The sequence below is a fragment of the Ornithorhynchus anatinus genome, chromosome 1 (genome assembly GCF_004115215.2).
Source record: "Ornithorhynchus anatinus isolate Pmale09 chromosome 1, mOrnAna1.pri.v4, whole genome shotgun sequence".
Lineage (NCBI taxonomy): Eukaryota > Metazoa > Chordata > Mammalia > Monotremata > Ornithorhynchidae > Ornithorhynchus > Ornithorhynchus anatinus.
In genome coordinates, this window is record NC_041728.1 from 186,396,717 (window position 1) to 186,468,481 (window position 71,765).

General features: G+C 48.2%; 1 protein-coding gene across 3 annotated transcripts; it reads left to right on the forward strand.

Annotated features, from left to right (window-relative positions):
• The first annotated feature begins 15,548 nt into the window (after positions 1-15,548).
• Positions 15,549-42,842, forward strand: LOC103169082 (NACHT, LRR and PYD domains-containing protein 12-like). 3 transcript variants are annotated; one of them, XM_029076219.1, is made up of 9 exons: positions 15,549-15,613; positions 19,547-19,802; positions 20,411-20,439; positions 22,124-23,789; positions 30,191-30,343; positions 30,833-31,003; positions 36,416-36,586; positions 42,162-42,332; positions 42,455-42,842. In XM_029076219.1, the coding sequence occupies exons 1-9, from the start codon at positions 15,595-15,597 to the stop codon at positions 42,459-42,461; spliced, it is 2,643 nt and encodes an 880-aa protein (XP_028932052.1). In that variant the 5' UTR covers positions 15,549-15,594; the 3' UTR covers positions 42,462-42,842. The 3 variants fall into 3 exon arrangements, with proteins under 3 accessions (XP_028932052.1, XP_028932123.1, XP_028932140.1); XM_029076290.1 differs by having other exon boundaries at positions 30,194-30,343; XM_029076307.1 differs by lacking the exon at positions 36,416-36,586.
• The last annotated feature ends 28,923 nt before the right edge of the window (positions 42,843-71,765 follow it).

Sequence of the window (71,765 nt, forward strand, 5' to 3'; positions counted from 1 at the left end):
GCATGTGTGAGTGTCCGTGTGCATGTATGTGTATGGGAGTGTGTGTGAGTATCTGCCTGTCTGTAGTGTAAGCATGCAGTAGCCGGTGGAGCGGGAAGGGGGTTGGAGAATAGGAGGCCGGGCCGTGGTATGGAGCGTTCCAACATTCAAACAGGATTTCTTCACTAGGATGGCTGAGGCCCAAGTCCGGGGGCCCAGACGAGTGGTCCGTGGGAGGCGGACCACCCTGACTCTGGGGCCCAAATCAGCCCGGGGCAGCCGACACCCACGGCACCACAGAACTCCTCTCGGCTCTCACTGACCTCGAATTCATCAATCCATCAATCACTGGCATTTTGTGCACAACTTGGGTGGCTACTGACAGCATCACGAAGCAGAGGCAGGATGTGGCTGAGAGGTCGGCGGTGAGATAGACAAGGCACAGTGAGAAGATTGTTATTAGAGGAGCCAAGTGTGTGGGCTGGGTTGGAGTAGGAGAGTAGCAAGGTGAAGTATGAGAGGGCAAGGTGATTGAGTGCTTTAAAGCCATGGTGAGGAGTTTCTGTTTGGTGTGGAGGTGGATGGGCAATCACTGGAGGCTCTTGAGGAGAGGGGAAACATGACCTGAATGTTTTTGTAGAAAAATGATCCGGGCAGAAGAGTGAAGTATTGACTATAATGCAGAGAGGCAGGAGGCAGGGAGATCAGCAAGGAGGTTGATATAGTAATCAAGGCGGGGTAGGATAAAGCTTGGATTAATGTGGTAGCAGCTTGGATGGAGAGGATAGAGTGGATTTTAGCAATGTTGTGAAGGTCAAACTGACAGGATTTAGTGATAGACTGAATATATGGGCGGAGAGAAGCTGCATGGTGAAATGGATAGAGCACGGGCTTGGGAGTCAGAAAGTAATGGGTTCTAATCGTGACTCTGCCACTTGTCTGCTGTGTGACCTTGGGCAAAATGATTTTGTATCAAATATCTTTCAGGTGTAAACTGAGTGCTTTGGATTAAGCTACAATTTGGTATTCCAAGCCCACCTTCCAGTATGTTTACCTTGTCACGACTAATCTCCTCTTGTTTTAGTGCTAGATTTTTAGGGATTAAGATGTTACTAATTGAGGAGTGTGACAGGCGGTGTGTGCATGCCTCACTGCCTGGTTTGGTTAAGATCTCTAATCTTAACTTACTACTAAATCCTCCTTAATGCTCTAGTTTCGTAGAGTTTTTCATTCGTTTTAGTGTAGAAAATGAAGCCCATTTCTTCCATTTTACAGGCTACACCTTGACCTAACGTTTTTAGGAAAAATCATTGTGCCTACTTTTACTCCTTTTTAGGGTTGGCTGACGATGGCGGTATATAGACAGCAGTGGCAAAAGATGGGGAGGTATATCGGGGTTTATCAATTATAGAACAGGCTCCTCTAAAGGGGTGAAGCACCACCAAGTCCTTGAGTTTTAAGCTGTTGCTAGTAGTTCTCTGGTGAGTAGTTTTGTTATTATACGACTTAGGTTTAGGGCTAAGTGTAGTGGGGTATCTAATCCCAGTTTGTGTCTTAGCAGTTGTGTGTTCAATAGATGTAAGATCACTTTTGTAGGTTATTTTAATATTGACTTTGACATCTCAATTTAGTCCTACTTGAATCTTACTAGTTAAGGCTTCTAAACAGGTTTTACATTGTTATTTGTTAGGTTGAGTCAATCGTATGACCGCGGTGGCTGGCACGAGATTTACCGACTCTTAATGATTATGACTTGTTCAAACTTGTGTTTATTGACTAATTTCTATTACTGCTGTATCCCGTGGGGGTGTGGCTAAGGCAAGATGTTGTGGGCTTCTTCAGGGTTCCTGATATCTACTCCTTTTAACTTGTTGAGAGTTTTGAGGGTATTCTCATTGGATTGTGAATATTTGCATATATAAATCTCATCAAAGCTAACAATAAGGGCAGGACCAAACCTTTATATGCTTGGGTTCAGTTATGAAACATCTAAATATTTTCAGCATATTGCTTTAGAGATTGAAGCCTACAAGTGCAGTAAAGTACTTTAGTTGTATGGGTAGGTTGAGTTTAAGTTCCTTAATGGAGAAGTTAAGAGGAGGTGGAAAAAAAAAATTATATGGAATGTAAGCTGAAAAAAAAAACATGGAAAAAAATCACAGGAAAAAAAGCAAAAAAATGGAAAAAGCCCCAAACAAAATGAAAGAAAAAACCCCAGAAAAATGGGAAAAAACTGAAAAAAAAAGGAAAAATGGAAAAAAATTATATGAAATGTAAGGTGAAATAAAAGAAACTTCTTCACGAATCAAATTTTTTTGGGGGTGGAGAATAGATATTTTTATGTCCTTCAAGCATTAACTTTTATCACAAACATCTCATGGGTGCCCAACCTGATGGCTATGCAGGAGCTTACCTTAAATTTTGACTTCCCAATTGAACAGAGGCACATCAGCTGAACCTCCACAGAGGAAAAAAAAAAACTACCATTGGTATTCTATGGGATCTATGCCGCGATCATGGGCCTGGGTGTACTCAAATCTTCAACTATGCCTATTAAAAACTAACTGATGATGATTTCTCAAGTAAATGTCCCTGAAAAAGGAACCAGTGGCCCCTTAAAAAGCAGGATATGCCACCTCCAATCTTAGTTACAGATTTATTAACACTAACCTGAATTGGAGGCCAACCAGTTGAACAACCCTTTATCCTTATTGGCCAGCTCACTTCAATCTTTTATTTCCTTCTAATTACAATGTTTATTCCACCTATAGGATTAATAGAAAATGACCTATTAAAATGATAGCCCAAGTAATTTAAACAAAATTTTGGTCTTGTAAGCTAAACCTGAGGATTCATTCATTCAATAGTATTTATTGAGCGCTTACTATGTGCAGAGCACTGTACTAAGCGCTTGGGATGAACAAGTCGGCAACAGATAGAGACAGTCCCTGCCGTTTGACGGGCTTACAGTCTAATCGGGGGAGACGGACAGACAAGAACAATGGCACTAAACAGCGTCAAGGGGAAGAACATCTCGTAAAAACAATGGCAACTAAATAGAATCAAGGCGATGTACAATTCATTAACAAAATAAATAGGGTAACGAAACCTCCTCCTAAGAAAGAGGGCCTCGAACCCTACCGTCAACTCCCAAAGCTGAAATTCTAAATAAACTACCTTCTGTGTTTTTTGATCATAGATTGTTTAAACTACCATTCTATGTACATGGTGCATTCATCTTACAACCACATATGTAATGATGCATGTATTAAATATGATTATTACCTATATACATTATATGTAAATCGTACATTATTGCATGTCCACATGGATATTAAAACAATTATAAATCTTAATGGTACCTAAAACATTAAACTAAATATCAACATATTATGATTAAAATACTAATGAAGCTTCACAATACAAAACTATATACCAATGAATAGATTAATTGCATTAATACTTTTGGTTGGTGAGAAACTAGCAATACCCTTGGCAGGGATTTAATATCCATGGCACCCAGAGCATTGCCTATGGTTGCCTAACAACCTCTGCTCCAAACAAAAACTCCTCACTCTAGGCTTCGAGGCTCTCCATCACCTTGCCCCTTCCTACCTCTCCTCCCTTCTCTCTTTCTACCGCCCACCCCGCACGCTCCGCTCCTCCGCCGCCCACCTCCTCACCGTCCCTCGGTCTCGCCTATCCCGCCGTCGACCCCCGGGCCACATCCTCCCGCGGTCCTGGAATGCCCTCCCTCCTCACCTCCACCAGACTAATTCTCTTCCTAACCCCGCCCCCGCCCCCGCCCCCGCCCGAATCCGTGTGCCCAGAGTCCTGGGCCCCGCTCGGTCCCGCAGCGGCTGGGGTCCTGCCCTGGCCCGCAGCCTCGGGGCTCAGAGCCCCGGCCGGACCCAGGGGCTCGGGCTCCGGCCACGGAGCGAGGGGTGGCGGGCGGGGGGCCTCCCGGGGCTTCCCTCTCCCCTCACCCCGGCCTCTTCCCTCTCCCCTGCCGGGACTCGTCCCCGCTCCGTCCCCGCCGGGCCCTTGTGGCCCCCCACCTCACCTTGTCGGAGACCCTCTGCCCCTCCAGCTCCTCCCACCTCCCGTCCCCCGCCCCGCCCCGCCCCGGGCTGCCGGGACTGACCCGTATCCTGTCCTTTCTCCCAGATGATAATAATGTTGGTATTTGTTAAGCGCTCACTAGGTGCCGAGCACTGTTCTAAGCGCTGGGGGAGATACAGGGGAATCAGGTTGTCTCACGTAGGGCTCACACACTTTTAATCCCCATTTTACGGTTGAGGGAACTGAGGCACAGAGAAGTGAAGTGACTTGCCCACAGTCACACAGCTGACAAGTGGCAGAGCCGGGAGTCGAACTCATGACCTCTGACTCCGAAGCCCAGGCTCTTTCCACTCGGCCACGCCCAGATGCCCAGAGACCCGGGGATTGGGGATTGGGAGGGCGAGGGGCGGCTCGCCCCCGCACCAGGATGGTAAGTATCCCAGGGGTCCGGACGGCCTGGGGACCCTTCGCCCAGGTCCCCCCCCCCCCCACTTTCAGGGGCCCGAATGGAGAGGCTGAGTTGGGGGGCAGGAGACGATTGACCTAAGAAGAGGGGACGGGGCTGGGGGCATTCAGCCTGACCACAGAAAAGGGAATGGAGCCTCGAGACCTGTTTTTGAGCGCGGCCCAGCCGTGATGGCCATAGTGTGCGCTAAGCAGTTCATGGGTGTGGAGGCCTGGACTGAGCGCTGGGAAAGATTTCCCACCCAGGGCCCGAAGGGTTGGGAGGTGCGAGGCCCGGATGTTTCCTCCACTGTCTTATCGTCTTTCGTACCATCTCTCCCGCATTCCTCGGGCCTTCTCCCCCAACCACTCTCCTGCCATCTTTCCCTGTCTCTCCCCATCTTCTCCCATCTCTCCCTCCGTCTTTTCCTCTTCTCTCTTCCATCTCTCTTTCCCGTCTTTACCCACTTGTCTACCCCATTTCCCTTCCCCGCTTCTCCCTCTGTCTCTTCCCTGTTTTTTGGGTGGCCTTTCCCCATCTCTCTCGTGTCTCTCTCCTGGTTTCTACTGCCTTCCTTCACCCATCTTTCCCCAATCTCTCCCTGTCTTTATAATGATAATGATAATATAATATCAAACGTTTACTATGTACCAAACACTGTACGAAGCGCTGAGGTAGGTGTAAACTAATCCGGTCCTTATGGACCTCAAAGTCTAAGAAACAGGGAGCACAGAAATTGAATCCTCATTTGGCAGATGAGGGAACTAAGGCACAGAGAAGTAAGTGACTTGCCCAAGATCACAGAGCAGGTAAGTGGTGAAGCTGGAATTAGAATCCAGGTCCTTTTGACTCTTTCATTCATTCATTCAGTCATATTTATTGAGCGCTTACTGTGTGCAGAGCACAGTATTAAGCCCTTGGAATGTACTATTTGGCAACAGAGACAATCCCTGCCCAACAATGGGCTCACAGTTTAAAAAGGGGAGACAGCAAAACAAGTAGACAGGCATCAATACCATAACAGATAAATAGATAAATAGAAACAAATAGAATCATAGATTTATACGCATCGTTAATAAAATAAATAGTGTAATATATACAAATATACACAAGTACTGTGGGGAGGAGATGGGGGTCAGCAGAGAGGAGGCGTCCAATGTGGGATGAGCCACGCTCATCTGTCTTCTCTGCTCCGGGGAGCCGACCTTCTTCTCAGCTCCCCGAGGAACAATTCTATTATCGTTATTATCATTATTATTATCATCATTAGCTGCTAACACTATTATCATTAGCTCCACACGTGTTAATACTATTAGTATTGTTTTTGTCCGTCCGTCTGTCTCCCCCGATTAGACTGTAAGCCCGTCAATGGGCAGGGACTGCCTCTATCCGTTGCTGATTTGTACATTTCAAGCGCTTAGTACAGTGCTCTGCACATAGTAAGCGCTCAATAAATACTATTGAATGAGTGAATGGTAGTGCAGAGGGAGGGAGTAGGGACAATGGGGAGGAGAAGAGGGGCAGAGGGAAAGGGAGGGCTCAGTCTGGAAAGGCCTCCTGGAGGAAGTGAGCTCTCGTTAGGGCTTTGAGGAGGGGAAGAGAGTTAGTTTGGCGGATGTGAGGAGGGAGGGCATTCCAGGACAGTGGTAAGATGTGGGCCAGGTCTCGACGGTGGTACAGGCGAGAATGAGGCACAGTGAGGAGGTTAGTGGCAGCAGAGGAGCGGAGTGTACAGTGTTGGGGGGGTGCTCTAGAAGGAGAGAGGAAGATGAGGTAGGAGGGGGCAAGCTGATGGAGAGCTTTGAAACCGAGAGTGAGGAGTTTTTGCTTCATGCGAAAGTTGATAGGTAACCACTGGAGGTTTTTAAGGAGGGGAGTGACGTGCCCAGAGCATTTCTGTAGAAAGATAATCTGGGCAGCGGAATGAAGTATAGACTGAAGTGGGGAGAGGCAGGAGGATGGGAGATCAGAGAGGAGGCCGATGGACCGGTGCCCATTCAGGGGCGAGTTCCTGCACCTGCCTCTGAAACAGCACCACCTGGTGGAAAGCTTGTGCTCCTGCCTGCCATCCACAACCAGAACGGCCGGGTTCAGAGTTCTTGCACCTGCCCCCTCAATCAGTGCCTCTCTCTAGAGAGTTAGTAGACTACATCTGCACACCAGATCTAGCACCACCCAGTACATAATTCCTCCACTTGCATCACTCAGGGGAGGGGTTTTTCATCTATCCCCCCTGAACTAACGCCCCCCGGTGGAGAATCCCTGCACCTAACGCCCTGAACCGATGCCACACTGGTCAAGACTCAGCTTCACCAGGTGGAGAATTGCTGAATCTGACACTCTGAAAGTTACGTGTTCATATCACAGCGGGGTCAAGGAGTATTTTGGAAGCAGCATGGCTTAGTGGATAGAACACGGGCCTGGGAGTCAGAAGGAACTGGGTTCTAATCCTGATTCTGCCACTTGTCTGATGTGTGACCTTGGCAAGTCACTTAACTTCTCTATGCCTCAGTTCCTTCATCTGTAAAATGGGGATTAAGAGGGTGAGCCCCATGTGGGACAGGGACTGTGTCCAACCTGATTAGCTTGTATCTACCCCAGTGCTTAGCACAGTGCTTGGCACATAGTAAGTGTTCAGTTCTGGGTCCTTTCCTATTCTCCATCTGCACTCATCCCCTTGGAGAACTCATTCGCTTCCAAGGCTTCAACTACCATCTCTATGCAGATGATACCCAAATCTACAACTCCCCTTATCTCTTTCCTTCTCACCAGGCTCACATCTCCTTCTGCCTTCAGGACATCTCTACTTGGATGTCCTCTGGTCACCTCAAACTTAACCCGTGCAAAACAGAGCTCCTTATCTTCCCACTCAAACCCCCTTCTTTCCCCAACTTTCCTATCACTGTCAACGGCACAACCATCCTTCCCGTCTCACAAGCCCCTAAGCTTGGCGTTATCCTTAATAATAATAACGATGTTGATATTTGTTAAGCGCTTACTATGTGCAGAGCACTGTTCTAATCGCTGGGGTAGATACATGGTAATCAGGTTGTCCCACATGAGGCTCACAGTTAATCCCCATTTTACAGATGAGGTAACTGAGGCACAGAGAAGTGAAGTGACTTGCCCACAGTCACACAGCTAAGTGGCAGAGCCGGGCTTCGAACCCATGACCTCTGACTCCCAAGCCCAGGCTCTTTCCACTGAGCCATGTTGCTTCTGTCTCTCATTCAACTCACATATTCAATCCTTCACCAAATCCCACCTTCAAAACATCGCTAAAATCAGCCCTTTCCTCTCCATCCAAACTGCTACCATGTTAATACAGTCACTCATCCTAGCCCACCTAGATTACTGCATCTGCCTCCTTTCTGACCTCCCAACATCCTGCCTCTCCCCACTCTGGTCCATACTTCATGCCACTGCCTGGATCATCTTTCCACAAAAACGTCCAGGACATGTCACCCCCACCTTCCTCAAAAATCTCCAGTGGTTGCCCATCCACCTGCAGATCAAATAAAAACTCCTCACTACTGACTTTAAAGCCCTCCATCCCTTGACCCCTCCTACCTCACCTAGCTTCTTTCCTTCTTCACCCCAGCCCACACACTTTGCTTCTTTTGTGCTAACCTTCTCAATGTGCCTACGTCTTGCCTGTCTCACCGCCGATCCCTGGCCCACATCCTGCACCTGACCTGGAACACCCTCCCTCCTCAAATCCACCAGACAATTACTCTCCCCACCACCCCTCCACTCCCACCCCCTTCAAAGCCTTACTGAAGGCACATCTCCTCCAAGAGGCCTTCCCAGACTAAGCCCCACTTTTCCTCATCTCCCACTCCCCTGACTTGCTCCCTTTGCTTTTTCCCCATGAAGCGTTCCTGCATCTGCCACCCTGAACCAGTACCACCTGATTCAGCACCTTCACCTAACTCCCACCCATCACTCTGAACCATCTCCATCCAGTACTGAGTTCCTGGACGTGGTGGAGAATTCCTCTACCAGCCACACTGAACAAAGGCCTCCCAGTGGAGAGTTCCTGTATAATAATAATAATAGTAACTATGGTATTTGTTAAGCACTTACTATGTGCTGTTCTAAGCGCTGGGGGCGATACAGGGTAATCAGACTGTCCCATGTGGGGCTCACAATTTTTAATCCCCAGATGAGGTAACTGAGGCACAGAGAAGTTAAGTGACTTGCCCAAAGACACACAGCAGACTAGTGGCAGAGCCGGAATTAGAACCCATGACCTCTGACTCCCAAGCCTGAGCTCTTTCCACTAAGCCATGCTGCTCTGCCACCCTTTCACTGTGGAGACCAGCAAGTGGGCTAGGACCACAGCTCCTATTTTTATCTTGCTCCATGACCTGTGTGTACTGGGCCTGGAGCAGCTGCAGAATGGCCCTACCATGCACAGAGCACTATATTGAGCACTTGGAAGAGTAAATACAATAGATTTGGTAGACATGATCCCTGCCCATAAAGAGCTTACAGACTGGAAGGGGAGAGATCTATAAATGTAGATTACTCCTGGGGGAAGTAGGCATAAGTGCTGTGCTCCCAGTGCATTCCAAAGGGCTGGGAATGGGAGAAATGAATCGGGGAAGGTTTCTTGGAGGAGCTGGGGTTTGGGGCTGTGATTTTTTATAGTGGCTTTGCATTCTAGGCAATCACCCCATCGACGATTGATGCCCTCCCCACCCCCAGTTCATTCATTCAATCATTTTTATTGAGCGCTTACAGTGTGCAGAGCACTGTAGTAAGCGGCTTAGGAAAGCACAATACAACAATAAACTGACACATTCCCTGCCCACAACAAGCTTACAGTCTAGACGGGGGGGATGACAGACCTTAATATAAATAAATAAATTACAGATGTGTACATAAGTGTTGTGGGGGTGGGAGGCAGGGAAAACAAAGGGAGAAAGTCAGGGCGATGCAGAAGGGTATGGGAGAAGAGGCAAAGGGGAGTTAGTCAGGGAAGGCCTCTTGGAGGAGATGTGCCATAAATAAAGCTTTGAAGGTGGGGGGAGTGAAATTGTCAGATTTGAGGAGGGAGGGCATTCCATGCCCGAGGCCAGGGCAGGGAATGTGTCTACCAATTCTGTTATATTGTATTCTCCCAAGCACTTAGTACAGGGAAGCAGTGTGGCTCAGTGGAAAGACCATGGGCTTTGGAGTCAGAGGTCATGGGTTCTAACCCCAGCTCTGCCACTTGTCAGCTGTGTGACTTTGGGCAAGTCACTTAACTTCTCTGTGCCTCAGTTCCCTCATCTGTAAAATGGGGATTAAGACTGTGAGCCTCACGTAGGACAACCTGATCACCTTGTATCCCCCGCCCAGAGCTTTGCACATAGTAAGTGCTAACAAATACCATCATTATCATTATTATTACAGTGCTCTACACACAGTAAGTGCTCAGTAAATAAAATTACACCAAATTACATTGCTGAAAACCACTCTTTCTTGGTCTCAGCACACGGCTAAAAGAATCCTATGGACCTGTTGGTTTCTCCTCCTACATTTCAGAAGTCACACTGAACCCTGTGAGGTTTCTGCATACACAAAAAGCAGAGAGAGACATTTAGAGACTGCAAATATACAGAAGACTGTAAACTCCTTGTGGACAAGAATCATGTCTACCAACTGTAGTACACCCTCCCAAGCATTTAGTACAGTGCTCTGCACACAGACACCATTCATTGATTAGACGCATTCCCTAAGCCCCCCTCTCCTCTTCTTCCACTCCCTCCTGAGTCACCCTAACTTGCTCCCTTTGTTCTTTCTCCTTCCTCCTTCCCAGACCCACAGCACTTATGTACGTATCTGAAATTTATTTATATTAATGCTTCTCTCCCCCCATCTAGACCATAAGCTCATTGTGGGCAGGGAATTTGTCTGTTTATTGTTGAATTGTACTCTCCTAAGTTCAATCATTCAATAATATTTATTGAGCGCTTACTATGTGCAGAGCACTGTACTAAGTGTTTGGAATATACAATTCTGCAACAGATAGAGACAATCCCTGCCCAATGACAGGCTTATAGTCCTTAGTACAGTGCTGAGCACATAGTAAGTGCTCAATAAATATGATTGATTGATTAATCAGCTCAGTTAATAATAATAATTATTATGGCATTTGTTAAACACTTAATGTGCCAGGCACTGTACTAAGTGCTGGGGTAGATACAAGCAGATCGGGTTGGACACAGTCTCTGTACCATGTGGGGCTCACAGTCTCAATCCCCATTTTACAGATGAGGTAACTGAGGCCCAGAGAACTTAAGTGACTTGCCCAAAGTCACACAGCTGACAAGTGGCAGAGTCTGGAATAGAACCCATGACCTCTGACTCCCAAGCCCAGGCTCTTTCCACTGAGCCACGCTCCTTCTAAGTTAAGGGGTGGAGAAGGAATCCAATCACACCAAAGCACATAGACTCAAGTAATCATTAGATTACTATTAAAAAACAACTTCTTTAGAATAAGCAGGAAGAGTTTAGGTTTTAAGCTCTCTAATCCTCTGCCAGTGTACACATAAGTATGCTGGATCTATACTGACTCCCATGCTCTTTGCCTCTGCCAGCTTTCACACTTTGAACTCCTTCCTCAATTCCGTTGTGCCCCCACACCTCCATCTCTTGCTTACTGAATGAGATTGATCTGTTTTCTAAGCTCTCATGGGTGCTCAATAAATACCACAGATTGATTGATGGATTTGGCTCATAGCCACTAACCCTAAGCCTATCAATAAGACTAGACATTTTCCTAACCCTAACCTTAAGCTAAACTGTAATACACCTTACTTTAACTTTAAACCTAACCCTAACCATTTCCTAAAGCCTAAACCTAAATCTCAGTTTAACCTTTGCCCTAATAAAACTCAAACACTAACCTTACTTATAACTTTAAAGCATAAAACCTAACCCTAACCTTCACCTTAACCATCACCCAAACCCTAACCTTAATCCTAACTCTAACCTAAATCTTAAACCAGGGGACTCACACTGATCCCTGCGCCACCCAAAACAAAGACACAGAAGTGACTCCACACTCCTGGATTTCAGCCCTCCAGCTTCCTTGGGAATCCACTGGCAGCCATCCTAAAACACACTGGATTCAACTTTCCTTGCTACCCAAGACCACCAGGGCCATGCCCACAGGATGTCTACTGGGGCCTGGGACTGTCTCTGACTGCCACCAGGTGTCCTCTGAGATAGACAATGGGAGCCCTGCTCTAAAACACATAGGGAAGAATTAAAAAAAAAAAATCAAAGCCCCAAATTCAAGCTTATTGATCAGCCCTCATTTGTGGATGGGATCTTTGCTGTTATAAGGGAAGGGGTCTGCTGAGAACAGGATAGAAGGTATTTTCACAACAAAGATTTTTTCAGGTCAATGAATGGGTCTACAACATTCTCCCTTGGAGCAGTGAAGGGAAGGGGGACACTTTAAAGCACTCTATCACCTTGCCCCCTCCTACTTCAACTTGCTGCTCTCCTACAACCCAGCCTGTACACTTTACTCCTCTGGTGCCAGCCTCTGACCTCTCCCTCTGACCTCTTGCCCATACCCTACCTCTGTCCTATAACACTGTCCCTCTTCATAAACAATGGACAATTACTATCCCCATCTCCAAAGCCTTATTAAAGGCACATCTCCTCAAAGAGGCCATCCTTGGCTAAACCCTCATTTCCATCTCTACTCTCTATTGGGACATCCTGCCACCACCTCAAATTTAACATGTCCTAATAATAATAATAATAATAATGTTAGTATTTGTTAAGCGCTTACTATGTGCAAAGCACTGTTCTAAGCGCTGGGGTAGACACAGGGGAATCAGGTTGTCCCACGTGGGGCTCACAGTCTTCATCCCCATTTTACAGATGAGGTAACTGAGGCACCGAGAAGTTAAGTGACTTGCCTAAAGTCACACAGCTGACAAATGGCCGAGCCGGGATTTGAACCCATGACCTCTGACTCCAAAGCCCGTGCTCTTTCCACTGAGCCACGCTGCTTCTCAGAATTCCTTATCATCAAAACAGAATTCCTTATCATCCCACTCAACCTTGTCCTTTCCTTGACTTTCCCATCACTGTAGACAGGACCACCATCTTTTCTATCTCAAACTCCCATAACCATAGCATTATCCTTGTCTCCACTCTCTCATTCAACCCACATATTCAATCTATCACTAAATCCTATAAATTTAATCTTATTTATTAAGCACTTACTGTGTGCAGAGCCCTGTACTTAGTGCTTGGGAAAGTACAATACAACAATAAACAGACACAATCCCTGCCCACAACGAGCTCACAGTCTGGGGCGGGGCGGGGTGGCGGGGAGAAAGACAATGCAAATAAATGAAATTACAGATATATACATAAGTGTTGTGGGGCTAAGGGGCTGATGGAGGGGAGCAAAGGGATCTAGTCAGGGGGACATACAAGGGAATGGGAAATGAGGAAAAGTGGGGCTTAGTCTGGGAAGGCCTCTTGGAGGAGATGTGCCTTCAATAAGGCTTTGAAGGTGGGAAGAGTAATTGTTTGTCGGATTTAAGGAGGGAGGGCATTCCTGGCCAAAGGCAGGGCATGGGCCAGAGGTTGGCGGAGGGGAGATTAAAGCCCATTGGAAAGAGGAGGAGCGAAGTATGATGACTGGGTTGGGAAAGGAGAGAAGCAAGGTGAGGTAGGCGGGGGCAAGGTGATGGAATGCTTTAAAGCCAATGGCGAAGAGTTTTTGTTTGATATGAATGGGCAACTACTGGATTGTCTTGAGGAGAGATGTGACTTCTCTTGAAAGTTTTTGTAGAAAGACCATCCAAACTGCAGAGTGAAGTTTGGATTGGAATGGAGAGAGACAGGAGTTTGAGAGGTCAGTAAGGAGGCTGATGAAGTAGTCTAAGAGGGATAGGATGAGTGATTATGAGTGATTATATTAAGCGCTAAGTAAATATGATCGACTGACTGACTGACCCGCTCATCTCACTCCTCTTTGAGGGCAGGGATCATAGCTACCAACTGTATTCCAAGTGCTTAGTACAGTGCTCAACCCAGAATAGGAGATCAACAAATACCATCTACCCCAGATCTTAGTACAGTGCTTGGCACATAGTAAGCACTCAACAGATCTCTGTCTTTCCACTCCTCTCACTCTCTGTCTCTCACACACAAACACACACACACATGTGTTTCCTCTATTTGGAGGCAGACCCATCTCTGCCTCAGTCCCCCAGGACCCTGAACCACAGCTGGTGGATTTGTGTTTGATTGACACAGGGGACAGACATTCATTCAATAGTATTTATTGAGCGCTTACTATGTGCAGAGCACTGTACTAAGCGCTTGGGATGAACAAGTCGGCAACAGATAGAGACAGTCCCTGCCGTTTGACGGGCTTACAGTCTAATCGGGGGAGATGGACAGACAAGAACAATGGCAATAAATAGAGTCAAGGGGAAGAACATCTCGTAAAAACAATGGCAACTAAATAGAATCGAGGCGATGTACAATTCATTAACAAAATAAATAGGGTAACGAAAATATATACAGTTGAGCGGACGAGTACAGTGCTGTGGGGACGGGAAGGGAGAGGTGGAGGAGCAGAGGGAAAAGGGGAAAATGAGGCTTTAGCTGCGGAGAGGTAAAGGGGGGATGGCAGAGGGAGTAGAGGGGGAAGAGGAGCTCAGTCTGGGAACGCCTCTTGGAGGAGGTGATTTTTAAGTAGGGTTTTGAAGAGGGAAAGAGAATCAGTTTGGCGGAGGTGAGGAGGGAGGGCGTTCCAGGACCGCGGGAGGACGTGACCCGGGGGTCGACGGCGGGATAGGCGAGACCGAGGGACGGTGAAGAGGTGGGCGGCGGAGGAGCGGAGCATGCGGGGTGGGCGGTAGAAAGAGAGAAGGGAGGAGAGGTAGGAAGGGGCAAGGTGATGGAGAGCCTTGAAGCCTAGAGTGAGGAGTTTTTGTTTGGAGCGGAGGTCGATAGGCAACCACTGGAGTTGTTTAAGAAGGGGAGTGACATGCCCAGATCGTTTCTGCAGGAAGATGAGCCGGGCAGCGGAGTGAAGAATAGACCGGAGCGGGGCGAGAGAGGAGGAAGGGAGGTCAGAGAGAAGGCTGACACAGTAGTCTAGCCAGGATATAACGAGAGCCCGTAATAGTAAGGTAGCCGTTTGGGTGGAGAGGAAAGGGCGGATCTTGGCGATATTGTAGAGGTGAAACCGGCAGGTCTTGGTAACGAATAGGATGAGTGGGGTGAACAAGAGGGACGAGTCAGGGATGACACCGAGATTGTGGGCCTGAGAGACGGGAAGGATGGTTGTGCCATCCACGGTGATAGAGAAGTCTGGGAGAGGACCGGGTTTGGGAGGGAGGATGAGGAGCTCAGTCTTGCTCATGTTGAGTTTTAGGTGGCGGGCCGACATCCAGGTGGAGACGTCCTGGACGCAGGAGGAGATGCGAGCCTGAAGGGAGGGGGAGAGGACAGGGGCGGAGATGTAGATCTGCGTGTCATCTGCGTAGAGATGGTAGTCAAAGCCGTGAGAGCGAATGAGTTCACCGAGGGAGTGAGTGTAAATGGAGAACAGAAGAGGGCCAAGAACTGACCCTTGAGGAACTCCAACAGTTAAAGGATGGGAGGGGGAGGAGGCTCCAGCGAAGGAGACCGAGAATGATCGGCCAGAGAGGTAAGAGGAGAACCAGGAGAGGACAGAGTCCGTGAAGCCAAGGTGAGATAAGGTATGGAGGAGGAGGGGATGGTCGACAGTGTCAAAGGCAGCAGAGAGGTCAAGGAGGATTAGAATGGAGTAGGAGCCATTGGATTTGGCTCCAATTGGCTCCAATTGGCTCCAATTGGCTCCATTGGACATGCCCTGATAGAGTAGGGGTAGTGGGTGGGGTCCAGCCCTGAGTCCCCACCCCCCCTCGCTCCAGACATTATTGCCCTCCTTAGGAGGACAATGAAAGGGAGGGAGAAGGAAGTAGCTTGTCAGTGCTCTGCAGGCCTCTTCAGCTCCCCCATTTCCTGTTCCCAGGCCATTCCTCACTTTCTCTTTCAGACACTTTCTCTTTCACTTTTTATACGAACAGCGTAGCTGAGATCTGGGAGAGATGGAGGTCTCGCTGACTGGTGAGTGAACCCCCAGGAGACAGTAAAGATTGATGTAACTGGGTCCCCAGGATGTGAGACAACACCCCATAGCCCCAAGATGGGGAGAAGTGGCTATTTTGCATGGGGGATGATCTGGGGGTAGCCCAGTGCCAGGGAAGGGTCCAGATCACCCCCCTAGACTCCAGGAAAGGGTCACAGTAGCTTGGGCTCCCGCTGCTGTCCAGTGCGGATGAGCAGGCCCAAGGGTCTTGGGTTGGGGCCACGTCCCACTGACTGGAAGGGCGAGAGGTGCAGGCATGTTGGCTGGTGTGTCCTCTCCACTCTGACTCTCACTGCCTAGAGTCCTGCTGGCCACTGTGGGACCTCCTGGCCCAAGTCTGCCCAGCCTCTGACATGGTGGTAAGCCTAAGTAGACTGAAAGCCTGGAGGGGACAGAGGTGACTGACTCTTCTGACATGCCCTGTCCTCCTTCACTCCCCACATCCGATGCCCAGGAGCCCCATGACGTGCTACTAGGGCTGAGGAGACAGAGATCCTAGAGGGGAAAAGGTGACTGATTCCCCTGACACCCCTTTTCCTCCTGCACAACTCGGGGTCTGGGGGCTGGAGGTCTGGGGCTCTCTGAGGGGAAAAGAGGGTGAGACTGTGGATGGGGCAGTGCAGGTCACCAGTACTGCAGAAAACCCCACTGGAGCACAGGTCCTTTCCCATCTCCACCACCAGGGTCTGAGCAACCCTCCCGCAATGGCCCTGCCAGAAAAGGTGCCTGATGGGGCGTTCTCTCCATGGACACAGTGATGGGGGGCTGTCAGTGTGGCAGCTTACCCACGGACACGATCTCACCATCCACCACAGCATCTTTCAACAGAAGGACTCTCCTGCCTCATGGAGGTCCTGATCAGCAGGCCCTACCCTTAACCTAATTCTTTCCCCTGGAACCCCTCCTCACCTCCCCCTGTGTTAACTCCCAGTGATCTTTCCATCATCCTCCCTTCAAGTCATCACCCTAAATGGTATTTTTGTGCCTGGGGGTGGCTCACACTGGGTCTTGGGGGTGGGCAGCTCTCAAGGGTCTGGATCCCACCTCTCTCCCTCCCACCTCGGTGTCACACAACCCCAACCCCCTAGAATAGCATCCTTTGAGCAAGATGGTCTCTTACCCTGCCAGAGGAGGGAGGTAGAGAAGGTCCCTGGCCCCACCCAAAGGTGTATCTCCCTCCTGTCTTCCCCCTGACCTCCACCCCCAACCCTGCTCCAGCAGGGGCTTCCCCTGTTTCAGGACTTCCATCCTCTGCAGTTTCTGCAGGCTGACTGGGGGGAGGGGGGCCGTCAGTGACCATCCCTGCCTCCCGCAGCCCCCTGCCCCCTGCCCCACCCCAACCTGCACATGACCGAACCCTGAGGCCTGAAACACCTGCCCCCTCACTATCCCTGCCGCCAGGGCCCCTGTCCCCACCCCTGCCTCCCAAACCCACGCTACCACCACTTCCTCTGTTCCCCCTGCCTCCACCTTCCTAAACCACCCACACCTCCCTAAACCACCAATGCCTTTGCTGGCCACTCCTGCTGCCTTAACCGACCCACAATGACCTATCTCTGCCCCACGCCCACTGACCCTGCCACTACTGCCATTGCTGCCCTAACCCACCCACACTTGACTCTACCTTTGCCTCCAGTGCCTCTGCCCCAACCGCCCCTGCTGCCCTACCCTACTCAAATGGACCCTGCTCCACCCCTGCTCCCCCTATTCATTCATTCAATAGTATTTATTGAGCGCTTACTATGTGCAGAGCACTGTACTAAGTACTTGGAATGTACAAATCGGTAACAGATAGAGATAGTCCCTGCCCTTTGATGGGCTTACAGTCTAATCCGGGGAGACGGACAGACAAGTACAATAGCAATAAATAGAATCGAGGGGATGAACATCTCATTAAAACAATAGCAAATGACACTGCCCCCGCCCCCACTGCCCCTGCCATCCTAACCCACCCACACCGACCCACATTCACTCCTGCCCCCATTGCCCCTGCCACCTTAACCCATCCACACTTACCCTACCCCCACACCTGCCCCACCGCCTCTGTCTCCCTAACCCACCCACAGCAAATCTGCCCTTGCCTCGGACTCCCTAATACCCCCACAGCCCCCAAGCAGCTCTGGCTCACCACTCTTACCCACCTACTCTTCCCCTGCCCCTACCCCTTGTGCCCTTAAACACCATATGCTGCCCCTGCCCCACCTGTACCACTGTTGAAGAGAACTTCACATATTCTGCATTGTGTTCAAGAGGCTGTGTCAGAGGTGAGTTTATTCCTACTAGTGCTATTAGGGAGTGGTGATGGGCAGACAGAGTTTTCCCTGCCACCCAAAACCAGCTCAACTCCACGCAATACAGAGTTTTGTTAAATAAGGTGATACAATTTCTGAGCTTGGCATATGAACAGAGACCACAAAACAGGACAGGACAGTTACATATCTACTCTAGGAACAGGTAGCAGGATTCTTTCCGCTCAGACAGCCGTTGAAAGCAGGGCCATGGTGCGTGACATTCTTATCAACCAGTTGCTATGGATTTTTTATCAGAGAAATGACTCTGATCTCTCAATTGCGTGAGAGGGTTTCGTGACCTTGGTGTAGAAATGAACAGACTCAAGAGAGCGAGCTGAGAGAACAGGAAAGGGCAGAAAGTGACTGTGGCCTGTTCACCACGGGGTTGGGGGGGAGGGTGGTATGAGTTACGGATAGTGCTGAGCCTTCCCCAACCTGTTACCTTTATTTGCAAGCATTTCCACGATCCACTCCACCTCAACTCTGCCACCACGCAGCCAAAATCCCACCAAATCCCCTTGCGTTGCCCGTACTCCACCCTTCAATCAGAACCAGTTCTTAGGAATGGTCTGTATAAGGCAATGTAATTGACACATTGTTACCCAATTTTAACGGATTGATCTACCACAGAAAGGAGATTAAACGGAAACAGGATGTGTAGTACAATATTGGAAGGAGATAGAATGGAGACAGGATGGTCAATTGCCGAGTACAATATGGGAAAGAGACAGAACGGTAGATAGTCCAGTACACAGTTAATAATAATAATAATAATGATATGATGATGGCATTTGCTAAGCGTTTACTATGTGCAAAGCACTGTTCTAAGCACTGGGGTAGTACAACGTAATCAGGGTGTCCCACGTAAGGCTCACAGACTTCGTCCCCGTCTTACAGACGAGGGAACTGAGACTTAGAGAGGTTTAAGTGATTTGTCCAAAGTCTTACAGCTAACAAGTGGCAGAATCTGGATTAGAATCCACGACCTCTCACTCCCAAGCCCAACCCACTGAGCCAAGTGTACAGAGTTTATGGGTATCTAAGACAGCGTTACTCTTTGTTCATTTAAACAAGATGGATTCTCAAACACCCACACGTTAAGGAAGTCTCAGCAGGATTTGTGGTTTTCATTTTCATGTTTATAAGGCAATCAAGTGGACCTACAAGAGGAAAACAGCTCAGCTCAGAGGGGACGATGTAAGAGAAGGGAGCAAATGTAAACCTCTAACAATTTGCTTCCACACCACCCTTGCCGTCCCACCCCTGCCGCAACTCTAACCCACCCATGCTGCCCCAGCCCCCGCCCACTGCCAACAGGCTCCAAGGCCCCTCGTGCCCTGCCCGATCTTACCAGAACCAGGCGCTGGGCTCCTCTCTGGACTGCCCCAGTTCCAGCCTGCTCCCGCCCTTTGATGGCCTCTCAGGGCTTCAGCCTCCCGGGTCACCGCTTCCGCCCCCACCCCGGGGCCTCGTCCCGCACACAGCCAGCTGCCGCTCCCCCACCTGCCCCCATTCATTCACTCAACTGTATTTTTTAAGTGCCTACTTTGTGCAGAGCCCTGTACTATGCGCTTGGGAAAGTACAATACAGCACTAAACAGGCACATTCCCTGCCCACAGAACTGCACTTTGTGGACCAGCCCTCACTGCGGGAGCAGTTGATCCAGAGGGTGACATCGGTGGACCAGGTGCTGGACAAACTGTTTGGCAGCGTGCTGAGCCAGGAGCAGTACCAGCTCGTTCGGGCCGAGTCCACCAACCCCAACAAGATGCGGACACTGTTCAGCTTCAGCCCTTCCTGGACCCAGAACTGCAAAGACCTGCTGCTGAAGGCCCTGAGGGAGATACACGGGCCCCTGCTGAAAGAACTAGAGAGGTACCAGAGTGCGGGAGTCCGCCGGCCCTGGGGCAGAGAGACGGATTCCAGTGGGGCTCCTGCCCGGATCCACAGCCAGACCCTCCCTCCCTCCCCACCTCCAGCCCCGCTGCCCCCAGCCCCAGGCCAGCCCCAGCCTGAATCAGGGGTCCCAGTCTCCTGGACTCAACTCTGTCCCCCTGCCCCTCGGGGCCTCCCCTGCCCTGGAGTCTCAGGACTCAGACCCCTTCCTGGACCCAGGGATTCAGGACTTGGAGCGAGGGGTGGCAGGCAGGGGACTCACGGGGTCCAGACCGGCAATGTTTGTGTCTTTCTGCTGCCCCTTTCTCAGCCGGCTTCTCCCCAGGACCTCCAAGCCTGACCCTACCCTCTTCCCTCTCTTTTGCCAGACCTTGTCCTCACCCTTGCCGGCCACTGCCCTGCTGGGCCCTTGTGGCCCCCACCCCACCCCAACTCATCCAGAGACCCTCTGTCCCTCCGGCTCCTGCCCTTCTCCTGGCCCTCATCCCTCTGGCCCTGGCCCTGCCACTCCCCCACCCACTGGTCCTCCCCTTCAGGGAACCCATAAATTGCTGCCAGGACTGAAACTCTCCTGTCCTTTATCCCAGATCCCCAGAGATGCAGAGTCCACAGGATGGTGAGTATCCCAGGGCTCTGGACGTTCCGGGGCCCTTCCCCCACCCAACTCCCCCACCCCCCACACCCCCTGAAGGGGCCAGATGGGGAGCTGGGCTGGGGAATTCACACAGACCACAGAACAGGGAATGGGGGCTAGGAGGCTGTTTTTGAGCACAGCCCAGAAGTAGTAGCCATAGTGTGCACTAAGGTCTATGTATGCTGAGAACTGAACTAACATTCCCCGGGCAACATTCCCCAGGGACTGAGGGGTGGGGGCTGCGGGACCCCGTCCTTTCTCCCACGGTCTTTCACACCATCTTTCCTGCATTTTGCCAGCCGTTTCCCTTGTCCTCTCCTGCCATTTCCCCCTCCCATTCTCCCACCATCTCTCCCTGTCTCTTCAACTTCTCTCTCCCTCATCTCTCCTGCTGTTTGTCCCCCTTCTCTCTTTCATCTCTCCTACCATCTCTACCCCCTTCTCTACCCTATCTCCCTCTTTTCTCCCACTGTCTCTTCCCTGTTTTTTGGGTCACCTCTCCCTTGCCTCTATCATGTCTCCCCTGCAGTTTCTGCCTTCCCTCTCCCATCTTTCCCCATCTCTCCCTGTTTCTACAGTAATAATAGTAATGGTAATTGTCAAGCACTTACTATGTGCCAAACGCTGTATTAAGCGCTGAGGTAGATACAAGGTAATTGGGTTCCACACGGGGCTTAAAGTCTAAGTAGGAGGGAGTACAAGTATTCAATCCCCAATTTGCAGATGAGTGAATTGAGGCACAGAGAAGTGAAGTGGCTTGCCAGCAAGAAAGTGGAGGTGGAAGTAGAACCCAGGTCCTTTTGACACCCAGGCCCTGGGCTCTTTCCACAAGGTTACGCTACTTCTGTACAACTGTTCACTCCCAAACACTCCACTTCATACACCCCATCAAAACACACCCCAACACCACAAAATTCACTCCACACCCCCCATTGCAATGCAAAACGTCAATGCCCCAGTGCCACACACTCCATGCCATCCATCCTTCCTTCCCCCCCGACCTTACTCCACCCACACTTTGCCACATTTGGCCCTGTGGCACCCCCTCCCCCCGACACTAGGCAGACCCTCTGGTCTGGGGCATCCTTGGCCAGGTTCTTGTCAGCCCTAAGGCTGACAGGCTCTAGGCCCTCTGGTCTCTCTGCTGAGGGTGTAGGTCGCTAGTATCAGGTCCAGCACAGTGATCCCATTTAGGGTTTGTAATAAACACAGCAGTAGCCCTGCTGGTCTCCACAGCTCCATCTTCCACAGCCAGTGATCTCATGCCTTGGAGGCAGTCCTCCCTCTTAGGGATCCCCGGGAGTGAGCTCTGACCCTGAGGAGGTGGGAAGCAGCATCTCCTGAAAGCCCTCATTTAGCCTCTAAGTGACTCTGCCTCGTTACCCCTTCCCCTGCTTCTCACTGCTTCTTCCCCTCCCCTCTAGCTCTCCTTCCTTTTCCCCTCCCTGTCCTCCTCACCAGCCCCTCTCACTCCTGCTTTCTCTTTGCTCTCCACCTCCTCTTCTCTCTCCTCCAACTCCACCCCATTGGGTGTCCTGCTGGCTATCCTTACCCGATCTCTGCCTGGGTGACTGGCTGGCTGGCAGGGACTTCCAGTGGCAGGGAAGGATGAGCAACCAAACGCCAGACTTTCCCCTGAACATCTCTGTGCTGCTTCATCCCCCAGGTGCAGCCATCAGGAAAAGGTACCGAGCCCGAATGGAAGAAAAATTCAGCCTTCTACGGGAACGCAATGCTCGTCCCGGCGAGAGTGTAGTCTTACAACACATTTTCACCCAGTTGTTGTGTCTCCCTGAACACCCCCAGAGGGAACAGAAAGAACATGAGCTTCTGGCCGTGGGATGGGATCATGCCAGGACCATGGAGGAAAAGGGGCAGTTTGTGGAGGTGAATGCTTTATTCGGACCTGACAAGATACGATTCCGGCGGCCCAAGACCATTGTGCTGCAGGGAGCTGCTGGGATAGGGAAAACGATGCTGGCCAGAAAGATCATGTTGGATTGGGCCAAAGGAAACTTCTTTGAAGACATATTCCAGTTCGTTTTCTATCTAAACTGCAGAGAAATGAACCAATTGAGTGAGAGGAGTTTGTCTGATTTGATTTCAGTTCATTTGGGTGACCCACGGGCTTCATTTGATGAGATTATGTCCCAGCCGGAAAAACTCCTGTTCATCGTGGATGGTTTTGATGAACTGAAGTGGTCCTTTGAAGAGCAGGAATATGACCTGTGTTACGACTGGAGTGAAAAGCGGCCAGTGCCGATCTTAATGAGCAGTCTACTGAGGAAGATCCTGCTGCCCGAGGCCTACTTGCTGATCACCTCAAGACTCACTTCTCTGGAGGCCCTCAATAACTTATTGCAACATCCATACCATGTGGAGATTCTGGGGTTTTCTGAGGCTGACAGGAAGGAATATTTCTGCAGATATTTTGGAGATGAGAATCAAGCCATGCAAGCCTTCGATTTGGTCAAAGACAATGAAACTTTGTTCACCATGTGCTTTGTCCCGCTGGTGTGCTGGATTGTCTGCACTTGCCTGAAGCAGCAGCTGAAGTGCGGAAAAGATCTCACACAAACCTCCCGGACCACCACAGACCTGTACGTCAACTACCTGGCCGCACTGTTCCCTGCTACCCAGGACCGTCCCAGTCAGGATCCGCCCATCCTGCGGAGGCTGTGCCATTTAGCTGCAGAGGGAGTCTGGACCCAGAAGATCCTGTTTGACGGAGATGACCTCAGGAAGCATGGTTTAGATATGTCCGATGTCTCTCCTTTCCTGCAGCTGAGCATTTTCCAGAAGGACATAGACTGTGAAAACAGCTACAGCTTCATTCACTTGAGTTTCCAAGAGTTTTTTGCAGCAATGTTCTACGCATTGGGGGCAGAGGAGGAAGCGATGGATGATTCGATCACTGACATTGGAGATGTGAAAAAGCTGCTAGAAGAGAATGAGAAAAGCCAGTGGAAAGGGTTTTTAACATTAACAGTGCGTTTCCTGTTTGGTCTCTTAAATGAAGCGAGGGTGAAAGACCTGGAGAAAAAATTTAACTGCAAAATTTCGCAGGAAATAAAAAAGGAATTACTGCAGTGGAGTAAAGGTCATTGTGAGATCCTTGACCTGGAAACGTTGTTTGATTGTTTGTATGAAATCCAGGAGAAGGAGTTCATCAGAACTGTGATGAACCGTTTCCAAAGAATTCATTTGGAAATTGATACCAGAATGAAACTCCTGGTTTCTTCTTTCTGCATCAAACACTGCCAAACATTGCAGAGTATTCGTATAGGAGGTGGAGATTTGGGTATGACCTATTTTGGAGAAGCTGGCTGTCCGTGAGTACCACTGTCCTCACCATCCACCTTTTCCCCATTGCGGTGGCCTCTGGCCCATCCCTAAGCAGAGGCCTGAGGTTGGAACTGGCAGAAACCTCAAGTTGCCCCCAGCTAGTGCAGCCAAATCCACAGGCCTCACCGGGCTTGCCATGAAGGTTTCTGAGCAGAGCCCCCGGAGGAATGGCCTGAATCTGCTCTGAGACCACCCTCGGCCAGCTCCCCCTAGGGCCTTCTCAGTCCAGACCCAGGAGAAGCCCTTGGAAGAGTACAATGTAACAGAGTTGGTAGACATGTTCCTTGCCTAAAATGAGCTTGAAGTCTAGAAGTAGAGACAGACATTAGTATGAATAACTACATTGTGGATATGTACATAAGTGCTGTGGAGCTGAGGGAGGGGTGAATAAAAGATGCCAATCCCAGTGCAAGGGCAACCCAAAAGGGAGTGGGAGAAAAGGAAGTGAGGGCTTAGTTGGGGAAGGTCTCTTGGAAAAGATGTTCTTTTAATAAGGCTTTGAAGTTGGGGAGAGTGATCATCTGTCAGATATGAAGAGGCAGTGTTCCAGGCCAGAGGCAGGATAATAATAATAATAATGTTGGTATTTGTTAAGCGCTTACTATGTGCCAAGCACTGTTCTAAGCGCTGGGGTAGACATAGGGGAATCAGGTTGTCCCATGTGGGGCTCACAGTCTTAATCCCCATTTTACAGATGAGGGAACTGAGGCACAGAGAAGTTAAGTGACTTGCCCACAGTCACACAGCCGACAAGTGGCAGAGCTGGGATTCGAACTCATGAGCCCTGACTCCAAAGCCCATGCTCTTTCCACTGAGCCACGCTGCTTCCCCAGCGTGTGGATGGCCATTCCCCAGGATGTGGCCGAGGGGTTGGCAGTGAGAGAGAAGAGATTTGAGGTACAGTGAATAGGTTGACAATAGAGGAGTGAACTGTAAGGGTTGGGCTGCAGTAGGAAATCAGAGAGGTAAGATAAGAGGATGCAAGGTAATTAATAATTATAGTATTTGTAAAGCACTTACTATGTGCAGAGCACTGTTCTAAGCACTGGGGTAGACACAGGGTAATCAGGTTGTCCCAAGTGGGGCTCACATTTTTTAATCCCCATTTTGACAGATGAGGTAACTGAGGCACAGAGAAGTTAAGTGACTTGCCCAAGGTCACACAGCAGACAAGTGGCGGAGCCGGGATTAGAACCCACAACCTCTGACTCCCAAGCCCGAACTCTTTCCACTGAGCCACGCTGCTTCCTGAATGCTTTGAAGCTGATGGCAAGGAGTTTCTGTTTGTTACAGAGGTGGATGGGCAACCACTGAAGGTTTTGGAGGAGTGGGGAGACGTGGACTGAACATTTTTGTAGAAACATGATCTGGGCAACAGAGTGAAGTATGGACTGGAGTGGGAAGAGACAAGAGTCAAGGACAGTTTTTCATGTCTAAAACTGAGCTCCTTATCTTCCCTCCCAAACCCTGTCCTCTCCCTGACTTCCCTGTCACTGTGGATGGCACTACCATCCTTCCTGTTTCACGTGCCCACAACGTTGGTGTCATCCTTGACTCAGCTCTCTCATTCACCCCACACATCCAATCTGTCACCAACACCTGCTGGTCTCACCTTCACAATATCGACAAGATCCGCCCTTTCCTCTCCATCCAAACTGCTACCATGCTGGTACTAGCTCTCATAATATCCCCACTGGATTATTGTGTCAGTCTCCTCTCGCATATTCCTTCCTCCTATCTCTCCCCACTCCAGTCTGTTCTTCATTCTGCTGTCCAGATCATCTTCCTACAGAAACATTCTGGGCATGTCACTCCCCTCCTCAAAAACCTCCAGTGGTTGCCTATCAACCTTTGCACGAAACAAAAACTCCTCACTCTTGGCTTCAGAGCTCTCCACCCCCTTGCCCCCTCCGGCCTCACTTCCCTTCTCTCTTCCTACTGCCCACCCCGTATACTCCATTCCTCTGCCACTCACCTCTTCACCGTCCCCCGTTAATGCCTATCCTGCCATCGACCCCTGGCCCACGTCCTACCGCTGTTCTGGAATGCCTTCCCTCCTCACAACAGCCAAACTAACTCTCTTTCTCTCTTCAAAGCCCTACTGAGAGCTCACCTCCTCCAGGAGGCCTTCCCAGACTAAGCCTCCCTTTCCCTCTGCTCCCCCCACCCTCTGCTCTTCCCCCTTCCCCTCCCCTCAGCACTGTGCTCATTTGTATATATTATTTATTACCCTACTTATTTTGTTAATGAGGTGTATATCTCCATGATTCTATTTATCTTGTTGCTATTGTCTTGTTTTGTTTTGTTCTGTTTTGCTTTGCTGTCTGTCTCCCCTATTTAGACTGTGAGACCGTTATTGGGCAGGGATTGTCTCTCTCTGTTGCAGAATTGTACATTCCAAGCGCTTAGTACAGTGCTCTGCACATAGTAAGCGCTCAAAAAATACTACTGAATGAATGAATGAACATCTTGATGATGTTGTCTTATTTTTGTTTTGTTCTGTTTTGCTTTGCTGTTGGTCTCCCCCGTTTAGACTGTGAGCCCATCATCGAAAATGATTTGGACAGCAGAGTGAAGTATGGAATGGAGTGGGGAGAGACAGGAGTCTGGGAGGTACACATGGAGGCTGATACAGGAATCAGTAATACTGATGGTATTTGTTAAGTGCTTACCATGTTCCAAGCACTGTTCTAAGTACTGCAATAAATACATGGTAATCAGGTTGTTCTTCCCCTTGACTCTATTTATTGCCATTGTTCTCGTCTGTCCATCTCCCCCGATTAGACTGTAAGCCCGTCAAACGGCAGGGACTGTCTCTATCTGTTGCCGACTTGTTCATTCCAAGCACTTAGTACAGTGCTCTGCACATAGTAAGCGCTCAATAAATGCTATTGAATGAAAGATTGTCCGACGCGGGGCTCCCAGTCGTAATCCAGATGAGGTAACTGAAGTACAGAGAAGTTAAGTGACTTGCCCAAAGTCACATAGCTGATAAATAGTGGATCCGGGATTGGAACCCATGACCTCTGAGTTCCAAGCCCGTGCTCTTTCGCAGGAAACAGTAATAAGTGATTGTATTAAAGTGATATCAGTTTAGATGGAGAGGAAAGGGAGGAATTTAGCAATGTTGTGAAAGTGGAACTGACAGGATTTAGTGATGGACTGAATATGTGGGTTGAATGAAAGAGAGGAGTCAAGAATAATGCCAAGGTTATGGGCTTGTGAGATAGGGAATATGATGGTGTCATCTACAGTGATGGGAAAGTCAGGCGAAGGAAAGGGTTTAGGAGGGAAGATAAGGAGTTCCATTTTGGACATGTGAAATTTGACGTGATGGGTGGACATTTAAGTAGATAATTCTTGAAGGCAGGAGGAAATGTGAGGCTGCAGAGAGGGAGAGAGATCAGAGGTGGAGATTCATTCATTCATTCATTCAATAGTATTTATTGAGCGCTTACTATGTGCAGAGCACTGTACTAAGCGCTTGGGATGAACAAGTCGGCAACAGATAGAGACAGTCCCTGCCATTTGACGGGCTTACAGTCTAATCGGGGGAGACGGACCGACAAGAGCAATGGCAATAAATAGAGTCAAGGGGAAGAACATCTCGTAAAAACAATGGCAACTAAATAGAATCAAGGCGATGTACAATTCATTAACAAAATAAATAGGGTAACGAAAATATATACAGTTGAGCGGACGAGTACAGTGCTGTGGGGATGGGAAGGGAGAGGTGGAGGAGCAGAGGGAAAAGGGGAAAAAGAGGGTTTAGCTGCGGAGAGGTAAAGGGGGGGTGGCAGAGGGAGTAGAGGGAGAAGAGGAGCTCAGTCTGGGAACGCCTCTTGGAGGAGGTGAGTTTTAAGTAGGGTTTTGAAGAGGGAAAGAGAATCAGTTTGGCGGAGGTGAGGAGGGAGGGCGTTCCAGGACCGCGCGAGGACGTGACCCAGGGGTCGACGGCGGGATAGGCGAGACCGAGGGACGGTGAGGAGGTGGGCGGCAGAGGAGCGGAGCATGCGGGGTGGGTGGTAGAAAGAGAGATGTAGATGGAGATGTAGATTTGTGTGTCATCTACATAGATGTGGTAGTTGAAGCCAAGGGTGAAAATGAGTTCTCCAAGGGAATGGGTGTAGATGGAGAATAGAAGGGTAACCAGAATTGAACCTTGAGGGACAGGGGAGTTAGGGGGTGGGAGGCTGAAGAGGAGCCTGTGAAGGAGACTGAAATTGAGCATCTAGAGAGATGAGGAACTTGTCTGCTAATTCTGCTGCACTGTACTCTCCCAAACGTTTAGTACAGTGCTCTGCAAATACTCAGTGCTAAATAAATACCTTTGATTGACTGGTACTAAACACTCAGTAAATACCATTGATTGACTGATCGATTGGTTATGTGACAGTCACTGTTATAAGATCTGGAGTAGATACAAGATAATCTGATTAGACTGTAAGCCCATCAAAGGGCAGGGACTGTCTCTGTTGCCGATTTGTACATTCCAAGCGCTTAGTACAGTGCTCTGCACATAGTAAGTGCTCAATAAATACTACTGAATGAATGAATAATCAGGCCTGACATGGTTTCCATCCCACAAGGTACTCACAGCCTAAATAGGTGCAAGAGTAGGTACTGGATTCATATGATGCAGATGAGAATCTCGAGCTATAGAGATTAAGTGACTTATACAAGGACACACAGCACATAAGTGACAGAGCTGGTTTTGGGGAGGAGGTTGCAAAGGCTTAGTTGGAAATGCCCAAAATTAAATCACTCTAGATTTCTGTGCCTCAGGGGTAGCTTAAGCAAAGTGAAAGAATCATTGGTTCAGAGAAAAATTTTTTAATTTTCAAATTTTTTTAATGGTATTTGTTAAGTGCTTAGTATGTGTCAGACACATACTAAGTGCTGGGGTAGATACAAGCTAATCAGATCCCACATGGAGCTCACAGTGTTATTCTCATTTTGCAGATGAGGTAACTGAGCAGAGAAGTTAAGTGACTTCTCAAGGTGACACAGCCGACAAAAGGGAGAGAGAGGACTAGAACCCAGGTCCTTCTGACTCCCAGGCCTGTGCTCTATTCACTAGACCGTGTTCTTCCCAGATTCTAGACATGAACAGGTCAGGCAGAGTAACTGGTTGGGGGGGGCAACAGTAATCATAACAATAATAACAATGATGAGGATTATGTTGACAACAGTGGTATTTGTTTATTCCTTTAATCATATTTCTTGAGTGCTTACTGTGTGCAAAGCTCTGCACTAAGATCTTGGGGAAGTACAATATAACAATAAATGGACACATTCCCTATCCACAATGAGCTCACAGTCTAGTGGGGAGACAGACTTGAATATAAATGAATGAATAAATAAATAAATTACAATTAGGTACACAAGTACGGTGGAGCTGGCAGTGGAGGTGAATAAAGGGACCAAGTCAGAGTAATGCAGAAGGGAGTGGGAGAAGAGAAAAAGAGGGCTTAATCAGGGAAGGTCTCTTGGAGAAGATGTGCCTTCAAAAGGCTTTGAATCCAGGGAGAGTAATTGTGTCAGATATGGAGGGTGGGTGGGGGCGGAGGGGACGTTCCAGGCTAGAGGCCGGTCTTGGGCAAGAGGACGGTGGTCAGATAGAAGAGATCTAGATAGAGTGATGTGGTTGGCATTAAAGGAGCAAACTGTGTGGGATAGGTTGTACTAGGAGAATAGTGAGGTGGGGTAGGAGGGGCAAGGTGATAGAGTGCTTTAAAGCCTAAAGTGAGGAGTTTCTGTTTGTTGCGGGAGTGAATGGGAAACCAGTGAAGTTTCTTGAGCAGTGGGGAAACATGTCCTGAAAAAAGATCTGGGCAGTAGAGTGAAGTATTGACTGAAGTGGGGAAAGACAAGAGGCAGGAAGGTCAGCAAGGAGGTTGATACAGTAATCAAGGAGGGAAAGGATAAGTGCTTGGATCAGTGAGGTAGTAGTTTGGATGAAGCAGAAGAGATGGATTTTAGTGATATTGTGAAAGTGGAACTGACTGGATTTAGTGATGGAATGAGTATGTGGGTTGAATGAGAGAGAAGAGTCAAGGATAATGCTAAGGTTATAGGCTTGTGAGATAGGAAGGATGGTGGGGCCATCTAGAATGATGGGAAAGTTAAGGGGAAGACAGGGTTTGGGTGGGAAGATAAGGAGTTCTGTTTTAGACACATTAAGCTTGAGGTTTGTTTGGTCCTTACTATGTGCCCAGCACTGTACTGAAGCATGGGTTGGACAACGGGTTGGATACAGTCCTGTCCCACAGCAGCAGCAGCAGAAATGGAGGTTTCCCATGGAGTCCCCCCTGAAGAAAGCTCAGCTACCCTCAGAGTTGGCAGGAAAACTCCCAAACGATGCTCATGAGAATGATTATTTCACCAGCAGGGTGAAGCAAGCCTGGAAGGATCTCTTCTCTGGGCTCAGAACAAACCAGGACCTGACAGAGTTGACTTTTTCTAAATTATTCATTGAATCAGGGATGGAGACTCTTTGTGAAGAATTGAGACATCCACAATGGAAGATACGGACAATCAGGTGAGTCTAAGGGGACAGTCAGTTATGGAGAAGCAGCATGGCATAGTGGAAAGAGCACGGGCTTGGAAGTGAGAGGATGTGGGTTGTAATCCCAGATCTGCCACTTGTCTGCTGTGTGGCCTTGGGCAAACCACTTCACTTCTCTGTGCCTCAGTTATCTCATCTGATTAAGACTGTGAGCCCCATGTGGGACAACCTGATTATATCTACCCCAGTGCTTAGAACAGTGCTTGGCACATAGGTTCTCCATGTCCCTCCATTCCCTGTGCATTGGGACCAGTAGCCGGGGTCCTCTTGGGAGCAGCTGGGACCCCCTGAGCGGATTGAAGACTGGGACGGGAAGGGAGTCAATGGGCGTAGGAGGCAGAGGAGGCTAAGGCTGCTGGGGCCCAAGGGTCTGTCAGGCTGCATCCCTTCCAAGGTCCAGGTCGGACAGTAGTGAATTGTGGGTCTGATAGGAGTCTCTCCCTTCTGATATTTTTCCTCCAGATTGGACTCCTGTGATCTCACTGCTGCCGATTGTCAGGGTCTTTCATCTGCTTTCGCCAGCAACCAGAGCCTGAAATATCTGGACTTGATTTTTGATGACCCAGAAAACACAGGTGTAAAATGGCTGTTTGAGGCACTGAGACACACAGACTGTTCCCTAGAGGCATTGGGGTAAGTTTCTCTAGTTTCTGTTCTTAACAGTCCCCAAAATAATGTAAAGTGACTGAGGGAAGTGTCTGTCCAGGAAGTGAGGGTCCCTCTGAGACCTAACGGTAGGCGCAGGGGTTGGAGGCTGCCATGTTCTCTGGCTCCCAGAGAGAGTTTGTACCAATGGTGGTTTGCCAGTCAATCAGTTAGTCAATCGTATTTATTGTATGCTTACTGTATGCAGAGCACTGTACTAAGCACTTGGGAGAGTACAATGTAACAAGAGATACATTCCCTGCCCTCAATGAGCTTACAGTCTAGAGGGGAACACAGATATTAATATAAAGAAATAAATTATAGGTATATGCATTCGTGCTGTGGGACTGGGAGAGTGGATGGATAAAGGGAGCAAGCCAGGGTGATGCAGAAAAGAGTTGGATAAGAGGAAAGGAGGGCTTAGGTTTTTATGGAGATGTGTCTTCAATAAGGCTTTCAAGAGGGGGAGACTGGTAGGAGTAGTAATTGTCTGTCTTTCCATCTCTGTTTCATTGTACTGGTATCATTTATCATCAGTCCATCTTTGCTTTTGACAAAGCCAATCCAAGGATGAAATGTTAATTTAATTTCCTTAATTTTCTGAAGTAGTGATCTTATCCACCCACATTTGTTAATGACTTCCATTTCTTTACATATGATGTTATAATATTCCTGTTTGTCCTTCCTGGCAGACTTCTGGAATTCTCAATTCAGTTCTTTAACCAAGTTCTTTTGTCCTCTGTTTTTTGCTTCTTTCCTTTTTTTTTTTTGCCTAATTCTAGAGTTATCTTTCACATCCATTTTGGCTTTTTCTTCTTCCTGACCTTTTGCAATACTGTGTCACTTTCTTCCTTACAGGTATGTAAATAAATGTATCCATTTGGTCATAGACAGTTGATCAAATGGATACACTAATGTGCATATCTGCAATTTATTTATTTATATAATGTCTGCCTCCCCTCCTCTAGACTGTAAGCCCACTGAGGGCAGGGAATGTGTCTGTTTATTGTACTAGCATACTCTCCCAAGCACTTAGTAGAGTGCTCTGCACACAATAAGTGCTTAATAAATACAATTGAATGAATGAATGAATAAATGAATGGAAAGATAACACCAGGTTTATGAGCTTGTGAGACAGGAAGGATGGTGGTGCCCTTTACAGAGATGGAAAAGTCAGGGGGAGGACATTTTTTGTGTGGGAAGATAAGAAGTTCTGTTTTAGTCACGTTAAGTTTGAGTTGATGGGAGGACATCCAAGTAGAGATGTCTTGAAGGCAGGAGGAAATGCAAGACTGCAGAGAGGAAGAGGTTTAGATTTGGGTGCCATCTGCAAAGAGGTAGTAGTTGAATCCATGTGAGCGAATAAGTTGTCCAAGGGAGTAGGTGTAAGATGGAGAATAGATGGGGATCCAGAACTGAACCTTGAGGGACCCCTACAGTTAGGGGGTGGGAGGCAGAGGAGGATCCCACAAAAGAAACTGAAAGTGAGCGGCCAGAGAGATAGGAGGAGAACCAGGAGAGGACAATGTCAGTGAAGCTGAGGTTGGATAATGGTTCCAGGAGAAGAGGGTGGTTGACAATGTCGAAGGCAAGTGAGAGGTCGAGGAGGATTAGGATGTAGTAGAGGTCACTGGATTTAGCAAGGAGGAGGTACTTGGTGACCTTTTAGAGGGCAGTTTCTGTGGCATGAGGGGGATGGAAGCCAGATCATAAGAGGTCAAGGAGAGAACTGGAGGAGTGGAACTTGTGACAGGAGGTGTAAATAACTCACTCAAGGAGTTTGGAGAGAAATGGTTGGAGGATGATGGGGGGAAAACTGGAGGGAGCTATGGGGTCAAAGGAAGGGTTTTTTTTTAGGATGGGCATGGGCATCCAACATTTCAACATGGGCATGTTTGAAAGCAGTGGGGAAGAAGCCATAGGAGAGAGAATAGTTGAATATGGCAGTTCGGGAGGGCAGAAGGGAGGGAGCAAGTGTTTTGGTAATTTGTGAAGGAATAGTGTTGACTGTGCAGGTGGAGGGGGTGGATTTTGAGAGAAGGCAGGAGAACTCCTCTACAGGTACTGTTAGGAAAGATGGGAGAATTGAAGAAGGGGCAAGAGCAGAGAGGAACTGGGGAGTGATAGAGCAGCATGGCTTATGGAAAGAGCACGGGCTTGGGAGTCAGAGGATGTGGGTTCTGATCCTAGCTCTGCCACGTCTCTGCTGTGTGACCTTGGGCAAGCCACTTAACTTCTCTGTGCCTCAGGTACCTCATCTGTAAAATGGGGATTAGGAATTTGAGACCCACGTGGGACAACGTGATTACCTTGTATTTACCCTAGCGCTTAGAACGGTGCTTGGCACATAGCGCTTAACAAATACCATCATTATCACTGTTATTATTATTTTAGGGATATCATGCCAGGTAATGTCAATTTTCTCAATACAGTAAGTGGCCACATTGTTAGGGGCATGGGATGAGGGAGACGGGGGCAGGGGGTTTGAGGAGAGAGTTAAACATCTGGAACAACTGGTGAGGATGATGGGAATGGGTGTCAATAAGTATGGAGAAATATTTTTAATAATAATAATAATAATGTTGGTATTTGTTAAGCGCTTACTATGTGCAGAGCACTGTTCTAAGCGCTGGGGTTGATACAGGGTAATCAGGTTGTCCCACGTGAGGCTCACAGTTAATCCCCATTTTACAGATGAGGTAACTGAGGCACAGAGAAGTTAAGTGACTTGCCCACGGTCACACAGCTGACAAGTGGCAGATCCGGGATTAGAACCCACAACCTCTGACTCCCAAGCCCGAACTCTTTCCACTGAGCCACGCTGCTTCTCATGGGGGCAGAGTTAAAGTATGCAAGGATATACTTGAAGTGGATTTGGTTTGTCTGTATCTCCACTAGAGAAGCAGCGTGGCTCAGGGGAAAGAGCATGGGCTTTGGAGTCAGAGGTCATGAGTTCGATTCCCAGCTCTGCCATTTGTCAGCTGTGTGACTTTGGGCAAGTCACTTAACTTCTCTGTGCCTCGGTTACCTCATCTGTAAAATGGGGATTAAGACTGTGAGCCCCACGTGGGACGACCTGATTCCCCTGTGTCTACCCCAGCGCTTAGAACAGTGCTCTACACATAGTAAGCGCTTTACAAATACCAACATGATGATGATGATCCTCCCTCTCCCCCCTTCCCCTCCCCTCAGCACTGTGCTCATGTGTATATATTATTTAGAGAAGCAGCGTGGCTCAGTGGAAAGAGCATGGGCTTTGGAGTCAGAGGTCATAGGTTCGAATCCCTGCTCGGCCACTTGTCAGCTGTGTGACTTTGGGCAAGTCACTTAACTTCTCGATGCCTCAGTTACCTCATCTGTAAAATGGGGATTAAGATTGTGAGCCCCCAGTGGGACAACCTGATTCCCCTGTGTCTACCCCAGCGCTTAGAACAGTGCTCGGCACATAGTAAGCGCTTAACAAATACCAACATTATTATTATTATTATTATTCACTGTCTGTCCATCCTGGAAATAGGGGCAGGGGCAGAGCCACAACCCCACGACAGCTCCCCCAGGCCTTCGCTCCAACCCTGAGGGAGCAGCTGGGAAACCCCAGACTGCCCCTCCCCCAGAGCTCCTCTTCAGTCTCCACTCTGTGGTTCCCAGCCCCACCCTCATGTCTCATAAAGCCATTTATTATTTCTTCATGAAACTCCAAAATATGGACTTCGGATTATTGCAAATGCAAAGAGACAAAAACATCTAGTACCACAATTTAAAAGAAAGCAAAATACTGTTTCATTATTATACTGATTGTACTTCCTGCAACAAGTAATGCAGGCCCACCAGAACAGCCACCAATTCTATGAATGAATCAATCAATCATTAGTATTTACTGAGCACTTCCTATGTGCAGAGGACTGTACTATGCACTGGGGCAGTACAATTGAGTTAGTAGACATGATCCCTGATATCAAGAAGTTCATGAGAGTGGGACTGTGTCTGATCTGAGTACCAGAACATAGCACTGGGCTTGGGACACAGTAAACACTTAAATACCAAGTTGATGTGCTGTTATGTGTATCCGTAGAGTTTTCTTAGTAAAAAATACAGAAGTGGTTTGTCATTGCCTTCTTCCGTGCATTAAAAAACTTGAGTCTCTGCTGCTGTGTTTGATCAACATTTTGATCACTTGATCATCCACCTTTGACTCTTCCCATGACGCTGCTGCCTTGCACAGGTGAATTAACTTTGAGGTTTAGGCTTAGACCTTTCCATTATGGGTAACCATGGCGAGAGAATATCTCTCAATGACCTAGCTCTAGGATTCATCAGCATACACAAACACTCCTGCTGTGATAAGGCATTGATTCACAGTACTTCACTCTATTTTTAGTCCAGCATTATTTTCATTGCAATCTATTTGCAGTGCTTTAGACTGGAAGCTCATTTATTCTCTCCCAGGCACTTAGTACAGTGCTCTGTACACCATAAACACTCAATAAATATGATTGACTGACTGACCTCTGGTGGTACTCCTCAGCTCTCTGTCCCCTGTGACTCAGTGCTGTTCCTGGGCTCAAGAAACCATCAGTTTAAATTGAGCACTTTCTTTGTGCAAAACACTGAGCTAAGAGCTTGCAAAAGTAAAATAGAATTGGTAGATATGGTCCCCGTCCTTGAGGAGCTAACAATGTAGCACGGGAGACAGGCACAGAATAGATTACAATGAAGGGGAATAATGATTAAAATGGTTTTTTTTTTTAGTTTTTACTATGTGTCAAGCACTGTACTAAGAGCTGGGAAGATACAAGATAATCCTGTCAGAAATAGTCATCCCTTTAAGTCCAAGTCTCCCATCTAAGTAGGAGAGAATGAATATTGGGTCCCTGTTGTACAGAAGAGGAAGTGGAAGACCAGAGAAGTTAAATGACTAGCCAAGGGTCACACAGCAGGGAAGTGACAGAGCAGCGATTAGAAGCAAAGTCTTCCGACTCCCAGTCCCTGTGCTCTTTCCACGAGGCCATGCTGCTTTTCCAAGTAAGGAAGAAACAGTGGTTAAAGCTGTGAGTCCCTGGGGTGTGAGTATTTTCAGGCTTAGAAGGTGCCAGACTGCAGAATGGCTGAAAAGTCACCCATGGCCCCTTTCTTGCCCAGTGTAGTAGACTCTTTCCAAATTCTCCTCTATGCTTTGGCTGCCTTTAACTTGCTGGACCTCTCCCTTCTCCCAGAAACTCTCTTTAACCTTGGTTTCTCTGGTCCCTTTCGTGATCTCTCTGGATCTGCAGGCAGTGAGCCCTGGCCTTGGGCTCCCAGCATAAAGACAGAGATGGGGTGAGCAGCCCAGGAGGGACCCAGAACCCTAGCCCTGGAGGCTGTCCTGATAGCAGTCTCTCCCTGCTATTGTTTTTCCTCCAGATTGCAGCGCTGCCATCTTACTGTTGCCAGTTGTAAGGACCTCTCCTCTGCCCTCGCCAGCAACCAGAAACTGAAACGTCTGTACCTGACTAACTGTGACCTGAATGCCAGAGCAGTGAAATCACTTTGCGAGGGGCTGAGACATCCAAACTGTTCCCTAGAGATATTGGGGTAAGTTTATTCAGTTTCTTTTCTGGCTGGTCCACTGTGGTAGTGTAGAGTAACTGTAGGCAGCATCTATCCGGGGCGAGAGGGTCCAACCAAGAGCTGGCCACAGGCACAAGAGTTAGAAGCTGCCATGTTCCCTGGCTCCCAGGGAGAGTCTCTGCAGTCTCGCATTTCCTCCTGCCTTCAAGGCATTTCTTCCTACATGTCTTGCTCTCACCTTAAAATTAACATGTCTAAAAATGGAACTCCTTATCTTCCCACCCAAACCCTCTCCTTCTTCTGACTTTCCCATCACTGTAGACACTACCACCATCCTTCCTCTCTTACAAGCACATAACCTTGGTGTTATCCTTGACTTCTCTCTTTCATTCACCCACATATTCAATCTATCACTAAATCTTGTCAGTTCAACCTCCACTACATTTCTAAAATCCACTCTTTCCTCTCCATCCAAACTGCTACCCTGTTAATCCATGCACTTATCCTACCCCGCCTTGATTACGGTATCAGCCTCCTTGCTGCCCTCTCAGCCTCCTGTCTCTCCCCACCCTAGTCAACACTTCACTCTGCTGTCCTGATAATTTTTCTACAAAAGCATTCAGTCTATGTTTCCCCACTCCTCAAGAGTCTCCATTGGTTGCCCATTCACCTACTCATCAAACAGAAACTTCTTACTATCGGCTTTAAAACACTCAATCACCTTACCCCTCCTACCTTACCTCGCTACTCTCCTACTACAACCCAGTCCCCACACTTCGCTCCTCTAATGTTAACTTTCTCACTGTTCCTAGATCTCATTTTTCTCGCCTCTGACCTCTCGACCATGTCCTATCTGTGGCCTGGAACACCCTCAGTCTCAGTTACTTCATCAGTAAAATGGGGATTAAGACTGAAAGCCTCATGTGGCACAGGGTCAACCTGATTAGCTTGTATCTACCCCAGGACTTAGAACAGTGACTGGCATTTAGTAAGCACTTAGCAAATACCATAAAAAAAAATAAGGCTTAAAAGATGGGAAGAGTGGTGGATTGTCAGATACAAAGGGGAAGGGAATTCCAGGCCCAAAGGAGGATTCATTCATTCATTCATTCAATCGTATTTATTGAGCACTTAATGTGTGCAGAACACTGTACTAAGCACTTAGAAAGTACAATTCAGCAACAGAGACAATCCCTGCCCGCAACGGGCTCACAGTCTAGAAGGGGGGAGACAGACATAAAAACAAGTAAACAGGCATCAACAGCATCAATATAAATAGAATTATAGATATATCACACATTAGAACAAGTAAACAGGCATTAATATAAATAAATAGAATTATAGATATGTAGCTATATTCACAAGTGCTGTGGGGTGGGGGCAGGGGATAGAGCAAAGGGAGAGAGTCGGAACAGTGCAGAGGGAGGGGGAGCTGAGGAAAAGGAGGGCTTAGTCTGGGAACAGCTACAAGAATCTGGAGGGGGTGGTAGAAGTGGATGATATGGGGTTCAAAGGAGAGGAAAGAAAGGGAAAGTGAGATGGGGTGGACTGAAAGTGTCACTGGGGCATGAGAAGGGATTCAACTCCTCTTTTCCCAATAAGTCTGGGGGAGTGGGAAAAGAAGAGGCCCTCTCTGGAGAGAGCAGCAGGGGAGACCGTGTCATCAGAGGAGAGCCAGGTTACAGTGATGGCGAGGAGGAGGAATGACCAGGGCAGGAACAGGTCAAGGATGAAGGGAACCTTCCCTATGATGGAGCAGGGGTTCCAAGAGGCCACATTTGGCAGCAGCTATGGAGAGGAGAGAGTGAGGGGTGACGGTGTGGGGGCTGGGGAGAGATTAAAAGCCATGACCTTTTGACTCCTTTTTTGTGTCAAAAAGATTTGGAGAATTTGGGAGAATTTGGAGAATTCAAAATTTGGAGAATTTTGGTGATAAGATGAGGAGTTGTGTTTTGGAGATGTTAAGTTTGAGGTATCCTCAGGCCATCCAAGTAGAGATTTCCTGAAGGCAGGTGGAAATGTGAGACTGCAGAGATGGAGAGAGGCAGATTTGGGAATCATCAGTGTAGCGATGGTAGTTGAAGCCAGGAGAGTGATTGAGTGGGTATAGATACATGATAGAAAGGCACTCAGAACTGAGCCTCGAGGAACTCCAACTGTTAGAGGATGAGAGGCAGAGGAGGAACCTGTGAAAGAGAATGAGAAATGGGCAGCAAGAGAGATAGGAGGAAAACCAGGAGAGGACAGTATTAGTGAAGCCAAGCTTAAATAATATTTCTAGGAGAAAGGGGTAATCCACAATGTCAGAGGCAATTGAGACATCAAGGAAGATTAGGTTGGAATGGAGGCCATTGGATTTGGCAAATAAAAGGTCATTTTCATAACAGAACTCCTCGTCTTCCACACAAACCCTGTCCTTTCTCCCATCTCACAAGCCCATAACCTTGACATTATATTCAATCTGTCACCAAATCCTTCACAACACTTATCCTATCCTGCCTTGACTACTGCATCAATCAATCAATTATATTTACTGAGCACTTACTGTGTGCAGACCAGTGTACTAAGCACTTGAGAGAGTATAATAAAGTTGGCAGATATATTCCCTACCCACACCTGTCTTACAGTCTAGAAGGGGAGACAGGCATTCATAAAAATGAATTAATGAGAGATATATACATCAGTGCTGTGGGGCTGAGGAAGGGTTGACTAAAGGGTGCAAATCCAGTGTAAGTGTGATGTAGAAGGAGATGGATAATAGGGAGAGGGTGTAATCAGAGAAGGCCTCATGGAGCAGACGTGCCATTAATAAGGCCTTGAAAGTGGGGAGGGTGATTGTTTGCCACATATGTAGAGAGAGGGAGTTCCAGATCAGAGACAGGGCAAGGGCTTGATGTTGGTGGTGAGACAGACGAGATCAAGAGAAAATGAATATGTTGTTAGAGGAGTGAAGTGTGCGCACTGGGTTGTAGTAGGAAATAAGGGAGGTAAGGTAGGAGGGAGCAATGTAATTGAGTGCTTTAAAGTTGATCGTAAGCAGTTTCTGTTTGATGTGGAAAAGGACGAGCAATCACTGGAGGATCTTGAGGAGTGGGGAAACATGGATTGAGCTTTTTTGTAGATAAATGATCCAGGCAGCAGAGTGACGTATGGACTGGAGTGGGGACAGACAGGAGACAGGGAGCTAAGTGAAGAGGCCAATGCAGTAGTCAAGGTGGGATAGGATAAGTGCTTAGGTCAATATGGTAGTAGTTTGGATATACAGGAAAGGGCAGATCTTAGCTATGCTGTGAACATGGAACCGACTGGCTTTGGTGACAGATTGAATATGTGGGTTGAAAGAGGATAATGTCAAGGTTATAGGCTTGTGAGACAAGGAGGATAGTAGTGCTGTCTACAATGGCAGGAAAGTCAGGGAGAGGACAGTGTATGGACAGGAACAGGAAAGATAAGGTGTTGTTTTGGGCATATTAAGTTTGAGGTGTCGACAGGACATCCAAGTAGAGATGTCCTGAAGGCAGGAGGAATTGCAAGACAGCAGAGAAGGGGAGAGATCAGGGCTGGAGTGGGAGATCTGGGTATCATCCTCATAAAGATGATCAGTGTCTTCGCTGATGATCCACCACATCAGCCTCCTCACTGACCTCCCTGCCTCCTGTCTCTCCCCACTACAGTCCATTTTTCACTCTGCCGCCTGGATCATTTTTCCACAGAAATGTTCAGTCCATGTTTCCCCACTCCTCAAGAACCTCCTATGGTTTCCCATCCATCTCCACAACAAACGGAAACTCCTTACCTTCAACTTTAAAACATTTGATCCCTTAGATGCTGTTTATTTTACCTCTTTCATTTCCGACTACATCCCAGCATACTCACTTCACTCTTCTAAATAAAACCTCCTCATTGTACCCTTCTCCCTATTGCTTCACCCTTGGGCTTGGTTTTGTACCCTTCAAGCATTGATATTCACCCTTCCCTCAATCCTACAGCACTTATAGTAATAATAATAATGTTGGTATTTGTTAAGCACTTACTATTTGCAAAGCACTGTCCTAAGTGCTGGGGGGAATACAAGGTGATTAGGTTGTCCCATGTGGGGCTCACAGTTTTTAATCCCCATTTTACAGATGAGGTAACTGAGGCACAGAGAAGTGAAGTGACCAAAATCACACAGCTGGCCAGTGGCAGAGCCGGGTCTAGAACCCACGATCTCTGACTTCCAAGCCCATGCTCTTTCCACTGAGCCACACTGCTTCTCCTACTTATGTACTTGTACTTATGTACTTGTACTTATGTACATATCCATGATTTATTTTAATGTCTGTCTCCCACTTTGGACTGTAAACTCCTTGTGAGCAGAGATTTGTCTACCAACTGTTTTGTACTATAGTCTCACACAATGAGAACACAACAAATACCACTGATTGATTGATTGACTTTGGAGGAGGCAGTTTCCTTGGAGGGAAGAGGGTTTAAGCCAGATTTCAAGGGACAAGGAAAGAATTGGAGAAGAGGAAGTAGAGGCGTTAGGTGTGATTAAGTGGCTCAAAGAACTTGGAAAGGAAAGGTAGGAGGGAAATGGGGGGGTGATAACTGGAGGGTGCACAAGGGCCAAGGGAGGTTGTTTTAAGGATATGGGAGACATGAGCACATTTGAATGCAGGGGGGAAGGAGCCATTTGAAAGTGAACTGTTGAAGATAGCAATCAAGGTGGGAAGAAGGGGTATTTTAATGAGGTGTGAAGGGATTGGGTTGTAGATTCAGGTCACTGGGGTGGATTTCGAGAGGCTGAGGAGGGAGCTCTCCACTTGAGAAACTACTGGAAAGAATGGGAGAATCAAAAAGGAAGAGGGTGGGACTTTGAGAGGTGCAAGGGAGATTTTAGGGAGTTCATGCTTGATGGTTTCAATTATAGCAATGAAATAGAAGGTCAGGTCATTAAGAGTCAGAGACGGGAGCAGTAGAGGAAAGAGAGTTTAAAGAGAGGAAAAGGCTGAAATAGAGGGAACAGGAAACTGGCATGGGAATCAATAAGGGCTGAAGAGAAGGCAGAGTTAGAGCAGGTGAGGATGAAATTGAGATGGACAAGGTCAGCCTAATGTCTGGATTTCCACTAGCAGCTCTCCTTAGCTTATGAACAAAAGCAGAGGAAGGGCACTATGGAGGTGATCCAAGGCTGTGAGTTTGTGGTACAAGACTGATGAAGGGGCAGGGGAGCAAGGGAATCAAGTTAAGTGGAGAAGGCATAGTTGAGGATTGACTTGAGCTGCCTCAACTCAATAAATTGAGTGGGGGATGCTGAGAGGGTTTGAGCCTCGAGTATGGACCAGCCCCTAGGGGACTGTTCATGGTCTCCTGCCCAGGAGTGACAGCCCAAAGGTTCACTGACCCCTGCCCTTCTCTGACTCTGTCTCCAGTTCTCTCTTGGGTTGGGAAAGCAGAGAGCAGAGACCAGAGAGCAGGGAGGAAGGGAGAAGAGACTGATGGGAGAAGAGGGTCTGTGGGGCTGGGGGACAGGGGAATTTTTCTTAGGAAGAGGTAGCAAAGGTTTGACACAGGAGGGCTAACAGGAATTTTCTTCTCTGGATGCCCTCTGCAGGTTGCAGTCCTGTGGCCTCAGGGATGCCTGTTATGAGGATCTGTCCTCCATTCTCACTGGCAACAAGAAACTGACACGGCTGGACCTGTTCGGGAATCTTCTGAGTGAGTCAGTGAAACAGCGGCTACAAAATGACTCAAAACATGCAAACTTCAACTATGAAAGGAAAAGGTAAATCCCCCTGCCTAAATCCTGGCTCTCACATACAATTTCTAGGCTCTGGAAGAACCTTCAGACTCCCAGTCAGACTCTGCTGTGTTCTAAAGCGGTTTCCAACTCTTGTTCTCTCGTAGGTTTTGAGGAGCCCCATTCGCTGTCCCCTTGCATTGCTGCAACACCCCTGCTGCCACTCCTGTGTGCCTGGAGCCCAGCCATCTCCCCACAGGTGCAGGTGGTAACGGGGATGAGGCTGCCCTGTCTGCTGGCCCGGAGCCGGCTCCTGCTGCAGGAAGCCTGCGGACACACACACACACACACACACACACACACACAGTGCTCCCACCCACCAAGACCCTGGTCACATGGCTTCATGAACCGCTCTTTCCCTGCTCTCCCTCCAGGCTTCTCCACCAGCCCCCACCACTTAAAATTAGTCAAAGAATCAAGCAATCATACTTATTCAGTGCTTACTGTGTGTGGAGCACTGTACTAAGTGCTTGGGAGAGTACAATAATATGGTGTTGGTAGATACTTTCCCTGCCCACACTGAGCTTACAGTCTAGATGGGAGGCAGACATCAATATAAATAAATAAATAACAGTTGTGTATGAACATAAGCCCCATATTTTAATATATAAGCCACATATTTCTCTATTCATGTTAATGTTTGTCTCCCTCTCTAGACTGTAAACTTCTTATAAACAGGAAACTTGTCTGCTAATTCTGTTGCACTGGAATCTCCCTGTGCTTAGTACAGTGGTCTGTACATAGTAAGCACTCAATAAATGCCATTGATGGATTGATTGTGGAGCTGAGGGAAGGGTGCCTAAAAGGTGCAAACCCAAGGGAAATGACGCAGAAGGGAGTGGGAGAAGAGGAAAGAAAGGTTTAGTTGGGAAGGCCTCTTGGAGGAGATTTGGGATCTCTACAATATTTTATATATTCTTTAGAAAGTAACAACCCAAACCACTCCAGGGTAAACCATCTTTCCCTAGTTCTAATATTGTCACCCTCAGTATGCTCTGAAATTCCCTGAAAGCATCCCAGGGCTTACATTCTTCCCCACCTCAGGAGGAGCCTTGCCCCTCTGGAGTCCTGGTCACTGCTCTCTAGCCTCCAGGGATCCTCTCTGTTGCCTCCCTGTGTCCTGTGTCCTGTGTCTGTCCATGGTCCACAGCATGAGCTCTTCCCAAGTCCTGTTCTCCCAGGCACACCAGCTCACTTCCCCTCACCTCAAAATGGCCAAAGGTAGTGAAAGTAATAGTATCCATTAAGCACTTACTGGGTGCAGAATACTGTATTTAGGATTGGGAGCTAAGGGGGGCGGGCGTTAAACCTAGTATCTATTTCTCATGGGGTTCACAATCTAAAATTCCAAGTGAGTAGAAGCACTTGGAGTCAGACACATCAGGAATAATGAAATAATAAAACACAACACAGTAAAATACATAAAATGAAAACATAATCAGATGGGTGCTGTGGTTAGGGGAGAAGCTCCTCTTATTTCCCCAGAAAGACCATGGAGGGGAGGAAGGGAGCGAAGAAGAGCATTCCCTGGGCAAGGACTGGGGAAAGGAGGGAAACAGACACAACGGGGTCTTTGTGTCTCCAAAGGCTGGACAAACAGCACAGTAGTAGTTGTAGTATTAGTAGGATTTATTATGTGCCTACTCTGTGCAGAGCACTGGACCAAGCACTGAGAGAGACTACAGAACTGGAAATTAGACACTGTCCCTGCCCCTTGAGGGCTCATGATCTTTTCAGACAAGGAAGCACATCTAAGTGCCCATCCAGCTGGGGCAGGGGGCAGGGTGGGGTGCAGCAGCCCCCACAGCTGAATAGACAGGACTCCAGGACTCGCACACCCCAGGCTTCTGACAGACAGTTTTCCTCAGGGATGGAAATGTTCAGAATGGTGCTTTTCTGGGCTATCAGCTCTGCAAAGCCCAATCCTCCCAGCCTCAGCCCCTCGCATTCCGGGCCCCTTCTAGACTAGGCCCCTCCCAGCCCCCGGCCCCTCCCAGACCCCGGCCCCTCCCAGCACTCATCCCTTCAAGTCCCTAGCTCCCAGCCACTTAGAGCCTCCAAGGGTAAGGAAGGATTGTCTGGAGCAATGATGGGGAGGAGCTCCCAAACCATGAAGGGAAGAACTGCTTGAAGCACAGTGGGGAGGAGTGGCCAGAGCCACGTGGCTTCATCCTTATTGACTCCCATGCCCGTTACTAGCACCACCTATTTCAGACTTTCAGCTCATGCTCAAACTCCTGTCCCCACGACCCTATCTCTTGCCATTAATGTCTTGCCATGCCCTTTATTAATAAACTAGAAACTGTCAGGCATGGTGTTTTTGCCCAGGCTAGTAGTTTCTGCCGAGGTGACCCACTGCCTGCTTCTGAGGGTGGTGGAGGCATCCCCTGAGCTCTGCCGGTTGTGCTACCAGGTGGGGCCTTGGGTCACAGCCGGGAGTGTGTTGGCAGCAGTGGGGAAGGAGTGGAGATTTTCAGCTTTCCTGAAATGTGGGTGAGAGGCAGCACTGGGCACGGAGGGCAGAGGACAGCTTAGGTTCAGCTAGGTCCATGATGTGGGCAAGCAGCATCAAGCTCTGGACACTGGCTACATGATGGCAGTGAACCCGGGATGGCCGGAGTTTGATGGCAACAAACACTGATTGGCTCCTGGAACCAACTGATGCCCCAGCAACCAATGGAAATTCACAGGGGTTTTGCACTGGCACGACTGTCTGGAAGCAGAATTATGTAAATGGACAAAGCAATGAAAGCCAGTGCTGGAGCTGGTTTTGTATGCTACTCTCTTCTGGGCAGTGGGAACAGAGCTTCCTAAAATCTCCCCTGCTCCTCTCCAGCCCCTCCCTCTTCCTGCCCTCTCCAATCCTTTTCAGCAGTATCTCAAGAGGAGATACTTTTTCACCTTCTCTCAAAATCTCCCCCTTCCACCTGCATCTCCAGCCCCACCCCTTCTGACCTAATCAAAGCAATTGTCTCCTACCTTCTTCCTTCTTTCATCACCGAATTCAGCCATTTGCTTTCCAGAGGATGCTTCCCTTTGGCTTTGAAGCATGTCAATTTATCCTCTCTCCTAAAAAAAACTCTTCCTTATCCCCATAGCTCCCTCCAGATATCTCCCCATCTCCCTTCTACCATTCCTACACAAAATCTTTGAGCAAGTTGGCTACATCCACTGTCTCTGCTTCCTTCCCTTCAATTCTCTCCCTAACCTCTTCCAATCTGGCTTCCGACCGCTTCAAGGAAAGCCTTGGGAGTCAGAGGTCGTGGGTTCAAATCTCAGCTCTGTCACTTGACATCTGTCTTGACACGACTTGCTCAAAGTCACAACTTCTCTGTGACTCAGTTCCCTCATCTGTAAAATGGGGACTAAGACTGTGAGCCCCACGTGGGACAACCTGATAAGCTTGTATCTACCCCAGTGCTTAGAACAGTGCTTGGCACATAGTAAGTGCTTAACAAATACCATCATTATTATTATTATTATCTCTAAGGTCACCAGTGACCTTCTTGCCAAATCAAATGAAAATCTTAATCCTCTTTGACCTCTCAGGTACATGTAGTAAACTTTCAATTAAATTAAAATTAAAAAAAGTCCAAAATAAAATTTATTTTCCCAGTTCTCCCCTTGAATTTCTCATCATTAATGTAGACATCACCATCCTCCTCTCTGTCTCATGAGCTTACAACCTTGATATTCTCAATTCAACTCTCTCATTCGATGCATGTAGCCATTCTATCACCAAATCCTGTCAGATATACCTTCACAACATCTCTAGAATCTGCCTATTTCTCTCATCCAAACTACTACTCTGCTGACCCAATCACTTACCTTATCTTGCCTTGGCTACTGCATTACTGATCTCCCTGCCTTCTCTTTCTTCTCATTCCAGTCCTTAATTCATTCAGCTTCTCAGATATTTAAAAAAAACCCCAAACCAACAACTGTTTAATCTAGGATTCTCCACTCCTCAAAAACCTCCAATGGCTCCACATCCAGTCCAGCTCCACATCAAACAGAAACTTTTTACCACCATCTTTAAGAGACTCAAATCACCTCTCTCCATCCTAAATTTCCTTGCTGATTTGCTACTACAACCCAACCTTCACACTTCACTCCTCTAATGTCAACGTGCTCACTGTAACTTTATCTCATCTACCTCAATGCCAACCTCTTATCCAGGACCTCCCTCTGGCCTGAAACTCCTTCTGACTTCATATACAACAGAAAACTTCCTCCTACTTAGACTGTGAGCCCTAAATGGGACAGGTTCTTGGTCCAACCTGATTAATTTGTATCGATCCCAGCATTTAAAACAGTATTTGAAATAAAATATGCACTTAAATACCAGGATAAAACAATAATTATAATGATAATAATAATCCTCACTCCCTACCTTTTAATGTCTGTCTTCCCCTCTAAATAATAGTAACAATGCTATTTGTTAAGTGCTTACTATGTGCCAGGCACTGCACTAAGTGTGGGGTGGATACAAGCAAATCGAGTTGAATACAGACCTTGTATGGTCTCAATCCCCATTTTATGGATGAGGTAACTGAGGCTCAGAGAAGGGAAGTGACAAGGTCACACAGCAAACAAGTGGCAGAGCGGGGATTAGAACCCATAACTTTCTAACTCTCAGGACCATGTTCCATCCACTACGCCATGCTCCTTGTGCTCAGGGATTGTGGCTACCAACTCTCTTTTATTGTACTCTCCCAAGCACTTAGTATAATGCTCTGCCCACAGTAAGCATTCAATAAAAATCACTGATTGGCATGCTCCCAGAGGTGAAGAGGACCTCCCATGGAGACCAGCTCCAAGGAGAAAGGCCTGCATTCGTGAGTTCTTTCGGGGTCCACTCCTCCCCGGTGCCTCCTTCCCTTCCTGCTCCCCAGTGCTCAGCCCCAGGTTGGGGGACCCAAGTGCCCCCTGAACTCTGGAGTCCCATGGGCTCTGACCCTCCCTGGTGCCTCCTTCCCCTCCTTCTCTCCAATGGTCGGCACCATGGCTGTGATAACCCTGGCTCTGCCGGCCATTTCCTTGAGTCTGGTGGGGGTCTGACCCTTCCCAGCTTGTCCCCCACCTTCCTGCTTCCCATTGTCCAGCGTTGTGATTGGGGGACCCACCCTCTGCCCCCTGCGCTCTGGAGTCTGGGTTGGGGGTGAAGGGGCCGAGGACTGACCCCCGAGTCTTGCCTCCACTTGGTTTAGGATTTCAGTTAGAGTTAGGTTTAGGGTTTGGGTGATGGTTAAGGTGAGGGTTAGGGTTTGGTTAGGATTAGTGTTACAGTTATAAGTGAAGTTTGTGTTAATGTCTGGGCTTTATTAGGGTTAAGGTTATACTGAGGTTTAGGTTAAGGGTTTGGGAAATGGTTAGGGTTAGCTTTAAAGTTAAGGTAAAGTTTATTACACTTTGGGTTAAAGTTACAGTTAGGGTTAAGGAAAAGGCTAGGCTTTTTAAAAGGTAGGGTTAATGTTAGGATATAAATTAACATTATGGTTAGGATTAAGGTTAGGTTTTGGGGTTGGGATAGTAATCCTTCTCATCCTCTCAACTGCTTTCAACACTGTGAACCACTCCCTTCTCCTGGAAGCATTATCCAACCTTAGCTTCATTGGCACTGTCCTCTCCTGGTTCTCTTCTTATTTCTCTGGCTGCTCATTCTCAGTCTCCTTCACGGGCTCCTTCTCTGCTTCCCACCCCTTAACTCAAGGTGTCCCTCAAGGATCAGTTCTGGGTCCTCTTTTATTCTATTCTCCCTTGGAGAACTCATTTGCTGCCATGACTTCAACTACCACCTCTATTCATTCATTCAATTGTATTTATTGAGCACTTACTGTGTGCAGAGCACTGCACTACTCTCTTAAGAAAGTACAATACAACAATAAAAACTGCCCACAACGAGCTTACAGCCTTGAGAGGGGAGAGGCAGATATCACAACAAATAAGTAAAAATTATAAATCTGTACATAAGTGCTGTCACCTCTCAGGGTCACTCCTGGAGAGTTTCCAGCGCTCTACCAGTCTCAGCTACAAGAGGGAGAGTCAAGAAGTGGCATATACATTCCATTCCTAGCTTGGGCAGGGGCTAGTGAGTGGAAGACAATCTGCTGCAAATCAAAACTCACCTGTGCTGGGCAGCAGCGGCACGGGAGAGAGTCTAGGGGGAGACACAAGTTTACTGCACAGAAGGAGGCAATGGTAAACCACTTTCGTATTTTTACCAAGTAAACTCTATAGAAACATTTCCAGAACGATTACAGATGGAAGTGGGGTGTTCTGGGAGAGATGTGTCCATGGTGTCACTATAGGGCGGAGACAACTCGACAGCATAAGACAAGACATAAGTGCTGTGGGGCTGGGAGGGGGCAAGAGCATTCATTCATTCATTCATTCAATCATATTTGTTGAGTACTTACTGTGTGCAGAGCACTGTACTAAGTGCTTGGAAAGTACAATTCGATAAGATAGAGACAATCCCTACCTAACAATGGGTTCACAGTCTAAAAAGGGGAGACAGACAATAAAACAAAACAAGTAGACAGGCAAAGGGTGACATAGAAGGGAGTGGGAGAGGAGGAAAAGAGGGGCTTAGTCTGGGAAAACCTCTTGGAGGAGAGGTGCCTTCAATAATAATAATAATAATAATGATGGTAGTTAAGTTCTTACTATGTGCCAAGCACTGTTCTAAGCATGGGGGAGAATACAAGGTAATCAGGTTGTCCCACCTGAAGCTCACAGTCTTAATCCCCAGTTTACAGATGAGGTAACTGAGGGACAGAGAAGTGAAGTGACTCGCCCAAAGTCACAGCTGTAAAATGGCAGAGCCAGAATTAGAACCCATGACCTCTGACTCCCAAGCCCGTGCTCTTTCCACTGAGCTATACTGCTTCTCTAAGGCTTTCAAATTATGCTTTGAAGGGGGGGAGAGTAACTGTCTGTTGGGTATGAGGAAGAAGGACGATCTGGGCTAGAGGCAGGACGTGGGCCAGGGATCGGCGGCGAGACAGGCAAGAGGAAGGCACAGTGAGAAGCATTCAATCACCTTGACCCTGTCTACCTTACCTTGCCGATCTCCTACTGCAACACAGCATGTTCATTTCACTCCTCTAGCACCAATGTACTCACCGTAACTCCATCTCATCTATCTCATTGCTGACCCCTCTCCCATGTCCTGCCTCTGGACTGGAACACCCTCCTCTTTCATATATGACAGACTACCACTCTCTCCACCTTTGAGGCCTTATTAAGATCATATCACTTCCGAGAGCTTTTCCCCAAGTCCTCATTTTCCCTACTTCCTCTTCCTTCTGCAGTGCCCTTGCACTTAAACATACCCTTTATTCACCCCTCCCTCACAGAAGAAAGGGTTTCTTTTTTTGTCTTATGATGAAATAAAAGGATGAATGTATTTAGTCAGTTATGCAGTACAATATCTGTAATTTGTGGACATTTCTGTAATTACATTGATGTTTGTCAGCTTCCCTGTAGTTTCTAATCTTCTTGTAGGCAGGGAATGTGTCTGTTGTATTGTGTTCATTAAATACAATTGACTCATTGTCTGCTACTTGGGAATGGGTTAGGATTAGTTTTTGGGTTAAGGGTTGGGGTTAGGGTTTGGGCTAATTATGGTTATGGTGTTGGGGTTCGGGGAAGGGGTTCATTTATTTATTCATTCAATAGTGTTTATTGAGCATTTACTATGTGCAGAGCACTGTACTAAGCACTTGGAATGTACAATTCCGTACCAGATAGAGACAATCCCTGCCCATTGACGGGCTTACAGTCTATTCGGGGGAGACAGACAGACAAAAGCAATAGCAATAAATAGAATCAAGGGGATGTACACCTCAATAACAAAATAAGTAGGGTAATGAAGATAAATACAAATGAGCAAATGAGCACAGTGCTGAGGAGAGGGGAAGGGAGAGGGGGAGGAGCAGAGGGAAAGGGGGGAAAGGTGGCTTAGCAGAGGGGAGGTGAAGGAGGTGTGTAGAGAGGCAGTAGAGGGAGCAGAGGGAAAAAGGGAAGCTCAGTCTGGGAAGACCTCTTGGAGGAGGTGAGCTCTCAGTAGGGCTTTGAAGAGGGGAGAGTTAGTTTGTCAGAGGTGAGGAGGGAGGGCATTCCAGGACAGCGGGAGGACGTGGGTCAGGGGTCCACGGTGGGGTAGGCGAGAACGGGGGACTGTGAGATGGTGGGCGGCAGAGGAGCAGAGCATAGGGGGTGAGCAATAGAGAGAAGGGAGGAGAGGTAAGAAGGGGCAAGGGGATGGAGAGCCTGGAAGCCTAGAGTGAGAAGTTTTTGTTCCGTGCAGAAGTTGATAGGCAACCACTGGAGGTTTTTAAGGAGGGGACTGACATGCCCAGAGCATTTCTGCAGCAAGATGATCCGGGCAGTGGAATGAAGAATAGACTGGAGCGGGGAGAGGTAGGAGGAAGGGAGATCAGAGAGAGAGGAGGAAGGGAGATCAGTCATATTTATTGAGCGCTTACTGCATGCAGAGCACTGTACTAAGCATTTGGGAGAGTACAATAGAACAATAAACAGGCACATTCCCTGCCCACAACAAACTTACAGTCTAGAGGAGGGGAGACAGATATCAATACAAATAAATAAAATACAGCTATGTACTAAGTGCCGTGGGGCTGGGATGGGGGGAAGAACAAAAGGGAACAAGTCAGGGTGATGCAGAAGGCAGTGGGAGAAGAGGAAACAGGTTGGGTCAGGTTTAGGGTTTGGGTTAGGGTTAGGTTTACACAATGAGCTTACAGTTAGCTTTACACAGAAACTCAAGCAAAATTCTGTGGAATTTGTGTGGAATATAATTCTGTGGAAATTCTGTGGATTGCAACAGAATTGGTAGAAATGGCCCCTACCCACATGGAGCTTAGAGTCCAGAAGGGGAGACAGTCATTAATATCAATAAATTACAGATATGTACATTAATGTTCTGAGGCCCTGCTGCCTAGATCATTGTTCTAAAATAAACATTCAGTCAACGTCTCCCCATCCTCAAGAACCTCCAATGTTGCCCATCCCTTTTTGCATCAATCAATCACTGAATGGTATTCATTCATTCATTCATTCATTCATTCATTCATTCGTTCAATAGTATTTATTGAGTGCTTACTATGTGCAGAGCACTGTACTAAGCATTTGGAATGTACAATTTGGCAACAGATAGAGACAATCCCTGCTTAACAACAGGCTCACAGTCTAAATGGGGGAGACAGAGCAAAGCAAAACAGAACAAAACAAAACAAGTAGTCTGGCGCAGACATCATCAAGATAAATAGAATCATGGAGATATACACCTCATTAACAAAATAAATAGAGTAATAAATAATATACACAAACATGCACAGTGCTGAGGGGAGGGGAAGGGGAAAGAGCAGAAGGGCGGGAGAAGGGGAATGTGAGGGGAGGAGGAACAGAGGGGAAGGGGGCTCAGTCTGGGAAGACCTCCTGGAGGAGATGAGCTCTCAGTAGGGCTTTGAAGAGGGGAAGAGAGTTAGTTTGGCGGATGTGAGGAGGGAGGGCATTCCAGGACAGCGGTAGGATGTGGACCAGGGGTCGACAGCAGGACAGGCACGAGTGGGGGACCGTGAGGAGGTGAGTGGCAGAGGAGGGGAGTGGATGGGGTAGGCAGTAGAAAGAGAAAAGGGAGGTGAGGTAGGAGGGGACAAGGTGATGGAGAGCTTTGAAGCCAAGAGTGAGGAATTTTTGTTTCGTGCGGAGGTTGATAGGCAACCACTGGAGGTTTTTGAGGAGGGGACTGACATGCCCAGAGTGTTTCTGTAGGAAGATGATCCGGGCAGCAGAATGAAGAATAGATTGGAGTGGGGAGAGACAGCAGGAAGGGAGATCAGAGAAGATGCTGACACAATAATCCAGTCAGGATATTATGAGAACTTGTACCAGCATGGTAGCAGTTTGGATGGAGAGGAAAGGGTGGCTCTTGGCAATACTGTGAAGGTGAGACCGGCAGGTGTTGATGATGGATTGGATATGTGGGGTGAATGACAGAGCAGAGTCAAGGATGACACCAAGGTTGTGGGCCTGTGAGATGGGAAGGATGGTAGTGCCATCTACAGTGACAGGGAAGTCAGGGAGAGGACAGGGTTTGGAAGGGGAGATAAGGAACTCAGTCTTATTGAGCACTTACTGTGTTCAGAACACTCTAGTCCATTTTGGGGCGAATACAGTGCAACAGAATTGGTAGACACGGTCCCTACCAATGAACTTACAGTCTTCATCAAACAGAAATGTCATCATTGGCTTTAAGGTATTCGGTTGGCGGGCCCTCTCCTACCTTACCTCACTAATCTACTACAAGCCAGCTCATGTACTTCGCTCTTCTAACAATAATAATAATCATGGTATTTGTTAAATGCTTACTGTGTGCCAGGCACTGTACTAAGTGTGAGGTGGATAGATACAAATCAGGTTAGACAGAGTCCATGTCCCACATGGGGCTCAGTCTCAATCCACATTTTACAGATGAGGTAACTGAGGCACACAGAAATTAAGTGATTTGCCCAAGGTCACACAGCAGACGAGTAGCAGAGCCAGGATTAGAACCTAGTATTATTCTATTTATTTTATTATTGAGGTGTATATATAATCAATAATTCTATTTATTTACTCTGAAGCAGTTGATGCCTGTCCACTTGCTTTATTTAGTTTTGTTGTCTGTCTCCTCCCCCCCCACCCCCGGCTCCTAGACTGTGAGTCCACTGGGTAGGGATTGTCTCTATTTGTTGCTGAACAGTACTTTCCAAGTGCTTAGTACAGTGCTCTGCACAAAGTAAGTCCTCAATAAATATGATTGAATGAATGAATGAATGAATGAATGAATGACCTTCTGATTCCCAGACCTGTGCTCTAGACTGTAAGCCTGTCAAACGGCAGGAACTGTCTCTATCTGTTGCCGACTTGTTCATCCCAAGCGCTTAGTACAGTGTTTTGCACATAGTAAGCGCTCAATAAATACTATTGAATGAATGAATGAATGCTCTATTCACTATACCAATTCTTGTCTATCTTGCCATCAACCCCTCGTCTTGCCTCGACAGAAGATCACTCTCCCCACCTTCAAAGCCTTATTAGAACCACACCTCCTCCCCAAGGCCTTCCTTGATTAAGTCCTCTTTTCCCTTATCCGCCCTCCCCCATAGTTGATTATACACTTGGCTGCGTGCCCTTTAAGTTCTTTGTTAGTCACTCCAGAACCACAGCGCTTATGTCCATACTCTTACACTTTCCCCCCACCCATAATTTATTGAAATGTCTGTCTCCCCTTCTGAACTGTGAGTTCCTTGAGGGCAGGGATTACGTCTCCCAACCCTATGTATTGAACTTTCCCAAGTGCTTAGTACAATGCTTTGCACATAGTAAATGTTCAATACATTCCAATGATTGATTGATTGATTGATTGATACAGTGATGGGAAAGGCAGGGGGAGGAGAGGGTTTGGGTGGGAAAATGAGTTCTGGTTTAGTCATGTTAAATTTGAAGTGTCGGTGGGACATCCCAGTAGAGATGTCCTAGAGGCAGGAGGAAATGTGAGACTGCAGAGAAGGAGAGAGGTTGTGAGATGGGAAAGTCGACGGTGCCATCTACAATGATGGGAAAGTCGTGGGGAAGACAGGGTTTGGGTGGGAAGATGAGGAGTTCTGTTTAGGACATGTTAAATTTGAGATGTTCGGGGCCCGGGGAGAGTGGGGGAGATGGGCATCCAAGTAAGAGATGTTCTGAGCGGAGGAGGAAATGTGAAACTGCAGAGAAAGAGGGAGATCAGGCCCGGAGAGGTGAATTTAGGAGCAGGTCATGGAAAGGTGGTAGTTGAAACCTCGGGAATGGATTACCAGATGATCTCCTAATCTTCATCAGTACTATCAGTACTATTGAGAAGCAGCGTGGCGCAGTGGAAAGAGCACGGGCTTTGGAGTCAGGGCTCATGAGTTCGAATCCCAGCCCTGCCACTTGTCAGCTGTGTGACTGTGGGCAAGTCACTTAACTTCTCTGTGCCTCAGTTCCCTCATCTGTAAAATGGGGATTAAGACTGTGAGCCCCACGTGGGACAACCTGACTCCCCTGTGTTTACCCCAGCGCTTAGAACAGTGCTCTGCACATAGTAAGCGCTTAACAAATACCAACATTATTACTATCATCATCATCATCAACTCAATCATCTTGCCCCTTCCTATCTTACCTCCCTGATTTCCTACTTCAACCCAGCCCCCATGCCTATCCTTTCTATTTCTTCACTGACCTCTCACCCTCATACTGCCTCTGGCCTGGAACTCCTCCCCTCTTCATATCTGACAGGCAGTCACTCTCCTCACCCTAAAAGCCTTACTTATTAGAAGCACCCTCATTCATTCATTCACTCAGTTGTATTTATTAACCACTTACTGTGTGCAGAGAACTGTACTAAGCACTTGAGAAAGTACAATGTAACAATAAGCAGACACATTCTCTGCTCACATCGAGCTTCCAGACTAGAGGGGGAGACAGGCATTAATGTAAATAAGTAAATTACAGATATGTACATAAGTGTTGTGGGGCGTTGGAGGGATGACACAGAAAGGAGTGGGAGAAGAGGAAAGAACTAGCTCTCTATCTCCTTGCCCCTTCTTAGCTCACCTCCCTTGTGTCCTTCTACATCCTAACCAGCACACTCCACTCCCCTGCTGCTAAACTTCTCCTGTGCCTCGTTCTCACCTGTCTGGCCATCGACTCCTGACCCATATCCTAACTCTGGCCTGGAATGCCCTCCCTCCTCAAATCCGCCAGTCACACTTCCTCCCTTCAAAGCCCTACTGAAGGCTCACCTCCTCCAGGAAACCTTCCCAGATAAAGTTTTCCTTTTCTTGTTCCCTCTCCCCTTACCATTGCCCTAACTCGTTCCCTTTGCACTATTCCCCTTGCCCTCCCACAGCACTTGCGTATATATGTACATATTTATAATTCTATTTTGTATATTAATTATGTGTATATATCTATAATTCTATTTATTTATATTGATGCTATTGATGCCTGTTTACTTGTTTTGATGCCTGTCTCCCCCCTTCTAGACTGTGAGCCAGCTGTGGCAGGGATTGTCTCCATTTGTTGCTGAATTGTACTTTCCAAGTGCTTACTACAGTGCTCTGCACACAGTAAGCGCTCAATAAATACGATTGAATGAATGAATGAGATTTACCTTCAATAAGGTTTTGAAGGAGATGAGAGTAATTGTCTGTCAGATTTGAGGAGGGAGGGTGTTCTAGGCCAGAGCCAGGATGAGGGCAAGGGGTGGCAGCAAGATAGATGAAATCAAGATGCAGACGAGAAGGTTAGCATTAGAGGAGTGAGGTGTGCGGGCTTGGTTGTTAGAGGAGAGTAGCGAGGTAAGTTAGGAGGGAGCAAGGTGACTGAATGCTCTAAAGCCATCTCCAAAAGGCCTTCCTTGACCAAAACCTCATTTCCTCTTCTCTCACTCCCTTCTGCCTCACCCTTGTACTTGGATTAGCATCGTTTTTATTCTTCTCACTCTCAGCCTCAGAGTCCTGAATTTATTTATAGTAAAATCTGTTGCCCTCTCTAGATTGTAAGCTCATTGTGGACAGGGAACATGCCTACCAACTCTGTTTAATAATAATAGCAATAGTAATAATTAAGGTATTTGTTAAGTGCTTACTATTTTCCAGGCACTGTACTAAGCATGGGGGTAGATACAAGCAAATTGGGTTGGACACAGTCCCTGTTCCATTTAGGGCTTGCCATTTCAATCCCCATTTTACAGATGAGGTAACTGAAGTACAGAGAAGTAAAGTGACCTGCCCAAGGATTAGGATCCATGACCTTCTGACTCCCAGGCCTACATTCTATCCACTTTACCACAATACTTCTCGCGCCGCTCGTCAAGCTGTTGTATTGAATGCTTCCAAGTACTTAGAATAGTAAGGTGCTCTGCACCCACTGGGCACAAAAATGGGCCTGTCTGACACTCTGAGTGCTCCCCTGGGGCAGGGCCACCACAACGCTGTGCCTGTGTGACATTGTGACCTCCTCTCACTACATTGAGGGGCAGGGCCGCTGCTTCTGACAATGGGCCACCTGTCTGACCCTCTGAGCCTGCTGGGGCAGGGCTGCCCTGGATGTTCCTTCCCAGCAATATCTTCAGAGGAAATGTCCTCCCTCCTTGCAAGTGCCACCCCCTCCACCTGTGCTTTGGACTCCATTCCCGCTCATCTTATAAAAACTATCACCTCTTCCCTCCTCCCCTCCTTAACTTCTATCTTTAACCACTCACTCTCCAACGGCTTCTTCCACTCTGCCTTCAAACATGCCCATGTCTCCTCCATCCTAAAAAAGCCCTCTCTTGACCTCATTTCCCTTTCCAGTTATCAACCTATCTCCCTCCTACCCTTCCTTTCCTAACTCCTAGACCGAGTCGTCTACACTCGCTGCCTTGAATTCCTAAACTCCAACTCTCTCCTGGACCCCCTCCAATCTGGCTTCCGTCCCCACCACTCCACAGAAACTGCCCTCTCAAAGGTCACCGATGACCTCCTTCTTGCCAGATCCAATGCCTCTGACTCTATCCTAATCCTCCTCAACCTTGCAGCTGCCTTTGACACTGTTGACCTTCCCCTTCTCCTCAACACTTTATCCAACCTTGGCTTCACAGACTCCATCCTCTTCTGGTTCTCCTCTTATCTCTCTGGCCGTTTGTCCTCTGGCTCCTTCGTGGACTGCTCCTCCCCTTCCCATCCCCTAACTATAGGTGTTCATCATGGGTCAGTTCTTGGTCCCTTTCTGTTCTCCATCTATACGCACTCCCTTGGTGAACTCATTCACTCCCATGGCTTCAACTATCAACTCTACGCAGATGACACCCAAATCTATATCTCCTCCCCTGTTCTCTCCCTCTCCCTCCAGACTCATATCTCCTCCTATGTTCAGGACATCTCCACCTAAAACTCAACATGTCCAAGACTGAACTCCTTATCTTCCCTCCCAAACTCTGTCCTCTCCCTGACTTCCCTCTCACTGTGGACAGCACTACCATCCTTCCAGTCTCACAGGCCCGCAACCTCTATGTCATCCTTGACTCTGCTCTCTCATTCACCCCACACATCCAATCCATCACCAACACCTGCCAGTCTCACCTTCACTATATCGCCAAGAATCGCCCTCTCCTCTCCATCCAAACTGCCACCGTGCTGGTACAAGCTCTCATAATAACTCAACTAGATTATTGTGTTAGCCTCCTCTCTAATCTCCCTTCCTCCTGTCTCTCCCCACTCCAGTCTATTCTTCATTCTGCTGCCCAGATCATCTTCCTGCAGAAATGCTCTAGACATGTCACTCCCCTCCTCAAAAACTTCCAGTGATTATCTATCAATCTTCGCATGAAGCACAAACTCCTCACTCTTGGCTTCAAAACTCTCCATCACCTGGCCCCCTCCTACCTCATCTCTCTTTTCTCCTTCTACAGCCCAGCCAGCACACTTCGCTCCTCTGCCGCTAACCTCCTCATGGTACCGCATTCTCATCTGTCCCGTCATCGACCCCTGGCCCATGTCCTACCACTGACCTGGAATTTCCTCCCTCCTCACATCTGCCAAACTAACTCTCTTCCCCTCTTCAAAGCCTTACTGAGAGCTCACCTCCCTCCAGGAGGCCTTCCCAGACTGAGCCCTCCCTTTCCCTCTGCTCCTCCTCCCCTCTCCACTCCCCCTACTCTCTCCCTCTGCTCTACCCCCTTCCCCCCACCCCCCACAGCACTTGTGCATATTTGTATATATTATTTATTACTCTATTTTATTAATAATGTGTATATATCTATGATTCTATTTATCTTGATGGTATTGAAGCCTAACTACTTGTTTTGTTTTGTTGTCTGTCTCCCCCTTTTTAGACTGTGAGCCCGTTGCTGGGCAGGGATTGTCTCTATCTGTGGCCGAATTGTACATTCCAAGCACTTAGTACAGTGCTCTGCACACAGTAAGCACTCAATAAATACGATTGAATGAATATATGAATGAATGAGCCAGAGGACCTGCATTCTAATCTGTTCCTTGCCTGCTATGTGACCTAACCCTAACACCAGATTAAACTTCCTTTTGGGATCCTCATGGCCCAGGAACTGGAAAGCACAATAAAAGTATGGGTGCTGGCAAACAGGGGACTGCCTGCAAGCCCTTTTGGGTCTTCATGGTCCAGGTGCCAAGAGAGTGATAAATATACATAGGCTAGCAAAATGTTGAGCTGACTTTATGCTATGACTCCAGATTTGAGTCTTTCTATTTGGGTTTTCACTGCTCAGTCTCAGGGAAAGAACAATGAAGATATGGCCTCTGGCAAACTGGGGGCAGGTCTCAAACCTTAAAAACCTCATGTTGGAGTCTTCCAAGTCAGGGGTTCACAACTCAAGCACTGGGAAGAAAAATAAAAATATGGCTGCCGGTAAAGGGACAGGACTGACTTTGTGTAACAGTCTTTGGATTTGAATCTGCTCCTTTGGGTCTTCGTGGCCCAGGCACCCAGAAGAACAATAAAACTAATGGTGCTGGCAAAAGTTGGGGCTGGCTTCATACCATGAATGTTGGGAATGAATACCAACAGTGGTATTTATTGAACCCTTACTGTGCGCAGAGCACTATACTAAGCACTCAAAAGAGAACAAGACAACAGAACTAGCACTATACTAAGCACTCGAAAGAGAACAAGACAAGAGAACTGGTAGACAAGAACCCTACCCACAGTGAACTTACAGTCTAGAGGGGTAGATGGACATTAACATAAATAAATCATTTATAATTTAATTCACCTATTCAATCTGTCATCAGATCCTGTCAGTTCAATCTTCACAGCATTGCTAAAATCCATCCTTTCTTCTCTATCCAACATGCTTAACATGCTTATCCAACCCCTTAGCCTATCCCACCTTGACTACTGCTTTAACCTCCTCGCTGACCTCCCTGCCACCTGTCTCTCCCCACTCCAGTCCATACTGCACTCTGCTGCCCAGATCATTGTTCTAAAATAAGCATTCAATCCATGTCTCCCCACTTTTCCAGTGGTTGCCCAATCACTTCTGCATTTACCAGTCAATCAATAGCATCTATTGAGCACTTACTACGTTCAGAGCACTGTACTCGGAAAAGCAGCATGGCTTAGTGGACAGAGCACGGGCTTAAGAGTCAGAGGTCGTGGGTTTTAATCCCAGCTCTGCCACTTATTAGCTGTGTGACTTTGGCTAAGTCGCTTAACCTCTCTGTGCCTCAGTTACCTCATCACTAAAATGGAGTTGAAGACTATAAGCCCCACATGGGACAACCTGATTACTTTGTATCTACCCCAGTGCTTAGAACTGTGTTTGGCACATAGTACGTGCTTAACAAATGCCAGCATTATTATTACTCCATGTTTGGGAGAGTATAATGCAACAGAATTGGTAGAGATGGTCCCTGCCCACAGTGAGCATACAGTTTGCATCAAATAGAAACATCTAATCACTGACTTTAAGGCACTCAGTCGGCTTGCCCCCTCCTACCTTGCCTCACTGACCTCCTACTATAACCCAGATCCTCACCTTTAAAGCCTTTTGAAAAGCACATTCATTCATTCATTCATTCATTCATTCATTCATTCATTCATTCATTCATTCGTATTTATTGAGCACTGACTGCATGCAGGGCACTGTACTCAGTGCTTGAATGAGTACAATGTCACAATAAGCAGACACATTCCCTGCCCACATCGAGTTTATAGACTAGAGGGGGAGATAGGCATTAATAAATGAATAATAATAATGAATAATAAATAAATAAATAAATAAGAAACAAATAAATGACAGATATGTACATAAGTGTTGTGGGGCTGGGAGGGGAGATGAATAAAGGGAGCAAGTCAGAGTGATTCAGAAAGGAGTGGGAAAAGAGGAAAGAGCTTAGTCAGGGAAGCCCTCTTGAAGGAGATGCGCCTTCAGTAAGGCTTTGGAGCAGGGGAGAGTCATTGTCAGTCAGATTTGAGGAGGAAGGGTGTTCCAAGCCAGAGGCAGGATGTGGGCAAGGGTTGGTGGCAAGACTGAAGAGTTCAAAATACAGTTGAGAAGGTTAGCATTAGAGGAGTGAAGTGTGCAGCCTTGGTTGTAGTAGGAGAGTAGCAAGGTGAGTTAGGAGGGAGCAAGGTGATTGAGTGCTTTACAGCCATCTTCAAGAGGCCTTCCCTGACCAAAACCTCATTTCCTCTTCTCCCACTCCCTTCTGTCTCATCCTTGCACTTGCATTAGCATTGTTTTTATTCCCCTCACCTTCAACCATAAAGTCTTTATATACATCTATGTACATATATACCTATAATTTTTAAATAGTAAAATCTGTCTCCCCTTCTATATTGTGAGCTCATCATGGACAGGGAACGTGCTTACCAACTCTGTTATTATTATTAATAATAATATTATGGTATTTTTTAAGTGCTTACTATGTGCCAGGCACTTTACTTAGCTTGGGAGTAGATACAAGCAAATAGGGTTGGACACAGTCCCTATCCCATGTGGGGCTCAATCACCATTTTACAGATGAGGTAACTGAGGCACAAAGAAGAAAAGTGACTTCCCCAAGGACTAGAATCCATGACCTTCTGACTCCCAGGCCCATACTCTATCCACTTTGCCACCCTGATTGTCACGCTGCTTCTCGGGCTGTTGTATTGACTCTTTCAAACACTTAGTATAGTAAAGTGCTCTGCACCCAGAAAGCACAAAAATAAATACCACTGACTGATTAATTAGACTGTGAGCTCATGATGGGTAGGGATTGTCTCTCTTTATTGCTGAATTGTACTTTCCCAAGTACAGTGCTCTGCACACAATAAGCACTCAACAAATACGATTGGATGAATATTGTCTCTCTCCCCCTTTAGCCTCTAAGCTTATTGGGCACAGGGAAGGTGTCTACCAACTCTCTTACATCATAGTTTCCCAAGCACTTAGTCCAGCACTATGCACACAGTACAAGCTCAATAAATATGTTCGAATGATTGATTGATTGATTAACTGATTGATCCACCCCATCTCCACAAATTGCTGGCTTTGAGTTATAGATCAGTCCTGAACTCAGGTGATTTCAGTGTTGTAGGGCAGCCCCACCCCTAGTCCTAATCAACCCCGGTGCTTCTAAATGAGGTGAGGGGGCACTGGCCTTTTATGGCCCCAGAGGCTGTTGGGCCCTTCCCTTCCATATAATAAGGCTCCTGAGGCAGGCCTGCCTCAGTTTGCAAGAGGATAGGAGACAGACTGTGGCCTGCTGTGGGCCCAGGTAAGGAGGGAGCTCTGGCTGTTCCAGCTATAACCCCCTCCCCTTTTTTAGGGTGGGTGTGGGACTGGGATTGCTGTTGCTTAATGTATTGATGATGAAGAGATTTCAGATATGACTTGAGAATATATGCTGGGAGGTAAGGGATGGATGGCAGGGTGCCTAATGGGTTATGATGTGACCAATGATGTGAATATGTTGTGCATTGTTTGGGGTTGGGAAATTGGGGAGGGAAGGTTAGGGTTCTGATTGGTTTGGGGCTGGGGGAGGGTCTGAGCAGGGATGGGCTAACCGGTTCAGGGAAGGTTTTGGGTTCAGATGGTCTTGGGGAAAGTCAGGCCTGGTTTTGGGGTGACTGCTGGACCTGGGGTTGAGGGTACCGAATGGCTGGGACAGAGGACGCCTTACTGACGGACGCTTGGGGCATGTGGACTGAGCGTCAGGTGGTGTATGCTCACCGTCTGTCTTTCTGTCTGTCTACACCTCTGTGTGTTTGGGTGTTGTCCATCAGCCCCACTCCCGCTAGTAAGAGGGCTGGGACGCTGTCTTCTCCATCCAGGAGAAGCGGCATGGCCTACTGGATAGAGCATGGGCCTGGGAGTTAGGACCTGCATTGTAATCCCAAGCTTGCCAATTGTCTGCTGTGTGACCTTGGGTGAGTCACTTCACTTCTCTGGGCCTCAGCTACCTCATCTATAAAATGGAGATTAAGAAGGGGAGTCCCAGGTGGGATATGATTTAATAATAATAGTATGTGTTAAACACTGTTCTAAGTCCTGGAGTACATACAAAGTAATCAGGTTGGACAGAGTCCAATTAACTTGCATCTATCTTTATGCTTAGTAGAGTGCCTCAAAAAACAGGAAACATTTAACATGAGAAGCAGCATGGCTCAGTGGAAAGAGCACAGGCTTGGGAGTCAGAGGTTGTGGGTTCTAATTCCGGTTCTGCCACTTGTCAGCTGTGTGACTTTGGGCAAGTTGCTTAACTTCTCTGTGCCTCAGTTACCTCATCTGAAAAATGAGGATTAAGACTTTGAGCACCATCTGGGACAACCTGGTTACCTTGTATCCCTCCCAGAGCTTAGAACAGTGCTTGGCACATAGCACTTAACAAATGCCATCATTATCATTATTAACAGGTACCATAAACAAAGTACCCAGAGCTCAAAGTGGTGCCCAATGCCCAGTATGTACTGGTCGAGGGTGGAGAGGGGCTGCTCCTCCAATGACTGTGAGGCCGGGCTTGGGGGTCCCACCCCTGCAGGGTTGTGGGTGAGCAGCACGTGTGTGTGGGCAGAGGCCGTGTTGCTTCCTTAAGGTGAGGAGTGGGGGGGCCTGATTCCGGCTCTATCTCTTTTCTTACTCTTTTCTCTTCCAACCAGTTTTAAGGAATTAAAGACAACAGAGAAGCAGTGTGGTCTAGTGGATAGAACCTGGACCTGGGTTCTAATCCTGGCTCTGCCATGTGTTTACCGTGTCACCTTGGGTAAGGCACTCCACTGCTCTCTGCCTCAGTTCCGTCATCTGTAAAACTGGGATTAACACCGTGAGCCCCATGTGTGACAGGGATTGGGTCCAACTTGATAAACTGTGCCTATCCCAGCGCTTAGTACAGTGCCTGGCAAATAGTAAGCACTTAAATGCTGTAAAAAAAAATATGCTTGTGTCCCTTCAAATCAGTGGTATTTATTGAGCACTTTATATATGCAGGGCATTGAACTAATCATGGAAGAGTACAGTACAATGAATCCAAGTTATTTATTGCATGCATGCTGTGTGCAGAGTACTTGTAAACTCCAGAAGCGCAGTTATGGTGTGTGTGGTTTATGCTGAATCCTCCCAAAAGTTTAGCACACAAATGCACTTATTAGATGCTCTTAATGTAAAATTGTGCTTCCTCCAGTGCTCTGGGCTCTCTGTCGTGCACAGTGAGCCCCCTTAAGGGTGGACCACCACAACTTGGGACCCATCGGACACGCTGACCCTCTGAAGGCAGGGTGGCCGGCCGTGATCTGTGGACGTCAGTCCTCTCCCCACCCGCCGCTACCGAGGGCAAGGCTGCTACAACTGTGGAGTGGTCTGAAGCTGTGAGCCTGTCCAGGGCAGAACTGCCATGACGTTGTGCCTGTGACACTGTGAGCCCCCTGAGGATAGGGCCGCTGCAAGGTTGGACCCACCGGATACTGTGAGTTGTCCCTCCTGCCTCCTCCGCCCCAGAGGGCGGGGCCACAAAAATGTTCTGCCCATGGGACACCGTGAGCCCATCCAGAGCAGAGCCGCTGTGATGTTTTCAATAGTATTTACTGAGCACTTTATGTGTGCAGGACACTGAACTAAGCATTTGGCAGAGTACAGTACCATGAATCCATGGTATTTATTGCACATAAGCTGTGTGTAGAGTACTTGTAAACTCCTGAAGCACAGTGATGGTGTGTGGTGTGTGCTAAACCTTTGGGAGGATTCAGCACAAACTGCACTTATTAAATGCTCTTAATGTAAAATTGTGCTCAATCTAGTGTTCTGAACTCTCCGTCGCACACACTGAGCCCCCTTGATGGTGGACCACCACAACCTGGAACCCGTTGGACACAGTGAACCCCCTGAGGCAAGGACACTAAGAGTAGGGTGGCCGGCCGTGATCTGGGGCCGTCAACCCCTTCCCCACCCGCTGCTACTAAGGACAAGGCTGCCACAACTGTGGAGTGGTCTGAAGCCGTGAGGCCATCCAGGGCAGGCCTCCTGTGACATTGTGCCTGGGTGACACTGGGAGCCCCCTGAGGGCAGGGTCACCGCAGCGTTGGACCCGTCGGGTACTGTTAGTTTTCCCCTGTCCCCAACCCCAAGGTCAGGGCCCCAAAATGTTCTGCCCATGTGACACATTGAGCCCATCTAGAGCAGAGCCGCCATGACGCTGTACCCATGTGACACTGTGAGCCCTCGAGGACAGGCCCGCCACAACATTGGACCCATAGGATACTGTGAGTCCCTCTTGAGGGCAGGCCCCCCAAAATGTTCTTCCCATGTGACGCTGTGAGCCCATCCAGAGCAGAGCCGCTGTGATGTTTTCAATAGTATTTACTGAGCAGTTTATATGTGCAGGATACTGAACTAAGCATGTGGGAGAGTACAGTACAATGAATCCATGGTATTTTTTGTACATATGCTGTGTGCAGAGTACTTGTAAACTCCTGAAGCGCAGTGATGGCTTGTGTTGTTTGTGCTGAATCCTCCCAAAAGTTTAGTACACAGCTGCACTTATTAAATGGTCTTAATGTAAAATTGTGCTCATTCTAGTGTGCTGGACTCACTGTTGCACGCAGTGAGTCCCCTTAAGGGTGGACCACCACAACCTGGGACCCGTCGGACACGGTGAAACCCATGAGGGCAGGGCCCTGGGAGTAGGGTGGCCGACCGTGATGTGTGACTGTCAGCACCTTCCCCATCCGCCGTTACCAAGGACAAGGCTGCCACAACCGGGGAGTGGTCTGAAGCTGTGAGCTCATCCAAGGCAGAACTGCCGTGACCATGATGTTTGTGCCTGGGTGACACTGGGAACCCCCCGAGGGCAGGGCCACTGCAACGTTGGAGCTGTCAGATACTGAGGGTCCTCCCCAGATCTGAGGGCAGGGCCACAAAATGTTCTTTCGTGTGACATTGGGAGCCCATCCAGAGCAGAGCTGCCATGATGTTGTCAATAGTATTTACTGAGCACTTTATTTGTGCAGCACACTGAACTAAGCTTGTGGGAGAATACAAAACAATGAATCCATGGTATTTACTGCACACTGGCTGTATGCAGAGTACTTGTAAACTGCTGAAGCGCAGTGATGGTGTGTGTCGTGTGCTAAACCTTTGGGAGGATTCAGCACAAACTGCACTTATATGCTCTTTATGTAAAATTGTGCTCATTCTAGTGTTCTAGGCTCTCCGTTGCACACAGTGAGCCCCCTTAACAGTGGACTACCCCAACTTGGGACCCATCAGACTCGGTGAACCCCCTGAGGCAAGGACACTGAGAGCAGGGTGGCCGGCCGTAATCTGTGGCCGTCAGCCCTCTCCCCACCCACTGTTACCTAGGCAAGGCTACCACAACTGTGAAGTGGTCTGAAGCTGTGAGCCCGTCCAGGGCAGAGCCGCCATGATGTTATGCCTGGGTGATACTGGGAACCCCCCGAGAACAGGGCCACATTGCAACTCTGGACCCGCTGGATACTGTGAATCTTCCCCACCACCCCCCACGAGGGCAGGGCCACAAAAATGTTCTGCCCGTGTGACACTGTGAGCCCATCCAGAGCAGAGCTGCCGTGATGTTGTCAATAGTATTTACTGAGTACTTTTATTTGTGCAGGACACTGAACTAAGCATGTGGGAGAGTACAATACAATGAATCCATGGTATTTATTGCATACAAGCTGTGTGTAGAGTACTTGTAAACTCCTGAAGCGCAGTGATGGTGTGTGTTGTTGTGTGCTAAACTTTTGGGAGGATTCAGCACAGACTGCACTTATTAAATGCTCTTAGTGTAAAATTGTGCTCACTAGTGTTCTGGGCTCTCCGTCACACAAATTGAGCCCCCTTAACGGTAGACCACCACAACCTGGGACCCGTCGGACATGGTGAACCCCCTGAGGCAGGGGAACTGAGAGCAGGATGGCCGGCCGTGATCTGGGGCTGTCAGCCCCCTCCCCACTTGCCGCTACCGAGGACAAGGCTGCCACAACTGTGGAGAGGTCTGAAGCCGTGAAGCCATCCAGGGCAGAGCTGCCGTGACGTTATTCCTGGGTGACACTGGGAGCCCCCTGAGGGCAGGGCTGCCACAGCGTTGGACCTGTCAGATACTGTTAGTTTCCCCCTACCCCCTGCCCCAAGGTCAGGGCCACAAAAATGTTCTGCCCGTGTGACACTGTGAGCCCATCCAGAGCAGAGCCGCCGTGATGCTATACTCATACTATACTGTGAGCCCTCGAGGGCAGGGCTGCCGCAACGTTGGATCCGTCAGATACTGTGAGTTCTCCACCTTTTGGGCAGGACCCCCAAAATATTCTGCTCATGTGACAGTGAGCTCATCCAGAGCAGAGCTGCCATGATATTTTACCTGTGTGACACCGAGCCTTCGAGGACAGGGCCGCTGCAATGTTGGACACGTCGGATACTGTGAGTCTCTTCCCCCACTACCACCCCACCCCCCTTGAGGCAGGGCCACAAAAATATTCTGCTCATGTGACACTGTGAGCCCATCTAGACCAGAGTTGCCGTGATGTTGTATGTGTAACATTATGAGCCCTCGAGGGCAGGGCCATAGAAATGTTGTGCCTGTGTAACACTGGAAACCTTTAGGACCTGGGTGCTGGGAAGAATGATTAAAAATATGGGTGGTGGCAGAAAGAGGCTGACCTTAATTTTCCCATTTGGTTCTTTTTGTCCCAAGCACTGGGAAGAACAAACAGAAATCTGGATGTCAGAGAAAGGGAGTTAGCTTAATATCATGAGCCCCTGATTTAGGTCTTCCTAGCCCGGGTCCTGGGAAGAACAACAACATGGGTGCCCTCAAAAATGGGGACTGGCTTCATGTCCCAAACTCCATATTTAAGTCTTCCCATTTTGGGTCTTCATGGCCCAGGTGCTGGGAAAAACAATGAAAATTTGTGTGCTGGCAAAAGTGGGGAGTGGCTTTATGCCATGAACTCCAGAATTCAGTGTTCTGATTTGGGTCTTCATGGCCCAGGCTTTGGGTAGGGCAATGAAAATATGGGTGCCAGCCAAAGGGGGGGACCGGCTTCATGCCAAGAACCCCAGATTTCAATGTTCCCTTTTAGGTCTTCATGGCCTGGGTGCCGGGGAGAGTAATGAAAAATCTGGATGCCAGAGAAAAAGGGGGGACTGGCTTCATGACAAGAACCCCAGATTTCAGTGTTCCCATTTAGGTCTTCACTGCCTGGTGCCGGGGACAGTAATGAAAAATATGGATGTCGGCAAAGGGGGCACTGGCTTCATGCCATGAACCCCAGATTTGAGTTTTCCCGTTGGGTCTTCATGGCTCAGACACTGGGGAGAATAACTTAAAAATTTTGGTGCTGGTAAAAGGAGTAGTGGCTTCATGCTACAAACCCCAGATTTAAATCTTCCCATTTGGGTCTTTATGGCCCAGGCACGGGGGAGAATAATTAAAAAATTTTGGTGCTGGCAAAAGGGGGTAGTGGCCTTATCCCATGAACCCCAGATTTGACTCTTTTCATTTGGGTCTTCATGGCCCAAGCACTGGAACAACAATAAAGATACGGGTGCTGGCAAAAGGTGGGGACTGGCTTCATGCCATGAACCCCAGATTTGACTCTTCCCATTTGGGTCTTCATGGTTCAGGCACTGGAAACAACACTAAAGATATGGCTGCCGGCTAACGGGGGAACTGGCTTCATGCCATGAACCCAAGATTTGACTCTTCCCATTTGGGTCTTCATGGCTCAGGCACTGGGAACAACAATAAAGATATGGGTGCTGGCAAAAGGGGGTTATGGCTTCATGCCACGAACTCCAGATTTTAATCTTCCCATTTGGGTCTTTGAGGCCCAGGTACTGGGAACAACAATAAATATGGGGGGGAATGGCTTCATGCCACTAACCCCAAATTTGAGTCTTCCCATTTGGGTCTTTATGGCCCAAGCAGTGGATACAATAATAAAGATGGGGTGCTGGAAAAAATGGAGAATGGCTTCATGACATGAACCTCAGATTGGAGTCTGCCCATGTGGATCTTTATGGCCTGGGCACCAGGGATGAAAATTTTAAAATTTGGGTGCCAGCAAAAAGGGATAGTGGCTTTGTGCCATGAATCCCAGATTTGAGTCTTGCCATCTGAGTCTTTGTGGCCCAGGCACCAGGAAGAACAATAATAACATGAGTGCTGTTTTGACGGTACCCATTTGGATCTTCCTGGCCCAGGTGCCAGGAAGCACACTAAAAATACTAGAGTCACCAAAAGGAGGCTGGCTTCATGCCTCGGACCCGTGCGCCTCTCTGATACCGTGAGCTCCACCGCAACGTTATGCCTGTCTCACACCGTGAGCTAACCCCCCACGCCCCCAACCCCCAGACTACACACCGAGAGACAGGGCCCCTGCTACTGACAATGGGTCTGTCCGATCCCCCTGGAGAGAGGGCTGCTGTGATGATGTGCTTCCCTGACACTCTGAGTACCCACCTGGGGCAGGGCTGCCAGGTCCTTAGACCCGCTGGCACTGGCATAGTAAGCTTATCTCTAGACTGTAAACTCACTGTGGGCAGGGAATGCGTCTGCTTATTGTTATATTGTACACTCCCTAGTGTTTAGTACAGTACTCTGCACACAGTAAGCATCCAATAAGTACAATTGAATGAATGAATGAGGGTCCCACATTGTGAGTAGTGTTAGGCCGCCACGGCTCTGTGGCCATGTGACACTGTGAGTGCACCACACTGAGAGGCAGGGCCCCCATCACTGACAATGGGCCTGTCTGATACTCTGAGCTCCCTGGGGGCCGGGATGCCATGCTGTTGTGTCTTTTTGACACTCTGAGCACCCCCCGGTGCAGGGCCACTGGAACGTTGTGCCTGTCTGGCACTGTGAGCCCCCGGCACTGCACTGCACCAAGAGGCAGGACCCCGCCACTGACAATGGGCCCTTCTGATAGTCGGTGCTCCCTGGGAGCCGGGCTGCCATGATGTTGTGCCCCTTTGACACTCTGAGCACCCCCCCGGAGCAGGGCCACTGGAACATTGTGCCTGTCTGGTACTGTGAGCCCCCAGCACTGCACCGCACCGAGAGGCAGGGCCACTGCCACTGGCAATGCGCCTGTCTGATCCTCTGAGCCCCCAGGGTGCCAGGCTGCCATGATGTTGTGTCCGTTTGACACTCTGAGCACCCCCCTGGGGCAGGGCCACTGCAGTGTTATACCTGTGTGACACTGTGACCTCCTCCTCCCTCACTGAGGGACAGGGCTGCTGCCACTGACAATGGGCCTTTGTGACCCCTTGACCTCCCTGGGTGCCGGGCTGCCATGATGTTATGTCTTTTTGACACTCTGAGCACCTTATCCCCCACCCCCGGGGCAGGGCCCCTGTAACGTTGTGCCTGTCTGGCACTGTGAGCCCCTTGCATTGCACCGCACCGAGAGGCAGGGACACTGCCTCTGACAATGGGTCTGTCTGATACTCTGAGCTCTTTGGGGGCCGGGCTGCCATGATGTTGCAACTTTCTGACACTCTGACCACCCCCCTTGGGCAGGGCTGCTGCAACGTTGTGCCTGTCTGGCATTGTGAGCCCCTGGGACTACACCGCACCGAGGGGCAGGGCCACCGCCACTGACAATGGGCCTGTTTGACACCCTGAGCTCCCTTGGAGAAGGGCTGCCATGATGTTGGATCATGGGCCTGTCTGACTCTGTGATCCTGCTCAGGGCCTGGGCCATCACTACGTTGGGCCCATTTGACCATGTGAGCCTTTAGGGTCTAGTCATTGATCAGAATGACTGAAAAAAGGGGGGGCTGGCTTTTTGCCACAAACCTCAGATTAGTCTTCTCATTTGGGTCTTTGTGGCCTGATGACTGGAAGAACAATTAAAATCTGGGTGCTGGGAAAAGAGAGAGCTAGCTTCATGCCACAAATCCCGGACTTGATTTCCCCTTTTGGGTCTTCATGGCCCGGGTGCAAGGAGGAACACTAAAATTATGGGTGCCAGCAAAAGGGGTACTGACATCATGCCACAAACACTATATTTGAGTCTTTCCACTTGGGTCTTCATGGCCCAGGTGCTGGGAAGAGCAATAATGACACGTGTCCTGACCAAAGGGGATACTGGCTTCAAGCCACAAACCTCAGATTTTAGTCTTCCCATTTAGGTCATCATGGCCCAGGTGGTGGGAGGAGTAATGACAAATATGGGTGCTGGCAAAAGAGGGAACTGGCTTCATGCCACACACTCCCCTATTTGAGCCTTCCCATTTGGGTCTTCATGACTCCGGTGCCAGGAAAAACAGTGAAAGTATGGCTGCCGGCAAAGGGGGAACTGGCTTCATGCCATGAACCCCAGATTTAAGTCTTCCAATTTGAGTCTTCATGACCGAGGTACCGGGAAGAATAGTGAAAAGATGGATGCCGGCAAAAGTGGGGACTGGCTTCATGCCACAAACCCCAGATTTGAGTCTTCCCATTTGGGTCTTCATGGCTGGGGCACCAGGAAGAACAATAAAAATGAGTGCTGGTAAAAGAGGGTGTGGCTTCATGCCATGCAGCCCAGATTTTATTCCCTTATTGGATCTTCATGGCCCAGATTCCAGGGGGAGAGAGAAAATGTGGATGCTGGGAAAAGGGTCTTCATGCCATGAATCCCAGATATGAACCTTCCCACTTGGGTCTTCATGGCTCAGGCACTGGGAACAACAATAAAGACAGCAGGGACTGGCTTCAGGCTACAAACCCCAGATTTGAGTCTTCCTGTTTGTTTTTTCATATTCTGGGCATCAAAGAAAAAAAAAGTTAGTGCCGGCAAAAAGGGATAGTAGCCTCATGCCATGAGCCCAAGATTTGAGTCTTTCCATCTGAGTCTTCATGGCCTGTGCACTGGGGAGAACAATGTAAAAATTTGGGTGCCAGCAAAAAGGGGTCTGGCTTCATACCATGAATTCCAGATTTGAATAGTTTCATTTGGGTCTTAACGGCCGGGGCACTGGAACGAACAATAAAAATATGCCAGCTAAAGGGAGGTACTGGCTTCATGCTGCGAACCCCAGATTTGACTCTATTATTGGGTCTTTATGGCCCAGGTAGCAGGGGGAGAGAGATACTAATGCATGCAAAAGGGGGCATGGCTTCATGCCCTGAACCCCTGATTTGAGTCTTCCCATTTGGGTCTTCAAGGCCCGGGTACTGAGAAGAACAATAAAAATGAATGGTGGCAAAAGAGGGTATGGCTTCATGAAATGAAGGCCAGATTTGACTCCCTTCTGGGTCTTCACGGCCCAGGCATTTGGAAGCTTGATAATAACATGGGTTTTGGCAAAACAGGGGACTGGCTCCATGCAACGAATCCCATATTCAAGTCTTTCCAACTGGGTCTTCATGGCCCAGGTAC

Bases quoted from the DNA above. Each gene is read 5' to 3' on its own strand.
- LOC103169082 (XM_029076219.1), top strand. The intron at 31,004-36,415 runs GTAAGTTTCTCT...TTTTTCCTCCAG, and splicing joins TGTTCCCTAGAGGCATTGGG to ATTGCAGCGCTGCCATCTTA. The intron at 36,587-42,161 runs GTAAGTTTATTC...TGCCCTCTGCAG, and splicing joins TGTTCCCTAGAGATATTGGG to GTTGCAGTCCTGTGGCCTCA.